General features: G+C 47.6%; 1 protein-coding gene across 2 annotated transcripts; it reads right to left on the bottom strand.

Moving 5' to 3' along the window:
- Positions 1-36,558: 36,558 nt before the first annotated feature.
- Positions 36,559-71,481, bottom strand: DDIAS (DNA damage induced apoptosis suppressor). Of its 2 annotated transcripts, none has more exons than XM_040339969.1 (5): positions 71,374-71,481; positions 61,586-61,714; positions 56,032-56,190; positions 40,726-40,843; positions 36,559-38,773 (listed from the first exon to the last, which is right to left on the bottom strand). In XM_040339969.1, the coding sequence occupies exons 2-5, from the start codon at positions 61,696-61,698 to the stop codon at positions 38,096-38,098; spliced, it is 1,068 nt and encodes a 355-aa protein (XP_040195903.1). In that variant the 5' UTR covers positions 61,699-61,714; positions 71,374-71,481; the 3' UTR covers positions 36,559-38,095. The 2 variants fall into 2 exon arrangements, with proteins under 2 accessions (XP_040195903.1, XP_040195904.1); XM_040339970.1 differs by having other exon boundaries at positions 56,032-56,187.
- Between the last annotated feature and the right edge of the window lie 608 nt (positions 71,482-72,089).

Below are 72,089 nucleotides of genomic sequence, written 5' to 3'. Positions count from 1 at the left end.
ACGTCGTTTGCGTAGCGTACCCGACGCGTAAGGTTGCCCCTGCTAATTAGCAGGCGCAACCAATGTTAACGATGGCCGTCGTTCCCGCGTCGAATTCAATAAAAATTACGTCGTTTGCGTAAGACGTCCGTGAATGGCGCTGGACACCATTTACGTATACATCTAGGCAAATGACGTCGGGGCGACGTCATTTAGCGCAATGCACGTCGGGTAATTTACCCGACGGAGCATGCGCAGTACGCTCGGCGCGGGAGCGCGCCTAATTTAAATGGTGCCCTCCCCATTTGAATTGGGCGGGCTTGCGACGAGCAATCTAACGCTACACCGCCGCAAGTTTACAGGTAAGTGTTCTGAGAATCAGGATGTAAACCTGTAGACCTGCGGCGGTGTAACGTAGATCTCATATATTACGCTGCCCAGGAGCAGCGCGAATGTATGAGAATCTGGCCCTATGTATTCTCTGGGAATATGGGAATATGGCACAGGTCTAGGAAAAGATGAGACTTTGAATTACTCTGTTGGATTTGTATCGTCTGTGGAATTTGGACTTTATTCTGTATTGGAAGCCAATTAAATGCATTCTCTGGAGAACCTGTGTGTTGCTGTGAAACAACAAATTTATAATCATCATACTAACATCTAAATATCAATTATCTAACCGGACTCCACTATTGGACATTTATATCACTACACTGGAGTGGACTGCAAGCAGTTTTATGAACTTCCTGCAAATAACTGGCCTGGAATTGGGCATTTCTTCGAACTGACATCTTACATGGCGATTCCCATGAAGGAGGAGTCTTTAAACTTCTAACCTCCTAGGTATGTCTTCTTTTGAGGGATTTTGGATGTTTTGACTGTAGTGTCTCTCCTGAGATTTCTTCCACGTCATCAAAGAGATTGGCAAAAGCGTTGTAGCTTCCAGAACTTGCGTTACTTAGTTCCAGGTTGTCAGACCTTAAAGGATCAAAGGGCCAAATCCACAGCCCCGCAGCGCAACGTAACTTAAGTGATTTAAGTTACACTGCCACAAATTTCCTAAGTTGGGTATCGATCCACAACACACTTACCTGGAAATTTGCGGCGGTGTAACTCAAATCCGTCCGGCGCAAGGCGTGCCGAATCTAATGGGGCGAGTCCCATTTAAATTAGGCGCGCTCCCGCGCCGGACGTACTGCGCATGCTCCATCGGGTAACTTACCCGACGTGCATTGCGCTAACTGACGTCGCTCCGACGTCATTTGCTTAGACGGTAACGTAAATGGCATCCAGCGGCATTCACGGACGTCTTACGCAAACGACGTAGAGTTTGAATTTTCGACGCGGGAACGACGGCCATACTTAATAGGGCTTAGTCAAATAGGACTCAGCCCTATTTTTACACGGCGTAACTCGACGTAAACGAAGTAGCATTAGAGCGACAGGCCCGTCGGAGCGTTCGTGGATCGCCGTAAGTGTTCATTTGCATATTCTACGCCGGCCGCAATGGCCTCGCCACCTAGCGGCCGGCCTAGAATTGCATCCTTAAGATCCGACAGTGTAATTCAATTACACATGTCGGATCTTCTGTCTATCTCTTGGAAACTGATTCTGTGGATCAGTTCCAAAGATAGAAACAGGGATACGACGGCGTATCAGTAGATATGCCGGCGTATCTCTTTTGTGGATTACCCCCAAAGTCTTTGCTTCATCTGCTCTCATGATCTACATCTCCTGTCTCTTTAGGATAGGGTGACCGGAAATCCCATTTTCCAGGGACAGTCTCCGGATTGACAACACTGTCCCCACACCAAGTCTGTCCCCAGGTTTGTCCCTGGATTGGATTTGAACAGGGGCTGGGGCAATTTCAAAGACAGTCATTGCAGAATTAAAAAAATTAATTCTGAATTACACACCGCCCCTCTTACTAGCTTAGGGGGTGTATTTTTTCCATTATCTGTGCCCCTTTCTGATGATCATGTGCTGGTCGGAGCGGAGGGAATATTTCTTACATTTTGGGTGCATGCCCATTCAGCTCCGCTTGCATGTTCTTCTGCCTTGGCTCCAGTCCCGGCCAGGCACCTGCCTGCTTATCTTCTTGCCTTCCCTGGCAGAGTGATCTTCTTCCGCTCCCCACCCAGTAGTACCCGGGGCCCGGATAGTGAGACTTGACAGGCTGTGAGGCGGTGGTGATGGGCAGAGAGTCGCTGATTGCCACTGATCGCTGATTACTAGTAAAAAAAATAAAAATATGTCCACGGATTTCATTTTAAAAATCTGGTCACCTTACTTTAGGATGAGAAGAGCTATAATGCCCTACAGAAAGGGTGCACTTGTTTATTTTTTTATCGATAGTGTTTAATTCTACGTTTCTTTTACCTTCTGCAACTATATAAGGTGCGCTTTCATTCATCTGTGTAGCGCCCCCTTGCTTTCAGCATGGGCACTACGCCTAAATTTAGTGGGAAGGGAGAGTTACTTTGCTCCTTTCCAGTGTTTGTTTAAATTTGGGACCTCTGTCATTCTGGAAATGTCCACTGGGTCAGTCTGCGGTCAGGAAGTGCAATGCCACCCCTGGCCGGCAGCTGGCGCCAGAGGGGTTCTAGCAGAGCAGATCTTCTCTCAGCAGCCAATTAAAGGATGTTTTCCCTCGCAGGGCATGCTGGGGGAGGGTATATCTGGGACAGAGGTCATGTGTTAAGGGCCCTTTTTTTCCCGCGGGGTCCCCGTTCCAGGTGCGGTACCCACCTTCAGGGTACGCGCATCCATGGACCCCGCCGGCGCAGCCCACCTGGCCAGAGCTGAACTTTGCAGCGAGCCTCACCCTGATGAGAGAAGGGATCTCGGCGTTCCGCTGGGTTCCAAGGCCTATTGACAGAATCCCAGCCTGGGATCGGGTGTCCGGACCACTGACAGGTATGCTTGCTGTCATCCGGGGACCATTTATAGAAAAGTCTACTGGGAGGATTCTCTTTCCTTATTCACCAAAGTCCTCTATTGAAATTGGCCTGTGGCAGGGGCCCTAGGGACAGGTCTGTGTGAGAGATCTGTTCCTCCCAGTATTATCCAAAGTGACGCTCCGGCTGCCAGGCCTATCATAGGGGTCTGTCCGGGGGCACTTCACCCACTCCGAGTAGAGTGGCGACGTGTAACCAAATTGGTTCAATGCAGAGCAGCGTACTGCTCAGTTCTATATCCAGACCTGATACCGCATGGTTCTCTTTTCCTTCCTTCATCAACTTCACCTTCCTAAATTGTGTTGGTGTTGGCCGTGTTTGGCCTGGACAATAAAGCATTGAAAACTCTTTATTGGGTGTCTGGACCTCCACTCACTGTTGCTGTTCTCACTGGAGTAGATTCAGATAGAATTTACACGGGCGTATCCAAAGATACGCCGCGTAAATTCAAATCTGCGCCGCCATATCTACTTTCTGTATTCAGAAAGCAAGATACGCCGACATTTGCCTAAGATACGACTGGCTTAAGTCTCTTACGCCGTCGTATCTTAGGGTGCATTCTGACGCTGGCCACTAGGGGCGCTTCCGTTGTTGTCGGCGTAGAATATGCTAATTACCTAGATACGCCGATTCACAAACGTACGTACGCCCGTCGCAATGTATTTACGTCGTTTACGTTAGGCTTTTCCGGCGTAAGGTTGTTCCTGCTATTAGGAGGCGCAGCCAATGTTAAGTATGGACGTCGTTCCCGCTTCGAATTTTTTTTTTTTTTTACGTCGTTTGCGTAAGTCGTTCGCGAATAGGGCTGGACGTAATTTACGTTCACGTCGAAACCAATAAGTCGTTGCGCCGTACTTGGAAGCAATGCACACTGGGATATGTACACGGACAGCGCATGCGCCGTCCATAAAAAAACTTCAATCACGTCAGGTCATCATACATTTACATAAAACACGCCCCCCCTTCCACATTTGAATTACGCGGGCTTACGCCGGCCCCATTTACGCTACGCCGCCGCAACTTACGGAGCAAGTGCTTTTTGAATACTCTACTTGCTCATGTAAGTTACGATGGCGTAGCATAAATACGATACGCTGCGCCGCCGTATCATTGCGCGCCCCTACTTGAATCTACCCCACTGTTACACCCCTAGACACTGCCAGGGTAACTTAGTAGGCCGATCCCCAAATCAACCAGCGGCTCCTTCGGGGGTAGCGCTACATCTGTAAAAAGGTGTCGTGGTGAGAACTGAACTGGCTACACTAACAACTGAGTCTTTCGATAAGAAGTCAGGTATAAAACGCTTCCCTAAAAGACCTTGAAGGCTTTCTGATGCAGAACTGGCCAAGGCCTCTTTAGGATCGTCCCTATGAATAATTTCAGAAGGCTCTCTTGATGCAATGGTGTTAGATCCGGAGTCCCCCAAGCAGTGTGGTGCTCGGGTCTTTGTAGGCGTTTTGATTTCCTTACTGGATGGTGCTAACAAGGCACCTGGGGCCAGATTCAGGTACAATTGCGGCGGCGTAACGTATCCTAGATACGTTACACCGCCGCAAGTTTTCATCGCAAGTGCCTGATTCACAAAGCACTTGCGATGAAAACTACGCCGGCGTAAGCCCGCGTAATTCAAATGGGCGTGTGCCATTTAAATTAGGCGCGCTCCCGCGCCGGACCTACTGCGCATGCTCCCTTTTGAATTACCCGCCGTGCTTTGCGCGAAGTGGCGTCATTTTTTCGAACGGCGACGTGCGTAGCGTATTTTCGTATTCCCGGACGCCTTACGCAAACGACATACGTGTGCTGTGTAAAGTTAAGGCACCAAAAACGACGACTAACTTTGCGACGGGAAACTAGACTAGCAGCGACGTAGCGAACGCGAAAAACCGTCGTGGATCGCCGTAACTCCTAATTTGCATACCCGACGCTGGTTTACGACGCAAACTCCCTCCAGCGGCGGCCGCGGTATTGCATCTTACGATCCGACAGTGTAAAACAATTATACCTGTCGGATCTTATGGCTATCTATGCGTAACTGATTCTATGAATCAGCCGCATAGATACTCTGAGAGATACGACGGAGTATCTCTTTTGTGAATCTGGGCCCAGGTCTTTCAATGAGGTCATGAACCGTTTTGGAATGGCCTTCATAACACTCTTCCTTTTTGTTGCCGACTCAAAAATTATTCTCTTTGACGCTAAAGTTAAATCTTTCTTCTTCAGAGTTCTCCAGTCTTGCTATAAACTCGCTGAGGCTTTCAGAGAACGGGAATTCATCCCAAGTTCCATTTTTGTCTTGATGGCTTTCAGCTGTGTGCGTCTTTTGGGAAGTAAAACGCTTAAGGCAGGCTGAACAGTCTTGGCACCCGTAACTGAATTACAAACATTTTGCAGATGGCGGTGATACCGACAGCTCACCCGGGAGGATAGGCGGTTTGCATGTGATGAGCACTGATTGTAGACACGTGTATTAGTGCAGGGCTCAACTATATTCCCGAAAAGGATTTTTAACCCCCAGAGGACTGTTGTTTGGAATGCAGAGGTGATCTTTAATGATGACTTTATGATCTGTAAGTTTTGCATTGCCCATGGCAAGGAGGACACTTTCTTTGAATTTATGTTCCCCATCACAAGACTGCGGCCTCGTACACACGGGCAAGAATCTCGTCAGGAAAAAAACATCGTTTTTTACGTCGTTTGCGTTAAGGCTTTTCCGGCGTAACGTTGTTCCTGCTATTAGGAGAAGCAGCCAATGTTAAGTATGGACGTCGTTCCCGCTTTGAAATTTGAATTTTTTACGTCGTTTGCGTAAGTCGTTCGCGAATAGGGCTGGACGTAAATTACGTTCACGTCGAAACCAATATCATTGCGCCGTACTTGGAAGGAATGCACACTGGGAAATGTACACAGACGGCGCGTACAAAACGTCAATCACGTCGGGTCATCAAATATTTAAATAAAACGCGCCCCCCCTTCCACATTTGAATTACGCGCGCTTACGCCGGCCCCTTTTACGATACGCCGCCGCAACTTATGGAGCAAGTGCTTTGTGAATACAGCACTTGCTCCTGTAAGTTACGGCGGCGTAGCGTAAATACGAAACGCTGTGCCGCCGTAACTATGCGCGCCCGTACGTGAATCTACCCCACTATATATAATGTTTGGGGGTTCTGAGTAATTTTCTAGCAAACAAAATGATGATTTTTACATGTAGGAGAGAAGTGTCAGAAGTGGCCTAGGTGGCAAGGGGGTAATTACCATAAGTAAGTAATATACAAATAATTATCATATATTGTTTTTAAGGTAATTTACTATATTTTCAAAAACTGTACTCAAGCAGGTGGCTTAACGGACAAATTACAGCAGCAGATTCTCATTTTCCCTCTTAACCACTTAAGGACCCCTTCACGCCGATATACGTCGGCAGAATGGCACGGCTGGGCACATCCACTTACCTGTACGTTGCCATTTAAGCCCAGCCGTTGGGTCGCGCGTGCTCGCGACCCGGTCCGAAGCTCCATGGCCGCGGGACCCAAGCGCCGCCGGTGTCCTGCGATCGGTCCCCGGAGCTGAAGAACGAGGAGAGCTGTGTGTAAACACAGCTTCCCCGTTCTTCACTGTGGCGCTGTCATTGATCGTGTGTTCCCTGATATAGGGAAACACGATCAATGACCTCACACGTCCAGCCCCGCCCCCTACAGTTAGAAACACATATGAGGTCACACTTAACCCCTTCAGCGCCCCCTAGTGGTAAACTCCCAAACTGCAATTGTCATTTTCACAGTAAACAATGCATTTTTATAGCAATGACAATGGTCCCAAAAATGTGTCAAAATTGTCTGATGTGTCCGCCATAATGTCGCGGTCACGAAAAAAATCACTGATCGCCGCCATTAGTAGTAAAAAAAAAAATATATTAATAAAAATGCAATAAAATCTCCTATTTTGTAAACGCTATAAATTTTGCGCAAACCAATCGATAAACGCTTATTGCGATTTTTTTTTTACCAAAAATAAGTAGAAGAATACGTATCGGCCTAAACTGAGGAAAAAAAAATTAAATCTTTTTTGGGAATATTTATTATAGCAAAAAGTAAAAAATATAGATCTTTTTTCAAAATTGTCGCTCTATTTTTGTTTATAGCGCAAAAAATTAAAACCGCAGAGGTGATCAAATACCACCAAAATAAAGCTCTATTTGTGGGAAGAAAAGGACGCTAATTTTGTTTGCGGCGGCGTAACGTATGACATTTACGTTACGCCCCAGCAAGTTTTACGGGCAAGTGCTTGATTCACAAAGCACTTGCCTATAAAGTTGCGGCGGCGTAGCGTAAATCCCCCGGCACAAGCCCGCCTGACTCAAATGATCCGGGTAGGGGGCGTGGATCATTTAAATTAGGCGCCGTACCGACGTGCATTGCGCTAAATGACGTCGCAAGGACGTCATTGGTTTCGACGTGAACGTAAATGGCGTCCAGCCCCATTCACTGACGAGTTACGCAAACGACGTAAAATTTTCAAATTTTTACGCGGGAACGACGTCCATACTTAACATTGGCTGCGCCTCCTAATAGCAGGAGCATTGTTACGACGAAAACGACTTACGCAAACGACATAAAAAACTACCGCCGGGCGTACGTACGTTTGTGAATCGGCGTAAGTAGGTAATTTGCATACTCTACGCTGAAAACTACGGGAGCGCCACCTAGCGGCCAGCGTGAGAATGCACCCTAAGATACAACGGCGTAAGAGACTTATGCCAGTCGTATCTTAGGCTAATGTCGGCATATCTAGCTTTCTGAATACAGAAAGTAGATACGCCGGCACAGATTTGAATTTACGCGGCGTATCTATGGATACGCCGGCGTAAATTCTATCTGAATCTACCCCAGTGAGTTCATCTTCTCAGTCTGCTGCAAACAGAGCGTGTCAGCTTGTATTTTAACTGTATGTATCTTCTGACAGGCTGCACAAAGAGCCCCATATCTCTGGAACCAAATTTGACTAGTGGTGAGGTAGGACTTCGGCTACATACTCCCCAAATTTGGGGTCTCTGTGACCCCAGGTCACCAAGCTATGACCCTTGAAGCTTGATCGTTTTTTTATTTTATTTTTATGAATTCAGCTTTAACCACTTACTGCCGGCCGTACGACTTTGTACGGCCGCAGTGTGGATGCCAATTGCCTGGCGGCCGCGATGACCGCCCGGCACCCGCGATCGGCGGTTACACAGACAAGGACGTGGATCTGTGTGTGTAAATACAGAGCTCCACGTCCTGTCAGGGAGAGAGGAGACCGATCTGTGTCTCTTGTACATAGGGACACAGATCGGTCACCTCCCCCAGTCAGTCCCCTTCCCCCTATAGTTAGAAACACTATTCAGGGTACACATTTGACCCATTCCTCACCCCCTAGTGTTAACCCCTTCCCTGCCAGTCACATTTATACAGTAATTAGTGCATATTTATAGCACTGATCGCAGTATAAATGTGAATGGTGCCAAAAATGTGTCAAAAGTGTCCGCCATAATGTCGCAGTCCCAATAAAAATCGCAGATCGCCGCCATTACTAGTAAAACTTTTGCGCAAACCAGTCGCTTATTGCGATTTTTTTTTTCTTTTTTACCAAAAATATGTAGAATACGTATCGGCCTAGACTGAGAAAAAAAAAGTTATTTTTTTCAAAATTGGGCTATTTATTATAGCAACAAGTAAAAAATATTGATTTTTTTTTCAAAATTGTCGCTCTTTTTTTGTTTATAGCGCAAAAAAAATAAAAATCGCACAGGTGATCAAATACCACCAAAATAAATCTCTACTTGTGGGGAAAAAAGGACGTCAATTTTGTTTGGGAGCCACGTCGCACGACAGCGCAATTGTCAGTTAAAGCGACGCAGTGTCGGAAGCTGAAATTTCACCTGGGCAGGAGGGGGTATATGTGCCCAGTAAGCAAGTGGTTAAACAAAAGGAACACCATGGATAACATACAAGCTCTGTGTAATAGAAAAAAGCCTTGATTCGAGCCATTATAATGACAACTGACTTTCGGTTACAGTTATTATTCTTCTATGCAGATAGCTCTTGGCTCCCAATTGTTCTCCATACTACATGTCTGCTTTACCCTCAAGACTGTGACACTATTTTTCAGCATGTGTCACAGATTTATACATGGCGCACGCTTGAACTTTGCAGGTTGCCACAGTACCTTTCTCAGCTTCTCACCTGAGACAGGACTGAAATGCCCACAGAGAATTCAGAACTTAATTTGTGTCAAGGCTGCTTTCTAACTCATACTTACATAGATGGTAAGGTTGAAAAAAAGACGCAAGTCCAACCGGTGTGAGTGCGCTTTTATAGGTAGATTCACAAAGAGTTAGGCCGGCTTATCTACAGATAAGCCGACCTAACTCTGAATCTAAGCCGGCCTCTAACAGAGATACACTTAAACATATCTAAGATAGGCTGGCTTGCGCCGTTCTATCTTAGATTGCAATGTTTCTTTTGGCCGCTAGATGGCGCTTCCATTGCGGCCGGCGTAGATTATTTAAATGAGGGGATACGCTGATTCACGACCGAACGCAAACGTACGCCAGGCCTACGCCGTCGAATTATGTCGTTTCCGTAAGGGATAGGCCACCTAAAGTTAGAGCTATGCTCTAGTGGCCTAGCCAATGTTAAGTATGGCCGCCGGTCCCGCCGCAAATTTCAAAATGTTAACGTCGTTTGCGTAAGTCGTCCGCGAATCGGGAGTTACGTCGTTTACGTCCGCGTCGGAATCAATAGGCCCGTACGGCCTACTTAGCCGCAATGCGCACTGGGAAATGTAGTCGCCCGGCGCATGCGCATTGTAAAAAAACTTAAAAAAACTTGAGGTCAAGCCTCATTTCCATACTACACACCCCCCTCCCAGTCATTTGAATTAGGCGCCCTTACGCACGCTCGTTTTAGGCTACGCCGCCGAAAATTAGCAGGTAAGTGGTTTGAGAATCTCTAATAGCCTAACTAATTTACGGCGGTGTAGCCTAAAAAGACTAGGCTAGGCCGTCCTAATTTTAGGCCAAGGTATGTGAATCTACCTATTAATATTACATTGTATATCCCTGTATGTTGTGGTCGTTTAGGTGCCTAACTTATAGTTTTTTTTTTAACTTATCTATGCTCCCTGCTGAAACCACTGCTTGTGGAAGAGAATTCCACATTCTTACCGCTCTTACAGTAAAGAATTACTCTATGCTGTTTCCGGTTAAATCGCATTCTCTCTAATTTGAGTTCAGTGCTCATAATCTTTCCTCATAATTAATGTCCTCCAGACCCTTTATTAGCTTTGTTGCCCTTCTCTGGACCCTCTCCAGTTCCAGCACATCCTTCCTGAGGACTGGACAGCATACTCCAGGTGCGGCTGGACCAGAGTGTTGTAGATTGGGAGAATTATCGCTTTATCTCTGGAGTTAATTCCCTTTTTAATGCCAATATTCTGTTGGCTTTGCTTGCAGCAGTTTGGCATTGCATGCCATTGCTGAGCCTATCATCTACTAGGAACCCCAGGTTCTTTTCCATCCTAGATTTCCCCAGAGGTTCTCCTCCTAGTGTATAGATTGCATTCATATTTTTACCACCTAAATGCATTGTTTTAAATTTTTCCATATTAAACCTCATTTGCCATGTAGTTGCCCACCCCATTAAGGGGGTTGTAAAGGAATTATTTTTTTTTCATAATAAGCATCCTTTACCTGCAGACATTCCTCTTTTCATTTCCTCATTGTTCGTTTTTGCTCAGAAGTTGCTCTATTTCTTCTCTGTTCTGTTCACTTCCTGCTTGTCTGATTTTACTGACCACCGTGAAGGGAGGCTTTACTGCGGTGGTCAGTGACGTGCTCGCCCCCTCCTGGGAACTACATCTGTGTGGCAGGACGCTCTCTACGTGTTAGAGACTTCAAGGAGGTGTGAATTACTGGGCGTGCCGCAATGCATACTGGGAAATGTAGTTCTTACATGAACGAGCGCCGCAAACCAGGAAGTGAATGAGAGAACAGAAACTAGAACGCCAGAGGTGATATAGATGAAGGAATTTAATAGGTATTTACTTGTTTTTTAACAGAATCATTACACTATTCTGTCTGTCTACCTTGCAGACATTGGCCCAGATTCAGTAAGCAATTGCGCCTGCGTAACCATAGTAAGCGCGCGCCGGGGGCGGGAATCATTTAAATTAGGCGCGCTCCCGCGCCGAGCGTAGCGCGCATGCTCCGTCGGGAAACTTTCCCGACGTGCATTGCGGCAAATGACGTCGCAAGGACATCATTTGCTTCAAAGTAAACGTGAATGGCGTCCAGCGCCATTCACGATTCACTTACGCAAACAATGTAAAATTCGAACGTCGCGACGCGGGAACGCCGGGTATAGTTTAGCATTGGCTGCCCCTGCTATTAGAAGGGGCAGCCTTACGCTAAACACGCCGTACGGAAACGATGTAACTTGCGTACGCAACATTGTGAATCGGCGTAAGTATGCAATTTGCATACTATACGCTGACCACAATGGGAACGCCCCCTAGCGGTCATCGCAAGAATGCAGCCTAAAATCTGCGTGGCATAAGAGCCTTATGCCACGCAGATTTTAGGCTGCAGTCGGCGTAACGAGTTCTCTGAATCAGGAGAACTCGTTACGCCGGCGCAAGTCAGCAATTGCGCTGCGTAACTATGGTTACGCAGGCGCAATTGCTTACTGAATCTGGGCCAATGTTGCGCGCCCCCTGCGTACGCAAGTTACGTCGTTTCCGTACGGCGTGTTTAGCGTAAGGCTGCCCCTTCTAATAGCAGGGGCAGCCAATGCTAAACTATACCCGGCGTTCCTGCGTCGCGACGTTCGAATTTTACGTCGTTTGCGTAAGTGAATCTAGGCGCGCTCCCACGCCGAGTGTAGAGCGCATGCTCCGTCGGGAAACGGACGTCATTTGCTTCAAAGTGAACGTGAATGGCGTCCAGCGCCATTCACGTTCACTTTGAAGCAAATGACGTCCTTGCGACGTCATTTGCCGCAATGCACGTCGGGAAAGTTTCCCGACGGAGCATGCTCTCTACACTCGGCGCACGAGCGCGCTTAATTTAAATGATTCCCGCCCCCGGCGGGATCATTTACATTGCGCGCGCTTACGCCGGCCAATTTTGCCGGCGCGCCCTCGCAAATTAACGGAGCTACTGCTCCGTGAATCGAGGGCAGCGCAAAATATTTGCGGGGGCGCAGGGCAAAATCATTGCCCTGCGCCTCCACAAATAGAGCGCAATTCTTTCTGAATCCGGGCCATTAATTTTAGGCAAAATTTTTTTTTTCCTTTACAACTCCTTTAATTTATTCAGATCTTCTTGCAAGGTTTCCACATGCTGCGGAGAAGCTATTGCCCTGCTTAGCTTAGTATCGTCCATAAATACTGAGATTGAATACTCCTCTCTCATTCAAAGGTAAATTAAAAACGAAAGTCAAAGAAGCTGCACTACCAAATCTTCCCTTTCCTTGTTCAATAAACTTTGTCCTACAGGGAACCACAGATTACAAACAGCACTGTTCACCAGATCCGTCTCCTGCTCCTCCAATACACCTCACCCTGGGAGGAAGAGCAGGGTCTGGTGGATGGTAAGCCTCCCCAACATGTAATGAGTTGGTGGAGGAGTAGTAGGGTCTGATGAATTATAATCTACTTCTGTGGCGAAACGTGTTGAAGGAGCAGGGTCTGGTGCATAAAAGGCCCCTTCCAGAGGGGTGAAATGTGTTAAAGAAAGAGGAACGGGTCTGGCGAATGGTAAGTGCCTCCTAGGGTGAAATGCATTGGCCGGTAAGTAACAGTGTCTGGTGAATGGTAAGCGCCTCCTGGGGTGAAATACGTTGCAGGAGGAGAAGGAAAGGGGTCTAGTGGATGGTAAGCCAGGGTAAAATATGTTAGATAAGCAGTGTCCGGTGGATGATAAGCTCCTCACTGGGTGCAATATTTTAGAGGAGCAGGGTCTGTTGGATGGTAAGCTCCTGCTGAGGTAAAATATGTTGATGGAGGAGGAGCAGGGTATGGTGAATAATAACTTTATCCAGAGGGGTGAAACGTGTTGGAGAAAGAGGAACAGGGTCTGTTGGATGGTAAGCCCCTGCTGAGGTAAAATATGTTGGAGGAGCAGGGTATGGTGAATAATAACTTTATCCAGAGAGGTGAAACGTGTTGGAGAAAGAGGAACAGGGTCTGGTGGACGGTAAGTGCATTCCCGGAGTGAAACGCGTTGGTGGGGAAAAAGCAGGGTCTGGCAGACTGTAAGCCCTTCCTGGGGTTAAATGTTACAAGAGGAGGAGTGGAGTCTGGTGTATGGCAAGTGCTGCTAGGGTAAAATATGTGAGAAGAGCAGCGTCTGGTGTATTGATAAGGGTGAAACGTGTTGGAGAAAGAGGAACAGGGTCTGGTAGATGGTAAGTGCCTTCCCAGGATGAAACACGCTGGTAGGGAAGGAGCAGGGTCTGGTGGACAGTAACCCCTCCCTGGGGTAAAATACGTTGGAGGAGGAGGAGCGGGGTCTGGTGCTAAAATATATCAGATGAGCAGCAACTGGTGGATAAGCCCTCACTGGGTGCAATATTTCAGAGGAGGAGCAGGGTCTGTTGGATGGTAAGCTCCTGCTGAAGTAAAATATGTTGGTGGAGGAGGAGCAGTGTATGGTGGATAATAAGCCCCTCCAGAGGGGCGAAACATGTTGGATAAAGAGGAAAGACGTCTGGTGGATTGTAAGTGTAAGGTAAACTGGATTTCTAGCACCAAAAGGATAGTGCAGATTTATGCTCCTGCACATTGCACACGTGCAAATATTTATGAGCGAAAGACCAATGACACTTACGTGCGCAATGAACCGTCGCTGCATATTTGTAGGCATGAGCGAATGCATGTGTGACCACAAACTCGTGATCAATCACGTCTACACACCAATTAGCACTTGGCGCCCAGTGGCCTATTTAAACTGGTCTATCACTGTGAGCAGTTGCTGAATGGTCTTTAGCTCATTCCTGATCTGCTGTACCTGCTTACTCGTGTATGACCCGGCTTGCCTTTGGATTTTGCCTCTGTTCTCGCTCTACCTCTGTTACCTACTACTCTGACCTTTTTGTAGTTTCAATGTGAGTTTTTTTTTTTTTAAGCCTGTGATTAGAGCCTGAGGCAGCCCCATCCACTTGTGTGACATTAGCAAATGAATATTCACTAATGTGTGGTCACTCTGATACCAATGACAGGACACTATTCCTTCTCCTGACACCAATGATAACGGACAATTCCTCCCACTGACACTAATGATGGGACACTATTCCTTCCACTGATACCAATGATGGAGCACTATTCTTCCCACTGATACCAATGACAGGTCACTATTCCTACCCCTGACACCAATGATAAGGGACTATTCCTTCCCCTGACACCAATGATGGGACACTATTACTCCCACTGATACCAATGATGGGACACTATTCCTCCCACTGATACCAATGATGGGACACTATTCCTCCCACTGATACCAATGATGGGACACTATTCCTCCCACTGATACCAATGATGGGACACCATTCCTCCCACTGATACCAATGATGGGACACTATTCCCCCCACTGATACCAATCATGGGACACTATTCCTCCCACTGATACCAATGATGGGACACCATTCCTCCCACTGATACCAATGATGGGACACCATTGGTATCAGTGGGGGGAATAGTGTCCCATCATTGGTATCAGTGGGGGGAATAATGGGACACTATTCCTCCCACTGATACCAATGATGGGACACTATTCCTCCCACTAATACTAATGATGGGACACTATTCCTCCCACTGATATCAATAATGGGACACTATTCCTCCCACTGATACCAATAATGGGACACTATTCCTCCCACTGATACCAATGATGGGACACTATTTCTCCCACTGATACCAATGATGGGACACTATTCATCCCACTGATACCAATGATGGGACACTATTCATCCCACTGATACCAATGATGGGACACTATCCCTCCCACTGATACCAATGATGGGACACTATTCCTCCCACTAATACCAATGATGGGACACTATACCTCCCACTGATACCAATGATGGGACACTATTCCTCCAACTGATACCAATGATGGGACACTATTCCTCCCACTGATACCAATGATGGGACACTATTCCTCCCACTGATACCAATGACGGGACACTATTCATCCCACTGATACCAATGAACAAAAAAAGGGGGGAACAATTACTCGCAAAAAGCAATTGATGGTCGGACTTTGGAGGCCAGACGGAAGTATATAAAAATATAAATTAATTACAAAAATATATAAATTTAACAAAGAATAATAGAAATAATAAAACCATATAGATTAACTAATAAATATGGACAATATCCTCTGTACATCGTCTACGTCTAATGCATAGTTGTATTTTATAATTAAATTTTTCTAAAACCATTAAAATGTTGCACTGTTATGCTAATGTAATATGTAACTTTTCAGATTATGAAATATATCTTTACATTGTTAAATCTCTTCTGCTCGTCCTGAGGAAGCCCAACGGCGAAACGTGTAGACGATGTACAGAGGATATTGTCCATATTTATTATTTAATCTATATGGTTTTATTATTTCTATTATTCTTTGTTAAATTTATATATTTTTGAAATAAATTTCTATTTTTATATACTTCCGTCTGGCCTCCAAAGTACGACCATCAATTGCTTTTTGCAAATAATTGTTTGTTCATTACACACACGGATGTGGCTAATGTGAGTGCTCTCCCCGTCCCTTTTCCCCTTTTTTCTTTTTTGATCCCACTGATACCAATGATGGGACACTATTTCTCCCACTGATACCAATGATGGGACACTATTTCTCCCACTGATGCCAATGATGGGACACTATTCCTCCCACTGATACCAGTAATGGGACACTATTCCTCCCACTGATACCAATGATGGGACACTATTCCTCCCACTGATACCAATGATGGGACACTATTTCTCCCACTGATACCAATGATGGGACACTATTTCTCCCACTGATACCAATGATGGGACACTATTTCTCCCACTGATACCAATGATGGGACACTATTTCTCCCACTGATACCAATGATGGGACACTATTTCTCCCACTGATACCAGTAATGGGGCACTATTTCTCCCACTGATACCAAAAGCTCACAGTGTGCAGTGAAATCACAGTAAGCCGTTTCAGTAAAGAAGTGGAGCCGGTACAACTGTGCAAGACAAAAAAGCGAAGGCTGGAGTTCAGCTTTAAGTTTGGGTAGGCATGTCCTTGAAGCGAAAATGTCAGGTTTTGACACAATAAATGTATCTAGTTTGGAAATAAACATAGTTTTGTAAACAGAATGTCATATTTTTTATCAGCGGATCTTTAACCACTTAAGCCCCGGACCAATATGCTGCCTAAAGACCCAAGGTGTTTTTACAGTTCGGGACTGCGTCGCTTTAACAGACAATTGCGCGGTCGTGCGACGTGGCTCCCAAACAAAATTGGCGTCTTTTTTTCCCCACATATAGAGCTTTCTTTTGGTGGTATTTGATCACCTCTGCGGTTTTTATTTTTTGCGCTATAAAAAAAAATAGAGCGACAATTTTGAAAAAAATGCAATATTTTTTACTTTTTGCTATAATAAATATCCCCCAAAAATATATATACATTTTTTTTTCCCTCAGTTTAGACCGATACGTATTCTTCTACCTATTTTTGGTAAAACAAATCGCAATAAGCGTTTATCGATTGGTTTGCGCAAAATTTATAGCGTTTACAAAATAGGGGATAGTTTTATTGCATTTTTATTAATAATTTTTTTTTTACTACTAATGGCGGCGAACAGTGATTTTTTTCGTCAAACTGCGACATTATGGCGGACACTTCGGACAATTTTGACACATTTTTGGGACCATTGTCATTTTCACAGCAAAAAATGCATTTAAATTGCATTGTTTGTTGCGAAAATGACAGAGTTAAACACAGGGGGCGCTGTAACATTTAGGGTTCACCTAGTGTGTGTTTACTACTGTAGGGGGGTGTGGCTGTAGGACTGACGTCATCGATCGAGTCTCCCTAATAAAAGAGATCACTCGATCGATGCGCCGCCATAGTGAAGCACGGGGAAGCCGTGTTTACATACGGCTCTCCCCGTTCTTCAGCTCCGGGGAGCGATCACGACGGAGCAGCTATAAACGAATAGCCGCGCCGTCGTCCCGGATCGCTCCCCGAGGCTTACCGACCGCCGCATGTAGCGGGGGGGGGGGTCCCGATCGGACCCCCGACCCACGTCAAGCAGAGGACGTATGGGTACGTACATGTGCCTGTCCGTGCCATTCTGCTGACGTATATCTACATGAGGAGGTCGGCAAGTGGTTAAACAATTTTTTCAGCTACAAAATAAGCAGAGATGTTCGTTCATTTACATTTTGATTGTCTCCGCGGTACATCACAAATTACATGGAAACGGGGACATGACATTTTGTTTAAAACATCAAATATTCGCTGTCATTTAAATGAAATGGTTGATGTTCAAACAAGTGTCCCGTCTCTCCGCTCTCGTCTTTTTCTGTTACTCGTTATCTTGCAGATTTACCGTCACATCCGCGGAAAGGCTGGGAGGATGGCGGCTGCCGCTCTCTGCGAGCCGAGCAAAAAAACAAAATCTCACTGAATGGCCTAAACGAAATTTAAATCTGACTTTTAACCACTTAAGGACCGCCGCACGACGATATACGTCGGCAGAATGGCACGGCTGGGCACATGGACATATATATATGTCCCCTTTAAGAGCCCAGCCATGGGTCGGAGTGTGCTGTAGGCGGCGCGCTCGCGACCCGGCCAAAGCTCCGTGACCGCTCCCGCGGGACTCGATCGCCGCCGGTGTCCCGCGATCAGGTCACAGGAGCTGAAGAACGAGGAGAGGTGAGTGTAAACACGCCTTCCCCGTTCTTCTCTGTGGCAATGTCAGTGATCGTCTGTTCCCTGACAGGGCCGGCCTTAGGTGTTCAGGCGCCCTGTGCGAGCTAATCCTGTGGCGCCCCCCCCATCTTCACTCCTCGCCCCCTGGTCACCTAAACATACACAAAGAGGGAAAAAACAGTTTGCATATCGCAGTGCGATCTGTCAGTTTGGACAAGAATCGGATCCATAGGTTTGAACACCCATGCAAATCCGATTCTGCTGCGGACCAAAAAAAGGGTCCAATGTCGGACATCGCATATATGTGAACCGGCCCTAAATATACATTAGTTTATGCATCATTTTTACATTTGATGTTTCTACCAGAATCTCACTGTCACAAAGGTGTAAATTCAAATACAATTGTCAAATCATTTGTGACCTACCTATCTAACTTCACGGCAGTTGGCACTGACTCACTGGCACACGAGTTCACCAACACTTGACTGTCTGTCTTCCCGGGCCTTCTCAACACCACGCTGCGGGCTGGAGAAGAAGATGAGATTAGAAGATGGGGGGACAGGAGGAGGTGGGTGGAGCCGGCCAGCCCAAATCCACTAGGTGCCGAGGAGGAAGAAGGTAAACCCTCCTCCGCTCTGAATGCTGGAGCCTCCGACGGAAAGAGAGGCTAGATCCACACTGGAATGACTTTCCCCTCCAGAGTTTTTTGCTCTCTTGCGGAATGCCGCAAGGCTTAAGGAAGGACCCCGAGGTGGAACATCTTATTACTGCTGCTGCTTGTGTAGGTGGGATGTGTACTGCACCAATCACATGGGATGAATAGGAGATGAGGGTCAGCAGGGATTGGTGCAGCACATATCCCACCCACACAAGCAGTAGCAATAGTAAGATGCTCTGCCTTGGGGTTCTTTCTTAGCCCCTGAAAAAATTAGAGTGAGGGGCTGGGAACCATGGGGTAGGGGAGTAGGGGGAGGGTTGAAAAAGGGGGTGAATGGGTAGGAGATGGGGATTGGGTAAAAGAGAACTGGCGTGGTCAGGGTAGAGAGAAAGGAAGGAAGGAAAGAAAGAAAGAAAGAAAGAAAGAAAGAAAGAGAGGGGAAGAAAGAAAGAAAGAAAGAGAGGGGAAGAAAGAAAGAAAGAAAGAAAGAAAGAAAGAAAGAAAGAAAGAAAGAAAGAAAGAAAGAAAGAAAGAAAGAAAGAAAGAAAGAAAGAAAGAAAGAAAGAAAGAAAGAAAGAAAGAGAGGGGAAGAAAGAAAGAGAAAGGAGGGAGAGAGGGAGAAGGAGGGAGAAAGAAAGAAAGAAAGAAAGAAAGAAAGAAAGGAGGGAGAGAGGGAGAAGGAGGGAGAAAGAAAGGAGGGAGAGAGGGAGAAGGAGGGAGAAAGAAAGAAAGAAAGAAAGAAAGAAAGAAAGAAAGAAAGAAAGAAAGAAAGAAAGAAAGAAAGAAAGAAAGAAAGAAAGAAAGGAGGGAGAGAAGGAGGGAGAAAGAAAGAAAGAAAGGAGGGAGAGAGGGAGAAGGAGGGAGAAAGAGGGAGATGGAGAGGGAGAAAGAAAGAAAGAAAGAAAGAGGGAGAGAGGGAGAAAGAGGGAGATGGAGAGGGAGAAAGAAAGAAAGAAAGAAAGAGGGAGATGGAGAAAGAAAGAAAGAAAGAAAGAAAGAAAGAAAGAAAGAAAGAAAGAAAGAAAGAAAGAAAGAGGAGGAGAAAGGGAGGAAAGGGAGAAAAGGGAAGAAAGAGGGAGATAGATAGATAGATAGATAGATAGATAGATAGATAGATAGATAGATAGATAGAAACAAAGGAAGAAAGAAAGATAGATAGATAGATAGATAGATAGATAGATAGATAGATAGATAGATAAAGATAGATAAAGATATATTGATAGAAACAAAGGAAGATAAATAGATGGATAGATACATAAAGATAGATGGATTGATAGATAAATAGATAGATAGATAAATATAGATAGATAGAAAAATAGGTAAATATGGATAGATAGATAAAGATAGATGGATTGATAGATAGATAAATATAGATAGATAGATAGATAGATAGATAGATAGATAGAGGTAGAGATGGATTGATAGATAAATATAGATAAATAGAAAAATAGGTAAGGATGGATGGATAGATAGAGATAGATAGATAGATAGATAGATAGATAGATAGATAGATAGATAGATAGATAGATAGATAGATAATTGGGAGAGGGATCTCTGCTGCGAGCTGTGATGGCCGCATGGCGCCCCCTGTTGCCCATGGCGCTCTGTGCGGTCGCACAGCTCGCACAACGCAAAGGCCGGCCCTGTTCCCTGATATAGGGAACGACGATCACTGACGTCACACGTCCAGCCCTGCCCCCCGACAGTTAGAAACACACATGAGGTCACACTTAACCCCTACAGCACCCCCTAGTGGTTAACCCCTTCACTGCAATTGTCATTTTCACAGTTATCAGTGCATTTTTATAGCACTGATCGCTGTGGAAATGACAATGGTCCCGAAAATGTGTCAAAAGTGTCCGATGTGTCCTCCATAATGTCGCAGTCACGAAAAAAAATCGCTGATCGTCGCCATTAGTAGTAAAAACAAAATTATTAATAAAAATGCCATAAAAGAGTCCCCTATTTTGTAAACGCTACAAATGTTGCGCAAACCAATCGATAAACGCTTATTGCGTAGAAGAATACGTATCGGCCTAAACTGAGGAAAAAAAGATTTCTTTTTTGGGGATATTTAATTTTAGCAAAAAGTAAAAAATATTGATTTTTTTTCAAAATTGTCGCTTTATTTTTGTTTATAGCGCAAAAAATGTAAAATGCAGAGGTGATCAAATACCACCAAAAGAAAGCTCTACTTGTGGGGAAAAAAAGGACGCCAATTTTGTTTTGGAGTCACGTCGCATGACCGCGCAATTGTCAGTTAAAGCGACGCAGTGCTGAATCGCAAAAAGGGGCCAGGTCCTTAACCTGAATATTGGACCGGGTCTTAACCGGTTAAAATCATATATACAGAAGCTTCAGTTCAACGTTGGAAGCCGTTCAACGTTGTAGTGGTCAGGTAGGTCAGTGTAATGGTTAGGTAGGTCCGTGTAGGGTTCAGGTGGGTCAGTGTAATGGTTAGGTAGGTCAGTGTAATGGTTAGGTAGGTCAGTGTAATGGTTAGGTAGGTCAGTGTAGGGTTCAGGTGGGTCGGTGTAATGTAAGTAGTGCAGGAAGTAGGATTCAGGTGGATCAGTGCATGTGTCAGGTAGGTGTGTCAGGGGGTCAGATAGGTCACATGTGTTGCAGGGGCAGGGTAAAGTGGAGTCAGGTCGCAGCAATCGGGTACCCAGTGACGCGGCTGGCGTGCGTGCGCCCCCTAGCGGCCTGGGAAGGAGAAGACGTCATATGACGTCCACCCAGAACGAAAGCCTCATCGTCCTGCCGTCATATGACGGCGGGCGGCAGGCAAGTAGTTAAGGTTAGACCTCTTTTCTTCTAATTTTAATAAGAGGCCAAGTGGCGTTCTCATTACTAAAATCTTGTATATTTACAGTATATAGTCCCTTATCATCCCCTCCAAGAGCTTACATACTATTGAGGTTAGGCTAACTGGTCTGTAACTCCCAGGGATGTATTTTGGGCCCTTTTTAAATATTGGTGCTACATTGGCTTTTAGCCAATCAGCTGATACCATTCCAGTCAGTAGACGGTCAGTAAAAAATAGGAAAAATGGTCTGGCAATTACTTGACTGAGTTCCCCAAGTACACTCAGGTGCAAGCCATCCAGTCCCGGTGATTACTAATGTTAAGTTTCCCACACGTAATTTACGGAGGCGTAGTGTAAAAACGGTACACTGCGCCTCCGTAAGAGGGCGCAAATCTACCTGAATCTAGGCCACTGTTTTTTTTTTTAGAACTTTTACTTCTGCCATTCTCCCCTGTATGTTGTGTGATATCAGCGCATATCTTGTGCAGGTGCAGATAAATACAGGTCTGTAGAAAAGACCTACAACATGTCTGCACACGTGTGTGCGGGTTTAGCACAATTTCCAGAGTCTGTCAGGTTCTATAGGCCCGTGGCGGGTCTGTGCATGTAGATATCGATGCAAGATGGAGGTGCAGGGGCAAAGCCCTGAGGAAGCACTTTTACCTGGAAGAATTCAGCACTGGACTCCATGGACTAGTACACATGTGCTGAACCCGGGCCCACTTCTCCATGCAGTCATGAAGAGGCTTGTGCCTGCTATCACCCCCCCCCCCCCCCCGTCAGCAGTCAGTAGCAGAGAGGAGGACAGAACTCATCTGCCAGATCCTACACTTCTCCATGCAGTCATGGAGAGGCTTGTTCCTACCCCCTCCCCCCGTCTCAGCAGTCAGTAGCAGAGAGGAGGACAGAACTCCTCTGCCAGATCCTGCACTCCTTCATGCAGTCATGGGGAGGCTTGTGCCTGTCCCCTCCCCCTCACCTCAGCAGTCAGTAACAGAGAGGAGGACAGAACTCCTCTGCCAGATCCTGCACTTCTCTCACCCCCATTGTCTCTGCCTTCCCTGTTCTCAGCAATCAGCAGAATCTGGCAAGCCCGCCTCTGATCCTTCTCCAGACCCTGCACTCTCTGCATCCCATCTCAGCCCCCAGCGTCTGCCCAGCAGCAGCACATGGTAAGGAGGGTGCACCACGGTGATGTAAGGGAGGGTGGGGATACTCTCTTTCTTGACCTTTGAGGCTGGGGGGGGGGGGGTTATGACGTAACGGGGGGGGGGGGGGGGCGCTCTAGACATCTGGGCTTACAGACACAGCTGGTCCGAGGGCGACCATTATGCTGTAGGGGTCCTTGACTTTAGCACCCTAGTAAATATCTATGTTTTCATTTATACAGAAACAATTTCACCAAGAATAAAAATGGGTGGAGCTCCTTTATAAACAGTTTTGGGAGGGTGCATGTGATCAGCTCAGGGCCAATCAGCACCGTCCAGACAGAGGGTCAGGGGTCCTGCAGCCTCATAGGACAGTCAGAAGGGAATTAAAACCCCTCCTACTACAAGCTTTAACCAGTGCCCGCCCATACACTGATAGAAGTCCCAAGCAGTGGCGGCCGCCGGCCGGTGCTCCATCGGTCCAGAAGCTGATTGGCCACCCTGCAGAGATACACCAGTTTCTATGTGCTCCAGTTTTAGGAAAATCAACTTTATTCTCTCTGAAGACTAAAATCAAATCACCTCTAACATTTAAATTTCTCAATTCCTCGCTTCCTTATTATAAGGGTCCATGGAGCTTCTGCAATAGTCAGTTTCTTCCTGCACCAAAATTATTTTAGCAGCTCCCTCTGGTGACATAAAAACAGAATGCAGCGTGTTCAATACGTACAATGTACCATTCATATCTGCAAGGCAATCCCTGAGAAAGCAGTCAGTTCCGGGCAAGATAACGGGGGAGGGGGATTTACCAAAAACTGGCGCATACAGAATCTGGTGCAGCTGTGCCTAGTAACCAATCAGCTGGATCAACATGACAGCCAGGGAACTGGTATTCTCTAGAGGTTCGCGATTTTTTAAAATTACGTTGTTTGCGTAAGTGAATCGTGAATGGCGCTGGACGCCATTTACGTTCACGTTGAAGCAAATGACGTCCTTGCGACGTCATTTACCGCAATGCACGTCGGGAAAGTTTCCCGACGGAGCATGCGCACTACGTTCGGCGCGGGAACGCGCCTAATTTAAATGATCAACGCCCCCTACGGGATCATTTAAATTACGCGCGCTTACGCCGGGCAGTTTTCCGGAGCGCACACGCAAATTACGGAGCTACTGCTTCGTGAATGAAGCGTAGCGCAGGTAATTTACGGAGGCGTAGCGTAAGTAGTAGTGCGCGCCCCTACCTGAATCCACCCCACTGCCTGTACCTCGAGCCACACCAGAGAGGCAACAGGAGCTTGGAGAAGTAAATAAGTGACCAAGAAGCCGGTGCAGGAAGGAGTGTTGTGAGTTCAATGAAAACGGGTCTGACTCATGCAGTTTGAAGGTCACCATAATGCGGTAATATCATCCTATTTTGTGCGCAGTGTGCGATGGATCAGGAGATTATGCGGTAATCGTTCTCTCTATTTTCACTCTCCTGACATTAATAAATGCGTAATTAAAATAAGTGAAAGGAGATCAGAAGATGATGGGAAAATAAGAGCCTCTTTTTGTTTTTTTTCTTCATCGAGCAGACGCCAAGATGTGGTACACAGTGATATTTCATATTTGGTTTATTCAATTATATAATACCGACAAATTACAGAGAACACTGAGCCATTTCACATGAGTTGGCATCACTGCCATGGCCATAAACAACTGAAACGGCAAGATGATGATACAGTCTGGTATTCTCCACACAACGCGTTTCAGAGACTATGTGGCTCCTTCATCAGGGAAGGTATCAAAGAACATTCCATGTTTGGTTTTAAAACAGAGGGGAAGATTCACGTAGATCGGCGTTTCTTTGTGCGGGCGTAACGTATCCTATTTACGTTACGCCTCCGCAACTTTTACAGGCAAGTGCCGTATTCTTAAAAGAAAGTTGCGGCGGCGTAGCGTAAATAGGCCGGCGTAAGCCTGCCTAAATCAAATTGTGAAGAGGTGGGCGTGTGTTATGTAAATTAGGCATGCGCCGTCCGTGGAATTTCCCAGTGTGCATTGCTCCAAAGTACGCCGCAAGGACGTCATTGGTTTCGACGTGAACGTAAATGACGTCCAGCCCCATTCACGGACGAATTACGCAAACAACGAAAAAAATTCAAAATTTGACGTGGGAACGACGGCCATACTTAACATTGGTACGCCGCACTTACGCCACCATATAGCAGGGGTAACTATACGCCGGGAAAAGCCTAACGTAAACGGCGTAAATGTACTGCGTCGGCCGGGCGTACGTTCGTGAATTCGTGTATCTAGCTGATTTACATATTTAGACGCGTAAATCAGCATACACGCCCCTAGCGGTCAGCGGAAAAATGCAGTTACGATCCGACGGCGTAAGAGACTTACGCCTGTCGGATCTAATAGAAATCTATGCGTAACTGATTCTATGAATCAGGCGCATAGATACGACCGGCCAGACTCAGAGATACGACGGCATATCTGGAGATACGCCGTCGTATCTTGTCTGTGAATCTACCCCAGAGTCTCGGAACTTTCTGCCTTTCCGCCCAACCTTGGAGGTAGCGAATGTTATACTGGATAGAAGAGACAATTGTAAAGAGGTGCATCCAAAAGGTGCTACACTCAACCTGGAAACACCAGGGGGCACTGAGGCCTGGCAAACAGGGTCCTGCACCTATGGACCCATTATGGAATGGCACAGATACAGTTAGAATGATGTGTCCTTCATAGAGGTGTGCAGCAGGATAAAAGTGCTTGAAGTGCCTATAAAGTCCCACAACTGGGTCTATTAGCCAGATTCAGATAGACTGGCTTACTTTTGAGGCGGCGTAGCGTATCGCATATACGCTACGCCGCCGTAAGTCAAGAGGCAAGTGCTGTATTCACAAAGCACTTGCCTTCTAAGTTACGGCTGCGTAGCGTAAATGGGCCGGTGTAAGCGCGCCTAATTCAAATGAGGGGGGACGTGTTTTATGTAAATTACTCGTGACCCGACCTGATTGACGTTTTTTACGAACGGCGCATGCGCCGTCCGTGGACATATCCCAGTGTGCATTGCTCCAAAGTACGCCGCAAGGACGTATTGGTTTTGACGTGAACGTAAATGACGTCCAGCCCCATTCACGGACGACTTACGCAAACGACGTACATTTTTCAAATTTCGACACGGGAACGACGGCCATACTTAACATTGACTAGGCCAGCCATTTGTTCGACTAACTTTACGCCGGGAATCGCCTTACGTAAACGGTGTATCTTTACTGCGACGGGCAAGTGAACTTTCGTGAATCGGCGTATCTCGCTGATTTACGCATTCTCGGCGTAAATCACCGTTCACGCCCCTAGCGCCCGGCGGAACTAGACAGCTAATATACGACGGCGCAGGCCGTTGTATCTTAGCTAGGTTTAAGTGTATCTCAGTTTGAGAATACACTTAAACATACGACGACTTAGATTCCGAGTTACGAAGGCGTATCCACTGATACGCCGGCGTAACTCTTTGTGAATCTGGCTATATGTCTATATTCGTTGTTCTTTAATTAGTCTTGGAGTGGGAGAATAGTGCTTTGTGATTCTCCTAAATACTGCTCGTTATCTTAGATTTTTTTTTAAAAAGTGGCGGCTCTCCGACAGTCCTGGAACAGTGACATAGATTGTATTGTCATTGTAAAAGAGCGTGTAACTGGGATCCAGGCCAATGTGCTGAATGGGAGAGAAGTGTATAGACACGGTATAATGGTAGCAGCACTATGTATACTCTCGCCAGAAAAGATAAGGCAGCCAAGTCCGATAAAGAGCTTTAAATAGATGAAGTAAAATAAATGAATCAGAGAAAAAACTATTTAGTAACAAAACACTCCACTGGAAGAGCAAAATGCAGAATTTGTGCCGCTTTTATATAAAGCCCTACTTCAGTCTGGGTTGCCCCCCCAAGTCTTCAGCCACCCTCCTTCTCTGGAGCACCCCTTGCATGCTTTATTTTTAGTTTCCATGGCTCTTCATTCTGGTTGCGTGGTCAGATATTTTTTTATTTTCTTCATCTGCTGGTTGGTAGACTCAAAATGCTGCAGAGACCATTGCCTCCTCAATACGTGGAGCTGTTCCCTTCTGGAAGTGGAGGTTTAGTGATGTATCCCTAGGGGGCGGATCTATGACACCCTGGGCTCACAGGAAGTGAGTTGAATGATGCTGGGCATTTGTCAACCTGGAAGCAATGCAAAAATCCCTTGCAGATTTCCAGCTAGCCAACACAAAACAACTAACAACTTAAAGCGGAGCTCCACCCGATTTTTAAGTAATTTGTAATATTTATAATGCTAAAAAACAATGCCGAAATGGATATTTAAGTTTAATAAATATGTACATTACCTGAGTTCTTCGTTTGCCTTCCGGTCTGGAGCCTTCGGGTTTTCCTCTGGTTATTCTTATTTCCTGTCCCGCGCTGTGTCTTCTGGGAGCTTGTGTTATAGCTCCGTTGTTGTCCTATTCTGGCCTAGACGAAACATCGCGTGATTTCGGGGACCAGGACGAACCACGCCTGCCATTGCTATGGCAACACAGACGCTGACGCCCATGGTCCGCGCTGCGTGTGCGCGAGATCGAGCGGTGGATGCTGGGAACACAGCATCACCGCAGCCAGGAAGTCCCTGCCCGTATGTAATGCCCACACTACAAATGGCAACGGAAGGAATAAAAGGATTTTTGTACTCACCGTAAAATCCATTTCTCTGAGTTTATAGACGGACACAGCATCCTTTGACCTTAGGGTTATGTTCCTCCTACCAGGAGATTTTAGGCAGAATTCTTACAGCACCCAAGGTGTTAAAACTTTCCTTCATGCCGCTCCTCCCAGGGGGCGTGGCTCCCCCAGGCATAACCCACACCCTGCTCCAGCAGCTTCAGTTCGTAACAAGCAGTACAAACCAAGGAGGGGTGGGTGCTGTGTCCGTCTATGAACTCAGAGAAATGGATTTTACGGTGAGTACAAAAATCCTTTTTTCTCTTTCGTTCATAGACGGACACAGCATCCTTTGACCTTAGGGACGTCCCCAAGCAGTGTCAAAAAAATGAGGGGTGGGAAAAATAACACAGCAAACAACAGGTTACACCCCAAACAAAACCGGAGTTACTCAACGGAGGAACTCCAACCTTAAACTGCCGCCTGTAACACCCTGCGGCCGAATGAGGCATCAGAAGATGCACTCACATCCACCTTATAAAACTTTGAAAAAGTGTGGACCGACGACCAGGTCGCAGCCTTACACACCTGTAACACAGAGGCTTGGTGTCGGAAAGCCCAGGAGGCTCCAATCGCCCTGGTCGAATGCGCCGTGACCCGAAAGGGAGGCGCCCGCCCCTTCAGGGCGTAGGCCTGAAGCACAACCTGTCGGATCCACCTGGAAATGGTGGCCGACGAGACTGCCAGGCCCTTACTGGGACCGGACACAGACACGAACAGCGAGTCCGACTTCCGGAACGGAGCTGTCGCCGACAAGTAAACTCGAAGGGCCCGAACCACATCCAGAGAATGTAAAACGGCTTCCTTCGGGTTCTTCGGCTGAGGACATAATGATGGAACAACAATGTCCTCGTTAATGTGAAAGGCCGAAACGACCTTCGGAAGAAAAGAAGGTCGCGGGCGCAGCACCGCCTTATCCTGATGGATGACCAAGTAGGGGGCCTTGCAAGACAAGGCCGCCAGCTCAGACACTCGTCTGATAGAGGTAATAGCTACCAGAAAGACCACCTTCTGCGACAAAGTCAGCAAGGGGATCTCCCGAATGTCCTCAAAGGGGGCACGCTGAAGAGCCGAGAGGACCAAGTTCAAGTCCCAAGAAGGTAGCGGAGGGTGCACCGGGGGGGCCACATGCCGGACCCCCTGCACAAACGTGCGAACCAAAGAGTGCGCTGCCACGGGACGCTGAAAATAAACAGCCAGAGCAGAAATCTGACTCTTGATCGTGCTCAAGGCAAGAGCCTGGTCCACTCCCCGCTGTAGGAACAGCAGGATCCGGGACACCACGTAAGTACGGGGGTGCCACTTCATCTCCTCACACATAGAGATGTATGCTTTCCATGTACGATGATAAATTTTTCGAGAAGTGGACTTCCATGCACGTATCATGGTAGAGATTACCGGGCCCGACAGGCCCCGGTCCTTCAGTACCTGGTTCTCAACAGCCACGCCGTTAAAGCCAGTGACCGTAAAGCAGGATGGAAGATCGGGCCCTGAGACAGGAGATCTTCCCTCAGAGGCAGGCGCCAGGGGGCGTCTGCCACCAGACGTACCAGGTCCGCGTACCAAGAGCGACGCGGCCAATCTGGGGCGATCAGGATCGTTGGAATCCCTTCGGCTTCCACCCTGCGCAGCAGGCGGGGTAGGAGCCTTAGAGGAGGGAAGGCGTAAATCAGGTGATATTGACCCCAGGGAGCCACTAACGCGTCTGCCCACGGGTCCCTTGACCTGGCCACAAACCGTGGTACCTTCCGATTGAGACGGGACGCCAGAAGGTCCACGTCTGGAGTGCCCCATTTTTGACACAGGATCTGAAAAACCTCCGGGTGGAGAGACCACTCCCCTTGATCCAGAGTCGTGCGACTTAGGAAGTCGGCTTGCCAATTCAGAACTCCCGGAATGTATACCGCTGACAGGGCCGGAACGGACCTTTCGGCCCACCGAAGTATGTGAGCGACCTCCGTCGCCGCGGCCGAGCTCCTTGTGCCGCCCTGATGATTGACGTACGCCACGGCCGTGGCGTTGTCGGACTGGATCCTGACAGGACGGCCCTGCAGCTCCAGGGACCACCTGACAAGGCACAGCTTGATCGCTCGGAGCTTCAGGATATTGATCGGCAGGCGGGACTCCTCCTGAGTCCAACGCCCCTGGGCTGACTGGGTGCCCCAGACGCCCACCCAGCCGAAGAGGCTGGCATCCGTCGTGACCACTGTCCAGCGGCACGGAAGAAAAGACTTCCCGGACCGAAGAACCGGAGACGTCAGCCACCATGCCAGGGAAGACTTGGCCAGATGGCTCAACCGAATCTGGCGATCCAGAGAAGATGGGACCCTGTCCCATCGTGACAGAATCTCCTTCTGTAGTACCCTGGTGTGGAATTGGGCATACGGAACCGCCTCGAAGGAGGCCACCATCAGACCCAGAACCCGCATGCAGAAGCGAAGAGACGACCACTTCTGGGTCGACAACTGTCTCACTGCAGATTGCAGGGTCCGCAGTTTTTCCGATGGGAGGAACACTTTTGCCTCCCCCGAATCCAAAACCAGCCCCAGGTGTTCCAGCCTCTGGGACGGAACCAACACTGATTTTTTGAGATTCAGAAGCCAGCCGAACTCCTGCAGAGTCCGACACGTGATGGACACGTCCTCCTCTAACTCTGAGCTTGAAAAAGCTCTCAGGAGAAGGTCGTCCAGGTATCCCACGATAGCGATCCCTCGCTGCCTTAGCAAGGCCAGGATCGGGGCGAGCACCTTGGTGAACACCCGTGGTGCCGACGCCAGCCCGAACGGGAGGGCCACGAATTGATAGTGGTCCTCCCCGATCGCAAAACGCAGATACCTTTGGTGGCTTGTGCAAACGGGGACATGCAGGTATGCGTCCATGATGTCTAAGGACGCCATGAAGTCCCCCTGGTGGAGGGACGCTATGATAGAACGGACCGACTCCATCCTGAATCGCTGCACCTTGACAAAGGAGTTGAGGGCCTTTAGGTCCAGGACAGGGCGAACCCCTCCCTTCTTGGGAACCACGAACAGATTGGAGTAGAACCCCCGAAACCGTTCCAGCGAGGGAACCGGCACAACCACCCCTCTGTCCAGAAGATCCTGGACAGCCCCGGACAGGGCTAGCCGACGATCCGGAGGAAGCTGGAGGTTGGATGGAAAAAATCTGTTTGGGGGACAAGAGAGGAACTCTATCTTGTACCCCGAGGCGACCACCTCGCAAACCCAACGGTCGGTCAGAAGAGAGTTCCACCGATCCGCGAAGTCGTGAAGCCGTCCCCCCACCCGAGACCCGGGCGGGGGCAGACCTTCATGCGGAAGCAGGCTTTTCCGCAGGCTTGTTTGGTTTGTTAAACCAGGGGCGCTTACACCCGGCAGCAGGGGCTTTTGCCCCCTGCGGACCTTTTCCAGCCGCGCTGGGCGCACGAAAAAACCGCTTAGGGGTAGTAAAAGTAGGACCTTGCTTGCGGCGAGGTTCCTTACCCTTCCCCGACTGAGGGAGCAAGGTGCTCTTGCCTCCAGTGGCATCCTTAATGATGTCATCCAGGGATGCCCCAAAGAGCCGTCCGCCCTTAAAGGGCAAATCCACCAAGGCCTTTTTCGAGGACTGGTCAGCCGACCAGCACTTCAGCCATATAAGGCGGCGCAGAACCACTGCGTAGACAGAAGCCCTGGAAAGCAAAGGAATCGAATCCATAGCCGCCTCACAGAGAAACTTCTGACCCTGAATCAACTGCTCAGCCAGGTCCCTAGAGGACTCGGAAGCACCCTGGACCTCCAGATCCTGCAGCAGGAGCTTCGCCCTTTCAGTTAGCGTCTGAGCAACCAGGGCGCCGGCCAGAGCCGGCCTTACCGCCGAACCCACCACCGAGAACAGGGAGCGGGCCACGGCCTCCACTCTCCTATCAGCGGGGTCCTTGAAAGCAGGAGCCCCCTCCACAGGCAACGTAGTAGCCTTACTCAGTCTGGACACAGGAGGGTCCACCGACGGAGGAGTGACCCACTTTTTTAAAAAGTCCTCCTCCAGGGGGTAACGGGTAGCAAAGCTTTTAGGAATAGTAAAAGCCTTTTGCGGTGTATCCCATTCCTTATACAACAAATTGTCCAAATAAGGAACACAAGGGAATACCTTAGCGGTACGCGGTGGTTTGCGGAATCCAAAAGGGACTGACACCGCTGGTGTCTCCGCCACATCCTCTAAATGAAGAGTCTCACGTACCGCAGTTATAAGAGCTCCAACAAATTCCTTGTCAGCAGACTCCGCAGCAGAGTCATCCTCGCTGTCCATGTGGGTTAAGCCCACATCCTCTGACATGACAGAACCAGAAGCAGCAACAGCGTTATCAGATTCTGCGTCAGAGATATCCCCAGAAACAGCCTCTGGGGGGGGGCGCTTTTTACCCCCCAACCGAGCACTGGCAGCTTCAAACCTGGTGAAAAAAGATTCCAGGACAGCCGACACTGATTCAACAGATGTGGCAGGGGAAGGGGCGCTAAGGGTTAATTCCGGCATTGTGAGGAATGAGGGGCCTGATTCAGGCTCCATATTGCAGCTGCCGTGTCACCCCCACTGCCAATGGCAGGAAAAAAGTCCCCCACAGGTCACCTCCCGGCCGCTAGAGCACAGTCTGGGGCCCCCTGAGACTCACCACCCCCCTGGTACAGCGCGGTCTGTGAAGGCAAGTGTGTGCTGAGGAGAAGCTGCAGCGCTGCGTCTGTCCCCTCAGATGATTCGCGGTCTTTTTTCCCCACCGAAACGGCCACTAGAGGCCGAACTAGTGCTTAAAACGGCGCCGGCCACAAGAAAATGGCCGCGCGGCTCCGGCAAAATGGCCGCCGTTGCGCAGTTTTTAAAAAGACAGTGTACCCAAAAATGACAGTACACCAAAACAGCACACAGCACACACAAAAATGCCCAGAATGTCCACCACAGTCCCCTGCAGTGACACAGAACAGCCCCAGCCATACCACGAGTGAAAAAAAAAAAAAAAAAAATGAGCCCCAGAGAAAAAAAAACCCTGCACAGCCGTCACCCAAAGGGGGAAGGAGGGAGAGGAATAAGGGAGAGAGGAAAGCAGGGGAAAACCCTCAGTCGACCTCCAAAGGGAAAACATTCCAGCCAGACCACTTACCTGAGTAAGGGGCCACTACTTACCTGTCCTGCGACTACCCGGCTGGAGGTATCCCAGACAGAACCAACGTCCGCGAACGGCATGGTTGTCAGCCAGACACACTGTGACAAGGCCATAGAGACCGGTCATATGTGTGCCCTAGAACCGAAGTTCCCCGGCCGCCCCTGGAGCAATGGGGCCTGTCGTGGACGTCCCAAAGCGGAGCTGAGGGCCGGCACACGCTCGAAGGCCGAACCTGGGGGGACTACAAGGGTCGAGGACCCAGCCTGTCACCCAGTCGGCTGTTGATAGAAGAATCGCAGGATTCAAAAATAAAAATAAAAATAAAAAAGCGAGGAAAAAACTCGCAAAATGCAAAAAAAATTGCAAGAAAAAAACTCCAGAGTCCAGGACTCCAGAGAGAGCCTGACTCTCCTGACGGTTAGGCAGAAACAAACTGAAGCTGCTGGAGCAGGGTGTGGGTTATGCCTGGGGGAGCCACGCCCCCTGGGAGGAGCGGCATGAAGGAAAGTTTTAACACCTTGGGTGCTGTAAGAATTCTGCCTAAAATCTCCTGGTAGGAGGAACATAACCCTAAGGTCAAAGGATGCTGTGTCCGTCTATGAACGAAAGAGAAATAAGTTTTTCTTCAGCACACAGAGAGCAGAGCGGACGTTAGAGCGGAGAGAAGTAAGTTTATTTAAGCCCTGCAATTAGCTATGTAACTAGACTAAAAAATAAAAAAAACGTAATTGCATGGGAGATCCGCTTTAAAGCGGGGGTTCACCCCCCCAAAAAAATTCTAACATTACATTGAGCCGAGTTGTGAGAATGACATTATGCTGACCTTATTTATTTCCTTGCCGTACATACCGTTTTATCTATATTTTTACCGCGGCTTCTGGGTATGTAATCTGCGGGACTGGGCATTCCTATTCACATGCTAATTGATTGACAGGCTTCCCACCGGCGCATACAGCGCGGCACGAGTTGCCGAAAGAAGCCGAACGTCGGTGTGCAGGCACCGTATAGAGCCGACTTGCAGTCCGGCTTCTTTCGGCAAGTCGTGACGCACTGTATGCGCCGGTGGGAAGCATGTCAATCAATTAGCATGTGGATAGGAACGCCCAGTCCCGCAGATTACATACCCGGAACCCGCGGTAAAAATATAGATAAAACGGTATGTACGGCAAGGAAATAAATAAGGTTAGCCAAATGTCATTCTCACAACTCGGCTCAATGTAATGTTAGAATTTTTTTTTGGGGTGAACCTCCGCTTTAACCACTTCCCTACCGGCCCATAGTAAAATGACGTCCACAAAGAACTTCTGCCGTTCAGAGTGGACGTCATATGACGTCCTGGGCTTTCCGGGTGGATATCTGAATGATGCCTGCAGCTGAGGCATCATTCAGATATCCTTCTAAACTGCCGGCGATTCTGCACAACGTAAGAACGATCATAGCGGCGGTTCCGCCGCTAGATCGTTCTTACAGGCGGCGGGAGGGGACATCCCCCCCCCTCCCGCCGCCATCCGGTGCTTCTCCGGGCTCTCCCGTGCCATCGGGGGCCCGGAGAACGAATCGTCCTGTGCTGGCAGGAAGCATAGAGATGACTGGTGACCAGATGGTCACCAGTCATCTCTATGACCGTCGGAGGACCCGGGCGCGATGTGATGACGTCACGCCCGGGTCCCGTAAGTAAACAAAGCCGCGATTGCGGCTGCTAAGCAACCACAAGCATGAGATCGGTGAATTTTTTTTTCAACGATTTCATGCTTTCCAGCCTGGAGGAGAGATGTGCGGTCTTATTGACCCCGCATCTCTCCATAAAGAGTACCTGTCACACACATTCCTATTACAAGGGATGTTTACATTCCTTGTAATAGGAATAAAAGTGATAAAAAAAAAAAAAAAATTTAAAAAAAAAGTGTAAAAAAGAAATAAATATATATAAAAAAAAAAGAAATAAAAATTTATTTTTTTTAACGCCCCTGTCCCCGGTAGCTTGCGCGCAGAAGCGAACGCACACGCAAGTCCCGCCGACATATGTAAACGCCGTTTAAACCACATATGTGAGGTATCGCCGCGTGCGTTAGAGTGCCAGCAACAATTCTAGCACTAGATCTCCTCTGTAAAATCTAAACTGGTAACCTGTAAAAAATTTCAAAATCGTTGCCTATGGAGATTTTTAAGTACCGAAGTTTGGCGCCATTCCATGAGTGTGCGCAATTTTAAAGCGTGACATGTTAGGTATCTATTTACTCGGTGTAACATCATATTTCATATTTTACAAAAAAATTGGGCTAACTTTACTGTTTTTTAAATTTTTTTAATTCATGAAACAATTTTTTCCCCAAAAAAAAGGCGTTTGAAAAATTATTGCGCAAATACCGTGCAAGATAAAAGGTTTCAATGACCGTCGTTTTATTCCCTAGGGTGTCTGCTAAAAAAACATATATAATGTTTGGGGGTTCTGCGTAATTTTCTAGCAAAAAAATTATGATTTGTACATGTAGGAGAGAAGTGCCAGAATAGGCCCGGTATGGATGGGTGTATAACTGCCCGGTATGGAAGAGGTTAAAGGAGTTGTAAAGGAATTTTTTTTTTTCACCTTAATGCACTCTATGCAAGCTTTGTGAGCGTCAACTATTTTCAGTTTCAGTTTTCTAGACAACTGCTTAGAAGAAGCCATGGTGCTGATTGTTGGGGCAAGGTCAGATGAGTCTGGGCATTTAAAACCTTTGAGATTGGCATCATCTGGTCTTCCCAGACGATGATTGAGAACAATCCATGACACTGGCAGGTCTCAGCTTTGCAAAGGGGGCAGTGCATGCTATAAATTCTGCAGGGTGCCCAAACTTTTGCAGATGCCATTTTTTGTTTTCTGTAATTCTGAAAGTGTAAATGATGGAAATAAATAGCTAGATTCACATAGAGTTAGGCCGGTGCATCAGTAGATACGCCGACCTAACTCGGAATCTGCGCCGTCCTAAGTTTAAGTGTGTTCTCAAACAGAGATACACTTAAACCTGCGCAGTCGTATCTTAGGGTGCAATATTTAGGCTGGCCGCTAAGTGGCGCTTCCATTGCGTTCGGCGTAGAATATGTAAATCACTAGATACGCCTATTCACGAATGTACGTGCGCCCGTCGCAGTAAAGATACGCCGTTACGTAAGGCATTTTCAGGCATAAAGTTATTCCATCAAATAGCTGGACTAGTAATGTTAAGTATGGCCGTCGTTCCCGCGTCGAAATTTGAAAAACGTCAATCACGTCGGGTCACAGTTAATCTACATAAAACACGCCCCCCACATCCTCATTTGAATTCGGCGCGCTTACGCTGGCCTATTCACGCTACGCCGCCGTAACTTAGCAGGCAAGTACTTTGTGAATACAGTACTTGCCTAGCTAACTTACGGCGGCGTAGTGTAAATACGATACGCTACGCCGCCGCAAAGATGCGGCGGTCAATTTGAATCCAGCTAAAACTCTAACTTTTTTTGACATATTATAAGAATGTCTAATCTGTAATTTGATGCCTTTTGGAGATTTTTCCATCTTTCCTTGGCTTCGTTATGCACATTAATACAAATTTTTAACTGGGGTGCCCAAACATAAAATCCCCACTGTGTGTGTGTGTGTGTGTGTGTATGTATATATATATATATATATACACATATACACACACACACACACACACACACACACACACACACACACACACAGTCATGTAAAAAAGAAAGGAAAGTGGAAAGATAGCGCTGGACCCATAGTTTTTTTTATTTAACTGGTATTGTTATGTTAAAGGTATCACTGTTAGTGTAAGTGATTTGGTTCCCGGGGCAGGCAGCTTCTACACAGCTCGGGAGGATCCCCAGTCTCCCTTGTTTTGTAGTCTGATGGAAAAAGAGTTGAAATTGCAGCAACCCAAACATACTGCTTATTAGACCTGTGCTTTGAATTCACACCCGAAAACCCTGATAAAGGGGGCACTTAGACCCCCGAAATGCATTGAATACTTTTTGAATTGTACCCTAACAATTAATGGAAAAAAAATTGTATCTGGACCTCTTAGAGTGATGTGGCGCTTCAATTAAACGTTTTACATGTGAAAAAGTAAGTGCACCCCATGGAATTGAAAACTTGACTTTTCCTTCAAAAAATAAATAATTAAAATAACTCGGCTTTAATTATTTAATAAATAGTATAGTTTAACAAAAAACAATGCATCTCCCCCTATCAAAACAGTCGTCTCTGAAGAGTGTCATTTTCTTTGGAAACATTTGACTTTTCATTGAAAAGTTCTGGAGGACCATTCCTAGGAAGGGGGTTCTCTACAATAAACCTATGCAAGGGGGACATCAATGGAGGTGTGGTTACTCCATCTTGCACTATATCAATTTCGGGCCGCTCCATTTCCTGACTGATCACAATGCTTCCGTCTCCTCCATCCTCATTAGCCACGCCAATAAATCCTCGGATATTGCAGTTCTCTTTGTCTCCCATATCAGTTTCTTTTTTCCTGATTTAATGACCAGCGTCCTTCTCCTCTGTAAGACTTGGCACCTTGACATCTCTGAAAACGAAGGGAAGACCGGGGAGCAGAGACGTAAATTATCAGAAGTCATGCAATACACGTTTGACCTGGTTCTTGACAGCGACTGTTTCATTTTCTTCAGCAGAAAATTTGTAAGAGAATTACGTGATCTCCTGGAAAGAACCGGTGCTCTGGGGTCACTGAGGATACAACCATCTCCAGTAGGAAAAGTGGACTCTGAAAGTGGTCTTAGCATTGGAGTGGACTGCAAGCATGACAGCAGATCCTGTATGGTGCCAGTTTCATGAACTTCCTGCAAATAACTGGCCTGGAATTGGGAATTTCTTCGAACTATGACATCTGTACATGGCGATTCCCATGAAGGAGGAGTCTTTAAGCTTCTAACCTCCTTTGCATGTCTTCTTTTGAGGGATCTTGGATGTTTTGACTGTAGTGTTTCTCCTGAGATTTCTTCCACGTCATCGAAGAGATCGGCAGAAGCGTTGTAGCTTCCGGGACTTGCGTTAGTTGATTCCAGGTTGTCAGACCTTAAAAGATCAAGATCCAATCTGCTCTCATGATCTACATCTCCCGTCTCTTTAGGATGAGAAGAGCTATAATGCCCTACAGAAAGGATATACTTGGTTATATTCTTATTGATAGTGTTTATTTCAAAGTTTCTTTTACTTTCTGTAACTATATAAGGTGCGCTTTCATTCATCGGTAAAAAAGTGTCGTGGTGAGAGATCACGGAACTGGCTATACTAACAACTGAGTCTTCTGACGAGAAGTCAGGTATAAAATGGTTCTGTAAAAGTCCTTGAAGGCTTTCTGAAGCAGAACTGGCCAAGGCCTCTTTAGGATCGTCCCTTTGAATAATTTCAGAAGGCTCTCTTGATGCAATGGTGTTAGATCCGGAGTCCCCCAAGCAGTGTGGTGCTCGGGTCTTTGTAGGCGTTTTGATTTTCTTACTGGATGGTGCCGACAAGGCACCTGGTGTTTCAATGAGGTCATGAGCAGTTTTGGAATGGCCTTCATAAAACTCTTCCTTTTTGTTGCCGGCTCGAAAATTATTCTCTGTGATGCTAAAGTTAAATCTTTCTTCTTCAGAGTTCTCCAGTCTTGCTATAAACTCGCTGAGGCTTTCAGAGAACGGGAATTCATCCCAAGTTCCATTTTTGTCTTGATGGCTTTCAGCTGTGTGCGTCTTTTGGAAGGAAAACGCCTTCAGGCCAGGCTGAACAGTCTTGGCACCCGTAACTGTTTGAATTACAAACATTTTGGAGATGGCGGTGATGCTGGCAGCTCACCCGCGAGGATAGGCGGTTTGCGGGTGATGGGCACTGATTGTAGACACATGTATCAACTATATTCGCTAAAGGACTTTTAACCCTCAGAGGACTGCTGTTTGGAATGCCGAGGTGATCTTTAACAATGACTTTATGATCTGTAGGTTTTACATTTCCCTGGCCAAGGACGACGCCTTCCTTGAATTTACGTTCCCCCTCACAAGACTTTCCCTTGTTTGCCTGACTTTGGCTGGGACTGCAGGATGGAGTTTCTGCTGATGTGTTCAGTGTGGGTGAGGAGGCTAGGCCGAGGGACTGCTGCCAGTAATCTGCAAACTGGTTCGCACTTTGATGAAGACTATGGCTGCTCTCAGAGTCTGTCAAATCCCAGAAGCCTCTGTGAGTGGACTGCGCAGAGAGCTCGTGTCTGGTGTTTATCATGCTGTTGCTGGATATGAACTCCACCAGACGATGGTAGCGGTTAAGGATGCTGACGGCATGGTCATCGTTTATAGGAATTATCTGGCATGCGACAAGTTGTGACGAGTTACCCGATCCGTCCCTGTGCAGATCATCTGGAACCTGTTATGGAACACAAATGCATAATGAAAATAGAACTCTAGCCAAAACAATAAATGATCTTTTTGGATATAGGAAGGGGTGTTATTATTATTGTTTTTGCTGTGTTGTCATTGATTAGAATCCCCCTCCCTCGTGTCACCAAGACAGGAAGCAAGATGACATTTTGTCTACATGGAGACAGAGGTGCTAACCCCTTCCCCACTCTGCACACATTGGTATCTAGGAAATAGCAAAGCCATGTTTGAACAAGCTAGTTGCCTTTCATGGTGATTCAGGCGCTTCATAACAGTGTAGAAGTGCGGAGATGAAAGTTAGGCTTCTCCTGGGGTAAAATATACTGGTGGAGGAGGAGCAGGGCCTGGTGAAAGTTAAGCTTCTCCTGGTGGAGGAGGAGCAGGGCCGGGTGAAAGTTAAGCTTCTCCTGGTGGAGGAGGAGCAGGGCCGGGTGAAAGTCAAGCTTCTCCTGGGGTAAAATATACTGGTGGAGGAGCAGGGCCGGGTGAAAGTTAAGCTTCTCCTGGTAGAGGAGGAGCAGGGCCAGGTGAAAGTTAAGCTTCTCCTGGTGGAGGAGGAGCAGGGCCTGGTGAAAGTTAAGCTTCCCCTGGTGGAGGAGGAGCAGGGCCGGGTGAAAGTTAAGCTTATCCTGGTGGAGGAGGAGCAGGGCCGGGTGAAAGTTAAGCTTATCCTGGTGGAGGAGGAGCAGGGCCTGGTGAAAGTTAAGCTTCTCCTGGTGGAGGAGGAGCAGGGTTGGGTGAAAGTTAAGCCTCTCCTGAGGTAAAATATACTGGTGGAGAAGGAGCCGGGCCGGGTGAAAGTTAAGCTTCTCCTGGTGGAGGAGGAGCAGGGCCTGGTGAAAGTTAAGCTTCTCCTGGTGGAGGAGGAGCAGGGCCTGGTGAAAGTTAAGCTTCTCCTGGTGGAGGAGGAGCAGGGCCGGGTGAAAGTTAAGCTTCTCCTAGTGGAGGAGGAGCAGGGCCTGACGAAAGTTAAGCTTCTCCTAGTGGAGGAGGAGCAGGGCCTGACGAAAGTTAAGCTTCTCCTGGTGGAGGAGGAGCAGGGTTGGGTGAAAGTTAAGCCTCTCCTGAGGTAAAATATACTGGTGGAGAAGGAGCCGGGCCGGGGTTGAAAGTTAAGCTTCTCCTTGGTGGAGGAGGAGCAGGGCCTGGTGAAAGTTAAGCTTCTCCTGGTGGAGGAGGAGCAGGGCCTGGTAAAAGTTAAGCTTCTCCTGGTGGAGAAGGAGCAGGGCCTGGTGAAAGTTAAGCTTATCCTGGTGGAGGAGGAGCAGGGCCTGGTGAAAGTTAAGCTTATCCTGGTGGAGGAGGAGCAGGGCCTCGTGAAAGTTAAGCTTCTCCTGGTGGAGGAGGAGCAGGGCCTGACGAAAGTTAAGCTTATGCTGGTGGAAGAGGAGCAGGGCCGGGTGAAAGTTAAGCTTCTCCTGGTGGAGGAGGAGCAGGGCCTGGCGAAAGTTAAGCTTCTCCTGGTGGAGGAGGAGCAGGGCCTGGTGAAAGTTAAGCTTCTCTTGGGGTAAAATATACTGGTGGAGGAGCAGGGCCAGGTGGACCATAAACCTCTCCTGGGATGAAACACAATGGAGGAGCAGAGCCAGGTGGATGATGTTGTTTGTGATGCACGGTTCTCTATGGAATCATGTTTATTGAAAAAAGAAAGGATCTGGAGGTGGTGCAGCTTTTTTCACTTTCAGTTTGTGCAATTCGATGAGGACGGGTACCCTGTAGCCTTGACACCAGTACAAAGTGATGGGGCTCTTACCACTGCATCTTTAAAAAAAATAGAAACTTAGCCCAAAAATGGTTTCCCAGAAAGAGAATATGATTGGGTTTCTCTCATTGACCAACCATTTTTCCTTCTTCCTTCCATAACTAACACTAGCAACACAAAAGAATACAAGCGTCTCTTATATGCAAAAAAAGCGCACATCAAATGTCTCTATTTACCTTCACAGCAAATATGAAGCTTCTGCCAATGAGACAATCCTCTGCTGCCTGATACAACAATTGCTGAGCCTTGTCCCATTCTATATCACATGAAGGTTGGTTGGACTCCTGCAAATGCCTTATAGAAAAAAAAAAAAAAGTACAAAAGTAATAAACCCCAAAGAACTTTGCTAACCGGGCCAATTCTGACACGTCGCTCATACATGTATAAATCTTTTTTTTTTTTTTACACTGTCCCTTTACAGTTTTTTTTTATCACTTTTTTGCCATTGCAAGAAATGTAACTATCCCTTGCGATAGAAAAACAGCATGGCAGGTATATATCTATAAGACCCCCAAATCTCTCCACTACCTTTAAAAGCGAAGTATCAAAATTTTTCAAAGTTTTTGATCCTTTGATTTATATATTAAATATATATATATATATAAATAAAAGCCTTGTTTACATGACGAAGGAACTGTAAGTAACGCCATGATGTCGCTCCGGTCCTCCAAGGCCATAGAGATAAGCGGAAGCCATCTTGCCTTCACGCATCTCTAAAGCAAGCCACCAGCGACGCTAATCGCACTGATCGGTCAGGTAAGCCCAGAAACTGGTGGGAGGCACCCCTAATGCCGCTTCTATAAAGTTACCCAGTGGCAAAAGAATTTATCTTGTAAAGAATCGCCTGCTGAAAAAAAAAAGACAAATACCGGGGTAATGACATATTGCTGCAGCCATAACCCCAGTATTCCACTTGCCGACCAGGAAATCATTTGTCTCTGGCCCGGCACTCTGAATGCTAATCAAATCAATCAAATAAAATGGTTACCATACGGTCCTGTTCGCACATTGCGTTTGCTTTGCTTCGAAAATTATACCCCCATGTCATTCTCTTGGTGCTTTAACCACTTCAATACAGGGCATTTTCACCCCCTTCCTGCCCAGACCAATTTTTCGTTTTCAGCGCTGTCGCACTTTGAATGACAATTGCGCGGTCATGCGACGTGGCTTCCAAACAAAATTGACGCCCTTTTTTCCCCACAAATAGAGCTTTCTTTTTGGTGGTATTTGATCACCTCTGTGGGTTTTTATTTTTTTGCACTATAAACAAAAGAGCGTCAATTTGAAAAAAAAAAACACACAATGGGCCTGATTTACTAAGCTATGTGCGCTGCGCTGGTTCATGCATTAATTAGTACTCCGGGTGGAGGCTTAATCAGGCGCATGAACCAGCGTAGCAGCCGGCGCATTGAAACTAATATGTAAAGCCGCGCCGAACTCCCTATAGAAGTCTATGGGAGAAATCAAAAGTGTTCATTTTAAAGGCTAATCTGCAAGTTTAGTCCTAAAAAGTGTTTGGGGACCTCAGTCCTGCCCCAGGGAACATGTATCAATGCTTTTTTTATTTTTTAAAACGGCCGTTTTTTCGGGAGCAGTGAAATTAATAATTCTTAAAGTGAAACAATAAAAGTGAAATATTCCTTTAAATTTCGTACCTAGGGGGGGTGTAATGTCAGCATGTGAAATAGCGCATTTTTCCCGCACTTAGAACTCCCCCTGCACAAAGTGACATTCTGAAGGAAAAAAGTCATTTAAAATTTCACACGCGGCTATAATGAATTGTCGGCTCTGACAATTCTAAAGGGATTCATTCATAAAACAAACAAAAAAATGTGTAGGGGTCCCCCCAAATTAAATTACCAGGCCCTTCAGGTCTGGAATGGATATTAAGGGGACCCCGCCGTAAAAACCAAAAAAAAAAAAGACGTGCGGTTCCCGGCAAATATCCATTCCAGACCCTTCAGGTCTGGTGTGGATTTTAAGGGGAACTCCACCCCAAATTGAAAAAAAAAATGGCGTGGAGTCCCCCTAAAAATCCACACCAGACCCTTATCCGAGCACGTTGACCTGGCCGGCCGCAGAAAAGAGGGGGGGACAGAGTGCGGCCCCCCCCCCTCTCCTGAACCGCACCAGGCCACATGCCCTCAACATGGGGAGGATGTCCCCATGTTGATGGGGACAAGGGTCTCATCCCACAACCCTTGCCCGGTGGTTGTGGGGGTATGCGGGCGGAGGTTTATCAGAATCTGGAAGACCCCTTTAACAAAGGGGACCCCCAGATCCTGACCCCCCCCCTGTGTGAAATGGTAATGGGTACATTGTACCTCTACCATTTCACCCCAAAAAAAATGTCAAAGTGATAAAAATGACAGTAGCCGGTTTTTGACAAATCTTTTAATAAAATCTTCTTTTCTTCTTTCCTTCGGGGTTCTTCCGCTGCTTCTTTCTTCTCGTCCACATCTTGCCCGACGTCTTCTTCTATCTTCTCCGTCCGTCCTTCCGCCTTCTGGTCCCGCATCTTGCCCGTTGTCTCTCCGTCCGCCTCCTCGTCCGATCTTGGGTCTTCTGCGGTCTTCTTCTCGGTCCGCCGCCTTCTCGTCCCCTGCGTTTGAATTGTAATTGGCCGCCGTTTTCCCCGCTCCTGGGACCCGCCCCCCTCTGACGCCACAAGTAAACTCCTTAGAAGGTCATGTGCGTCAGAGGGGGGCGGGGTCGCAGAGCGTCACACAGCGGGGGAATTCAATTTCAATCGCGCCGCCCGGAGAAGAAGTTCACGCCGTGTCACACTCATGTGACCCCGCCCCCCTCTGACGCCACAAGTAAACTCCTTAGAAGGTCATGTGCGTCAGAGGGGGGCGGGGTCACATGAGTGTGACACGGCGGGAACTTCTTCTCCGGGCGGCGCGATTGAAATTGAATTCCCCCGCTGTGTGACGCTCTGCGACCCCGCCCCCCTCTGACGCACATGACCTTCTAAGGAGTTTACTTGTGGCGTCAGAGGGGGGGCGGGTCCCAGGAGCGGGAAAACGGCGGCCAATTACAATTCAAACGCAGGGGACGAGAAGGCGGCGGACCGAGAAGAAGACCGCAGAAGACCCAAGATGCGGACGAGGAGGCGGACGGAGAAGACAACGGGCAAGATGCGGGACCAGAAGGCGGAAGGACGGACGGAGAAGATAGAAGAAGACGTCGGGCAAGATGTGGACGAGAAGAAAGAAGCAGCGGAAGAACCCCGAAGGAAAGAAGAAAAGAAGATTTTATTAAAAGATTTGTCAAAAACCGGCTACTGTCATTTTTATCACTTTGACATTTTTTTTGGGGTGAAATGGTAGAGGTACAATGTAACCCCATTACCATTTCACACAGGGGGGGGGTCAGGATCTGGGGGTCCCCTTTGTTAAAGGGGTCTTCCAGATTCTGATAAACCTCCCGCCCGCATACCCCCACAACCACCGGGCAAGGGTTGTGGGGATGAGACCCTTGTCCCCATCAACATGGGGACATCCTCCCCATGTTGAGGGAATGTGGCCTGGTGCGGTTCAGGAGAGGGGGGGGGCCGCACTCTGTCCCCCCCTCTTTTCTGCGGCCGGCCAGGTCAACGTGCTCGGATAAGGGTCTGGTGTGGATTTTTAGGGGGACTCCACGCCATTTTTTTTTTCAATTTGGGGGTGGAGTTCCCCTTAAAATCCACACCAGACCTGAAGGGTCTGGAATGGATATTTGCCGGGAACCGCACGTCTTTTTTTTTTGGGGTTTTTACGGCGGGTTCCCCTTAATATCCATTCCAGACCTGAAGGGCCTGGTAATTAAATTTGGAGGGACCCCCTTTTTTTTTTTTTTTTTTTAATGAGCAATGACTCTATTCTTTATAGCCATGAGTACTTTAACCACTTGCCCACCGGGTTAATTCTGGCACTTCTCTCCTTCATGTGAAAATCACAATTTTTTGGCTAGAAAATTAATCAGAACCCCCAAACATTATATATTTTTTTTTAGCAGACATCCTAGGGAATAAAATGGCAGTCATTGCAATACTTTTTGTCACACCGTATTTGCGCAGCGGTCTTACAAGCGCACTTTTTTTGGATAAAAATCACTTTTTTGAATTAAAAATAAGACAACAATACATTTTGCCCAATTTTTTTCTATATTGTGAAAGATAATGTTACGCCGAGTAAAATGATACCCAACATGTCACGCTTAAAAATTGCGCCCGCTCGTGGCATGGCGTCAAACTTTTACCCTTTAAAAAACTCGATAGGCGACGTTTAAAAAATTCTACAGGTTGCATTTTTTGAGTTGCAGAGTAGGTCTAGGGCTAGAATTATTGCTCTCACTCTAACGATCGCGGCGATACCTCACTTGTGTGGTTTGAATACTGTTTTCATATGCGGGCGCTACTCGCGTATGCGTTTGCTTCTGTGCGCGAGCTCGTCGCGACGGGGCGCTTTAAAAATTTTTTTTGGGGTTTTCTTATTTATTTTTATTTAGTTTTATAATGTTTTACACTGAAATAAAAAAATAAAAAAAAAAATGATCAGTTTTCTTCTATTACAAGGAATGTAAACATCCCTTGTAATAGGACTAGTGTGTGACAGGTCCTCTTTATGGAGAGAGGCGGGGTCAATAAGGCTGGAAAGCATGGTATTGCAAAAAAAAAAAAAAGATCTCATGCTTTCAGCTGCAATCATGTTCGTTCACCACAGTGGTGTAGTGTATAGCACTTTGACCTAGCAGCAAAAGAGTCGTTGGTTCGAATCCCGCCCGTGACAGCATCTGCATGGAGTTTGCATGTTCTCCCTGTGCCTGCGTGGGTTTCCTCCCACAATATAAAAACACGCTGTAAATCGGTTCCGGTCTAAATAAGCCCTAATATGCAGTAGTATATTAAGGTTTGGTTCTGCCCTAGGCCTGACTACATATCTGCACCTCCTAATAGAAAAATGACCCACCCCTTCCTGTCAAGGTCACACCCTGTTTTTGTATAACCCCCGCCCAGTAATTTTCAGGGGACCCACACACTAGTTCTGGGGGGGCACTGGATTCCCTTAACCACTTCCATACCAGGCACTTACGCACCTTCCCGCCCAAGCCAATTTTCAGCTTTCAACACTGTCGCACTTTGAATGGCAATTGCGCGGTCATACAACACTGTACCCAAACAAAATTGGCGTCCTTTTTTCCCCACAAATAGAGCTTTCTTTTGTTGTTATTTGATCACCTCTGCGTTTTTTTTTTTGCGCAACAACTAAAAAAAGACTGCAAATTTTGAAACAAAAAAAAACCTTTTTCTTTTTTAGGTTAATTTTTTTGTAATAAGCTTTTCTCTTTCAATTACGGGCACTGATATGGCGGCACTGATGGGCCCCGATGAATGGCACTGATGGACATCGATGAGGTAGTACTGACGGCACAGATGAGGTGGCATTGATTGGCGGCGCTGCTATGCGGCACTGATGGGCACTCATAGGCGGCACTGATGGCACTCATGGGCGGCACAGATGGGCGGCACTTATGGGTGGCACTGATGGATACTTATGGGCGGCACTTATGGGTGGCACTGATGGATACTTATGGGTGGCACAGGTGGGCACTGTGCATGGATGGGCACTGTGGGGTGGCACTGATTTTCCCAGTCAGTGCCCATTTGTGGGCCACTGATTGGCATCTTTTTTATTATTTTTTTAATGCTTTTTGTTTTTTTGTTCTATATTTTTTTTGTTTTTGCACACCCTGGTGGTCCAGGGTGGGCATCCCTGGTAGTCCAGTGCGGTGATCCGAGGGGGGGCTGCGCTGATAAACAATCAGCGCGAACGCCCCCTGTCAGGAGAGCCGCCGATCGGCTCTCCTATACTCGCGTCTGTAAGACGCGAGTGAGGAAGAGCCATCGATGGCTCTTCCTGTTTACATCGTGATCAGCCGTGATTGGACACGCTGATCACGTGGTAAAGAGTCTCCGTCTCCGTGAGAGACTCTTTACCGAGATCGGAGATGCAGGGTGTCAGACTGACACCCCCGCATCACCGATCGCCGCGCTGCGTGCCCCCACAGGCGCGTGCGGCATGAAATCCTGCAGGACGTCCTGTCAGGATTGTGTAACCACTTCCCGGACGTAAATCGGCCATAGGCCTGGGCGGGAAGTGGTTAATTTGCATAGTTTTTCTCTCACTTCTGTTTGGCTATGGGGCAGGAAGTGAAGGCAAATCTCCCCAATTGGACACAGATAATACAAAATAAACTGACAGGGCCTATAACCCTCCCCACTCTATCCAAAATGAAAGAAAATAAAACTTGTTGATTATAGTTCTTGTCAGGGGCGGACTGACCATTGAGTCACTCGGGGCACTGCCCGAGGGCCCCATGCCACTAGGGGGCCCCATCCGGGTTGCCAGGCTCAGTAAAACCAGGGACAGTATGTAAAAATCTGTGTTTGTTTTAGATCTGTCCTGATATGTCCGAAATGACATGCTTTTAATGTGAATATCCCAAGATTTTAGCTGCCCGCCTCTGCACTACCTCCTGGCGTGGTGGTCATCTGTAAGCCAGAGGGGCCCCATAATCTTCTATTGCCCAGGGGCACCATGAGTTGTCAGTCCGCCCCTGGTTCTAGTTTAAGCACAAATTTCATAGAGTTTTATTGAGAGCCCTAAGAAAATATAACCATGCCAATAGGCCAGGATAGAGCGTTGCTAATATGTAGGAATGTGTGTGTTAGAGCACCCCACCCAATGTTAACTAAAAAATTATTAATTTGCAAATAAGTATTATCTGCTCATTTTTTTGGGGATGTCTGCACCCCTGATAGTGACAACATTTGTGAGGTGTCTTCACCCTTTCTAATTCATTCACTTCCTGTCACATAGCCAAACAGGAAGTGAGGGTAAAACCTTACTAATATATTTTCTTGGGGACACAGAGATCAATCTAAATAGTTTCCCATTATGTAAATTGCACTCTAGCATTTTGCTGTGTACACCCCAAATTATTAGGGATCTTGGACTTTGGGGGTCCATTTACTAAAGGCAAATCCACTCCTACAAGTGCAAAGCAAGGAAGAAAACAAAACAACTTTGCTTCTACAGGATTGGATGTTAAAACCATCAGTGCTTCCTCTCTGATTTTCAGCAACTATGCTTGTACTGCAGAGTGGCTTTGCCTTTACTAAACCCCAAACTAAATAATCATTTGGGGCAGGGATCCTCAAACTACGGCCCTCCAGCTGTTGTAGAACTACACATCCCATGAGGCCTTGTAATGCACTGACATTCACAGACATGACTAGGCATGATGGGAATTGTAGTTCCTGAACAACTGGAGGGCCGTAGTTTGAAGACCCATGATTTGGGGTGTACACAGCAGTGCTGGAGTGCAATTTGCTTAATGGGGACACTAGTTAGATTGACCGGTGTCCCCAAGAAATGACACTGGTAGGGTTTTAACCTCACTTCCTGTTCAGCTGTGTGACAGGAAGTGAAGCCAATTTTAAGAAAAGGGACACAAAGCTCAACACAAAAATAAAAAAACACAAAGCAGGGGTTCTAACACTCACTTGGCTTCCCTCAAACACCCACAATTTGAATAGGATTGCCTTGCGCTAGATTTAAGCACAGTGCTGTAAATCAGCACGTCAAGCCTGTCCACCAATAGCAAACCCCCCCCCCCCCCACAGGCCATGTTTGCAGGTTTTCCTTCATCTTGCACATGTGCTTTAAAATAGTCTGGACAGCAATTCTTGATAAGAGAAATCCCCAAAACATGTCCTGTCGGGGGTACTTGAGGGCTGAGGACCACTGCAGAATAAATAAAATACTTACCAGTTTTTGTCTTTAAAGTCAGGGAGAATAAACATGGCAAACATTTCATGATTACACACCAGGAAAGAAGCTTAGACAAAAATCACACATAATTTGTTAGGCCCTAACCTAGTTCAGCTGCAGCTGTCAACATATGTAGCATGAAAAAGTAACAAAAGACAAACTTAACAATTTTAAAGTAATTTTTATTGGTCAACAAAACAAGGAAAGCAAAAAAAGACAAACAAACAAAAATACATTTCAAAATTCTAATTAACCATAGCTTTACACATTTTTCAGAAAATAAGGCCACATAGACAAATACATCAAAGTGAACATCATTTAAAAATAAACCAAAACCATTGGCAAAATAAAACAAAACCCATGCAACAAACCACATTTGTGTTTAGCAACAGCATTTCTGCCAGCCTGCCCCTTCTGAGGGCAGCTGAGGAATGATCGATCCAAGCTTTTTATAACAGTGCTAGTAATGAAGCAATTGAAATCACATGACCAAATTGCAGTCTCTAGTTTGGGTGAGCTTGTAATTGGGCACACCTGCAATTAACCCAAACCACGCTCTATGAGCATCCAATGAGTGTTTTTCACCTTTTAAAAAGAAAGGATATTTTTTTCTAAGTGTTTGAGCATGCTCAGTTCATCACACATGTAGGAACCAAGCTGCAATGGAATGAGAGCTTTTTTTTTTTGGTTTCCCCTGATCTGATGCTTTCCAGCCTGAAGGGGAGGTGTTAAAGACAGAAGTAAACACGCACATTTAATAATCTATTTGTGTGAAAAAAAAGGTTGCCAATTTTGTTTGGGAGCCACGTCGCACGACTGCGCAATTGTCAGTTAAAGCGACGCCGCGCCGAATCACAAAAACTTGCCCGGTCATTGACCAGAAATATGGTCCGGGCTCAAGTGGTTAAAAATTAACAAAACACAAAAGTGAGCCCAATTTTTGGGGATAATGTGAAAGATGATGTTACACTGAGTAAATAGATACCTTACATGTCACGCTTTACTATTGGAAACACTCCTGCAATGGGGCCAAAATGAATTCCGTGAATATCCCCATAGGTGACCTTTTTCTTTTTTTTTCAGGTTACCAGTTTATAGTTACAAAGAAGGTCTAGTGGTAAAAGTATTGCTCTCGCTCTAACGCACGCGTCAATACCTCACATGTGTGGTTTGAACGATGTTTATATATGTGGGCGGGACTTGCGTAAGTCCCGCCCACATATGTAAAAATTATTTTTACTTTTTGCTATAATAAATATCCCCAAAAATATATATTCAAAAAACTAAAAAAACCCTCAGTTTAGGCCGATACGTATTCTACATCTTTTTGGTTCCAAAAATCGCAAATAGCGTTTAGTGTTTGGTTTTTGCAAAAGTTATAGCGTCTACAAATTTTTTTTTGTTGTTGTTTTAACTAGTTATTGGGGCGATCAGCGATTTTTATCGGTACTGCGACATTATGGCGGACACATCGAACAGTTTTTTGGAACCATTGGCATTTTTCTAGCGATCAGTGCTGTAAAAAATGCATTGCTTACTCAAAAAATGCCACTGGCAGGGAAGGGGTTAACACTAGGTGCGAGGGAGGGGTTAAATATGTTCCTGGGGTGTGTTCTAAGTGTAGGGGGGGGGGGGGACTGACATGTGTAAATGACAGATCGCTGTTCATGAAGGGGAACTCCAGACCCCCGGAAAAAAAATAAGGTGGGTTCCCTCCAGGTGCATACCAGGCTCTTAGGCTTGGTCTGGAACATAAGGGGTTAAACCCGCGCAAAAAAAATAGCGTGGGGTCCCCCCCAAGATCCAAACCAAGCCATTATCCCAGGCACGCAGTCTGGTCAGACAGGAATGGGGGTGGGGACGAGCGAGCGCCCCCCTCCCTCCTGAGCCATACCAGACCACATGCCCTCAACATGGGGGAGTGTGTGCTGTGGGGGAGGGGGGCACTGCCCCCCCCAACCCAAAGCACTCTTGTCCCCATGTCGATAGGGACAAGAGCCTCTTCCCGACAACCCTGGCCGTTGGTTGTCGGGGTATGCGGGCGGAGGGCTTATCAGAATCTGAGAGACCCCTTTAATAAAGGGGTCCCCAGATTCCGGCCCCCCACCCTATGTGAATGAGTATGGGGGTACATTGTACCCCTACCCATTCACCTGGGGAAAAAAATGGAAAAAAATAATACACCACACATGAATAAATTAATTTATTAGTCAGCCGGGGGTCTTCTGCCGGGGCCCCCCACCACCACCCCATTAGGCCCCGGGCTTCGCCATCTTCTGCCGGAACCCCCTTCACCAGTGAGGCTCCTGCCTTTGGGGGAGGGTCCCGGGCTACTACGACGGTTTCTGCGGGGGGGGGGTGCACTGGCACCCCACCCCCGTCTTCAGCGACGTAATTCACCGGGACCCCCTTCACCAGGGAGGCTCCTGCCTTTGGGGGGAGGGTCCCGGGCTTCCACGACGGTTTCTGCGGGGGGGGGTGCACTGGCACCCCACCCCCGTCTTCAGCGACGTAATTCACCGGGACCCCCTTCACCAGGGAGGCTCCTGCCTTTGGGGGAGGGTCCCGGGCTTCCACGACGGTTTCTGCGGGGGGGGGTGCACTGGCACCCCACCCCCGTCTTCAGCGACGTAATTCACCGGGACCCCCTTCACCAGGGAGGCTCCTGCCTTTGGGGGAGGGTCCCGGGCTTCCACGACGGTTTTCTGCGGGGGGGGGTGCACTGGCACCCCACCCCCGTCTTCAGCGACGTAATTCACCGGGACCCCCTTCACCAGGGAGGCCCCTGCCTTTGGGGGAGGGTCCCGGGCTTCCACGACGGTTTCTGGGGGGGGGGGTGCACTGGCACCCCACCCCCGTCTTCAGCGACGTAATTCACCGGGACCCCCTTCACCAGGGAGGCTCCTGCCTTTGGGGGAGGGTCCCGGGCTTGTACGGTGTCTTCCGCCGGAGGGCGCCACTCTCCGGGCTTCTGCGATGCCTTCCGCTTCTGCCTGTCTCCTCCGCGGAGCACAGGGCTTGTCTCCGCTGTCTTCTCCCTTCTCTTCCATTCGATGTTGACACGACGAGGTCCGGCGCTGGAATGCCGTCTGAGCAGTGGGCATGGACTTATATAGGGCAATGCCACCATGTGACCTCAACCCATGTGACATCACATTCCCATCATGCCCAGGGAATGTGATGTCACATGGGTTGAGGTCACATGGTGGCATTGCCCTATATAAGTCCATGCCCGCCATGTCAGCGGAACCTCGTCGTGTCAACATCCAATGGAAGAGAAGGGAGAGGACAGCGCAGACAAGCCCTGTGCTCCCGGAGGAGACAGGCAGAAGAAGGAAGAGAGAAGAAAGAAGACGGAAGAAAGCCCTGGCTCCGCGGGGGAGCCAGGCAGAAGAGGGAGCAGAGAAAAGACCTGGGAGTTGGCGCACCCCCGGCAGAAGACCAGGAAGACCGGAACCCTGGCGGAAGGCACCGGAAAGACCGGGGGATAGGCGCCATCCCCCGGCAGAAGACCCCGAAGTCCGGATGCCCCTCCCTAATGAAAAAGAGCTTAAATGGGGTGGGGGCATCCGGCGGAAGGCTCCGGAGAGGACCGAGGGATGGCGCCCTCCCCCGGCAGAAATCACCGAAGCCCAGGGTCCCGGCAGAAGATCGGGAGAGAAGAAACCCCCCCTTCTAAGAGAGCTAAAGAAGAAAGGGGGGGCTCCGGAGCTGATTAATAAAATATTTTATTGTGTGTGGTGTTTTATTTTACTTTACATTTCCCCCATGTGAATGGGTAGAGGTACGATGTACCCCATACTCATTCACATAGGGTGGGGGTCCGGCATCTGGGGGCCCCCTTATTAAAGGGAGCTCGCAGATTCCGATTAGCCCCGCCCGCATACCCCGACAACCAATGGCAAGGGTTGTCGGGAAGAGGCTCTTGTCCCTATCGACATGGGGGCAAGAGTGCTGTGGGGTGGGGGGGCAGTGCCCCCCTCCCCCACAGCACACACTCCCCCATGTTGAGGGCATGCGGTCTGGTACGGCTCAGGAGGGGGGGGGGGCGCTCGCTCGTCCCCGCCCCCATTCCTGTCCGGGCCAGACTGCATGCTTGGGATGAGGGCTTGGTTTGGATCTGGGGGGGGACCCCCGCGCCGAATCGGCGCGGGTTTAACCCCTCACGTTCCGGACCAAGCCTAAGAGCCTAATGTAGCCCTGGAGGGGGACCCGCGCCGATTTCAAGTTTGAAATTTGGCGCGGAGTTCCCCTTCAGGGCTGAAAACAGCTCGGAGATTCCCGTGCGCCGCGTCACGCAGCGCATTCACGGGTACGCCGCTTGGTATTTACCAAGATTTTCACGGCGTACTGACAAGGCGCACGGGAATCCCTGACTTTTCTCTCTGCGCATGCCCAGTATGCAAATGAACCTCCCGAGGTTCAGGCGCACTGTGCAAGCGTACGGGGATCTGTTTTCAAAAAACACTTTCCCTTTCAATTCGGCCCGCCAAACACTTCAAAACACATGTCACTTCACTTCCCCTGCATCCCCCCACCTCCCCCCCTAATAAACTCCCGCCCAAACCCCCGCAATTTACAGTTTAATGTGCCGTGCGCCAGGTCTGTACTGGTGCACAATGCACCCTCTCCTGGGCGCACGGAGCACATTAGTAACTAGGGAAATACACTGCACTAGCAGCGTATTTCTTTAGTAAATGGCAAAACGGCTGCTACTCCTGCTTTTACTCCATGAGTCATGGAGTAAAGCTTGGTAAATCAGCCCCAATATCTTTTACTTTTTGATTTAATAAATATCATAATTTTTTTTTTTTTTTTACTTTTTTTTCCTCAGTTTAGACCGATACGTATTCGTCTACATATTTTTTGGGAAAAAAAACAAAAAACGCAATAAGCGTATTTGATCGGTTTGCGCAAAAGTTCTAGCGTCTACAAAATAGGGAATAGAATTATGGCATTTTTATTTTTTTACTAGTAATGGCGGCGATCTGTGATTTTTATTGTGACCGTGACATTGCGGCGGACATATCGGACACTTTTGACACATTTTTGGGACCATTCACATTTATACAGCGATTAGTGCTATAAAACTGCACTGATTACTGTGTAAATGTGACTGGCAGGGAAGGGGTTAACACTAGGGGGCGCTGAAGGGGTTAAATATGTTCCCTAAAGTGTGTTCTAACTGTAGGGGAAGGGGGACTCACAAGGGGAGGAGATCAATAAGTGTTCCTCTGTACTGGTAACACACATCAGTCTCCTCACCACTGAAAGGACATGGATCGGTGTGTTTACACACACAGATCCATGGTCCCGCCGTGCACGCTCACCGGGTCCCGAGCAATGTGGCAGGGGCGCGCGCGCCCCCTAGCGGCCGGAAAAGCAAGGACGTCATATGATGTCCAGTCTGAAAGACGAGAGGTTCCCGCCGAAGTCATTTTACTATGACTTGGTAGGGAAGAGGTTAAAAAGGTCTCTAAAGCCTCCATAGAAGTCTATGACAATGCGCGCTTACAGCACCTAAAGCTTTCAAGGGCCTTTTATTCAGCTTTTAGCTTCATTGTTTTGGAGGAATTGCAGGTATGAGATATCCCAGGATGCACTGGGAAACCAACAGGCGAACTGGAAAGACGTCATCATGTGTACATATTCTGGGAGTGTCTGGTGCAGACATCACATCTGGTGTGCAGTGTGGAGCAGTAGGAAGGTGAGTGGGGTCTGGACTGGAGTGAAGCAACTAGCAGACGGCACTCGTAGTGTGCAACATGGCAACGCTTTAGCAGAAGGTGAGGACGGACATGAAAGAGAGAGGACGGAGTGGCAGACCAGAAAGAGGGGAGGGTTAGAAAACCAGCTGATCAGCAAAGCTGGTGGTACTACGAAGTGGGACATCAGCAGAGCTGGGGGACCGGAGTAGGAGAAACTAGCAGATGTCAGACGTGGTGAGCATTGTGGGAACAAAATAGCGAGGACCGGAAAGAGAGGAGGATCAGTGAACCAGATGATCAGCAGAGCTGGGGGTTACTACTATGTGGGGGAATCAGCAAAGATGGTGGTACTACTAAGCGGGGGATCAGCAGAGCTGGTGGTACCACTGAACAGAGCAGGGGATCTGTTGAACGAGGGCACTAATAATCTGGGGACTTGCTGAGCAGGGGTACTACTGAGCTGGGGATCTGCTGAGTGGAGGTACTACTGAGCAGGGTTCTACTGGACCCCATTAAAACAAATAGAAAATCAACACACACTGGACATTTGACAAGCTTCATTTAAGCTTCAAAAAAGCATTAACGAATCATCACCAAGCATCAAGAACACATGTTGAAGCGGTAAGCACTATAATGTGCATTAAAGTCAAAGCACGTGTAAATGAGCCCGATAGAAAAACGGTCTGTGATGCCCATGGCAGCCAATGAGGCTTTTCCTTTAATTCAATATTGGACTACAGACAATAGAAGACCCGGGCTTATTTTCAGGGAAACACGGTATATAGTATATACTATTATTTTGTTAGTGTATGAGCGCTGCTTGTCTTGATATTATGTATTGTCTTACATGATCTGCGTGTACGAAATTTTTTAGCAGCTTCTTAACCACTTCCGGACCGCCGCATGTACATTTACGTCGGCAAAATGGCACGGACAGGCACATCTACGTGCCTGCCTAGACGTGGTTCGGGGGTCCGATCAGGACCCCCCCTCCCGGTACCTGCGGCGGTCCCCGTGGCTGTCCGAGCGATCCGGGATGAGGGGGGCGGCTGTTTGTTTTTGTCAGCCCCCTCCGGATCGCTCTCAGCCAATCCGCGCGCTCCCCCTGCGTGTCACTTCCTCCTCCTGTGTAAACACAGGAGGAGGAAGTTATGTGATCTCAGATCACATCACACAGTAAGTCGCACCAACACTACACTAACGCACACTACACACAGGCACATTACCCCCCCCCGATCACCCCCCCCCCCCACAGTGTCACTGAATGCAGTGATCATATATGTACTGATCACTGCATTTAGTGTCAGTGTGACAGGCAGTTAGTGTTAGGTTCAAGGTAGCCCCCGTACCCCCCCTAATAAAGTTTTAACCCCTTGATCACCGCCCTAGTTAACCCTTTCACTCCCTATTGCCAGTGTCACTAAGCGATCATTTTTCTGATCGCTGTATTAGTGTCGCTGTTCCCGCTAGGTAGCTATTTTTTTTTTTTTATTGCGATTTTTTTTTACTAAAGACATGTGGCTGAATACATTTTGGCCTAAATGTTTCACTAAAATTTAGTTTATTTGATTCTTCTTATAACAAAAAGTAAAAAATATTGTTTTTTTTTCAAAAATGTCGCTCTATTTTTGTATATAGCGCAAAAAATAAAAATCGCAGAGGCGATCAAATACCACCAAAAGAAAGCTCTATTTGTGGGAAGAAAAGGACGCAAATTTTGTTTGGGAGCCACGTCGCACGACCGCGCAATTGTCTGTTAAAGCGACGCAGTGCCGAATTGTAAAATCCCCTTGGGTCATTTAGCAGCATATTGGTCCGGTCCTTAAGTGGTTAAGGATTGCTTTCTAATTTATGTGGATTTTGTTTGATAGGGTTCACTTGCACCCGTGAGTGCTTGATGCCCTGTTTCTTGGATATTAAAGCCTGAGGGTGAAGATGCCCAATAGCACTGAATTACCTGTGCAAGGAATTGGCGCTGCTTCCAAAGATCTTCTCCACGCTGCTTCCAAACACAGTGATAATATGAAGCTTCTGGTCCTCGGACACTTTCACACATAGTCTGTATCGCTGGGTGGCATTCTGATATGTGTCGCTGCATTTCTGACACTGGTATCTGTTGATGGCAGGAAAAAGATGTATTTTAGAAAGAGTGGACCTGTCCTCCACTGAAGCAGAATAAACATTACATAACATATTAGGCCCCTGCGGACCGTGGCCTGGATTCAGATACAATTGTGTATCTATCGGCGGGCGTAACGTATCTAAGATACGTTACGCCACCGTAAATTAGGGCGCAAGTTTGGTATTCAGAAAGAACTTGCGCCCTAAGTTAAGGCGGCGTAGCGTATCTGGTCTGGTGTAAGCGCGCCTAATTCAAATGTGGATGATGTAGGCGTGTTTTATTTAAATTACGTGACCCCACGTATTTGACGGTTTTTACGAACGGCGCATGCGCCGTCCGTGAACGTTTCCAAGTGCGCATGCTCCAAATTACGCCGCAAACTGTCAATGCTTTCGACGTGAACGTAACTTACGTACAGCCCTATTCACGAACGACTTACGTAAACGACGTAAAATACGACGCTGTTTGGTCGTTTCCGACGTCCATACTTAACATGACTTACCCCTGCTTTATGAGAGGTAACTTTATGCCGGAAAAAGCCTTACGTAAACGACGTAAAAAAATGCGCCGGGCGGACGTACGTTTCTGAATCAGCGTATCTACCTAATTTGCATATTCCTCGCGTAAATCTACGGAAGCGCCACCTAGCGGCCAGCGTAAATATGCAACTAAGATACGACGGTGTAAGAGACTTACACCTGTCGGATCTTAGGGAAATCTATGCATAACTGATTCTACGAATCAGTCGCATAGATACGACGGCGTATCAGGAGATACGCCGTCATTACTCGTCTCTGAATCCGGGCCTGTATGTCTGCTTTTTCATCCATCCGTTTACGGATGAAAAAGGGACATACATTGATCCCTATGAGATCGCGGGTGTCAGCGGATGAACATTCTCTGACACCCGATCTCATCAGTGTCCGCAATCCCCCGATTCTGCAGACGGAGGAAAATCCTATTTTTCCATCCGTCTGCAGAGCGGATCGGGTGAACATGGACAGACGGTCCTTGTTCATCCGACCCCCCCCCCATAGGGGAGAGCGGAGATCTGACAGGGCAGTCCCTGCACAGTGTGCTGGCTCAGAGGGGATCCACGGAGCGATTCCCACTGATCAAGCGGATACACATGTACGGATCCTCGCGGGATCCGTACATGTGAAAGGGGCCTAACCCAATTCCAACTGAGTGGGGAAGGCGGTTTATAACGTCTGCCTCTCACTTCCTATGTAGTCACTGGGACAGGAACCAGCAACATTTGTCACACAGGGACACACACAGCAATATAAAGGACTTTTTAATTCCTGTTTGTTGTGGTCTGTGTCCCTGATAGGAACATTTGCCTTCACTCCTTATGTGGCTAATGGGACAGAACAGAGGCAGCCAATAGAATATAACTTCAGAACTGCGTACTCCGAATGGCGTTGTTACCCTCTGTATGCCATACAAATATGTAGTGCTGAAGGAGTGGGTGGTGCATAAGACCAGTGGTCTCCAAACTGCGGCCCGGGGGCCAGATGCGGCCCTTTTCTTGCGTTTATCCGGCCCTTGGAGCACTATTTCATCCCCTTATACAAACAATGGAGCATAATTATCCCACTGACACCAATGAAGGGGGCACAATTCCTCCCAATGACACTAACAATGGGGCCCGATGATGGGGTCCAATTCCTCCCAATGACACTAACAATGGGGCCCGATGATGGGGTCCAATTCCTCCCAATGACACTAACAATGGGGCCCGATGATGGGGTCCAATTCCTCCCAATGACACTAACAATGGGGCCCGATGATGGGGTCCAATTCCTCCCAATGACACCAACGATGGGGCCAAGGACATCAATAATGTGGGGGCAATTCCTCCCAATGACACCAACGATGGGGCCAAGGACATCAATAATGTGGGGGCAATTCCTCCCAATGACACCAACGATGGGGCCAAGGACATCAATAATGTGGGGGCAATTCCTCCCAATGACACCAACGATGGGGCCAAGGACATCAATAATGTGGGGGCAATTCCTCCCAATGACATCAAGAATGGTGCGCATTTATGGGGCATTATTTTTCCCACTGACGTAGGGACCGTTTCTACCCCCAATGGTCACAGTCCGGCCCCCCTAAAATCTTCAGGACAGTAAACTGGCCCTTTGTTTAGAAGGTTTGGAGACCCCTGCATAAGACAATGGGGTTGATTTACCAAAACTGGAGAGTGCAAAATCTGGTGCAGTTGTGCATGGTAGCCAATCAGCTTCTAATTTCAGTTTGTTCATTGAAGCTTTGACAAAAAAAAATGGAAGCCGATTGGTTTCCAGAGCTGCACCAGATTTTGTATTCTCCAGTTTTAATAAATCCCCCCCAAACGTGCATAGCTTTACAAACCATTTACCAGATAAAACCGTTCCAATAATTTACCTGTGTATCTGATTGGAGTGTCCTTCTATTCTGTGACTCAATATAGGGGGAGAAACACAACCAATGGATTTTACATTTTACATTGGTACTATTACATGTGTCTTCAACCTGCGTATCCTTCCAGCAGCCAATGGTCATTTCATAGACACTTCAATTAAAGTGTATCTACAACTCACCTACATTTTTACGTTTTGGATAAAAGTAGGAAAAGTGAGAACACACACACTCTATCTCACAAAAGTGAGTACACCCTTCACATTTTTGTAAATATATATATATATCTATCACACACGTACACAGTAAAACCTTGGTTTGAGAGCGTTTTGCAAGACAAGCTACATGTTTTAATACATTTTAACTTGATATACAAGCGATGTCTTGATATAAGAGTAGCGTCATGTCACAACCGAGTATAAGTAAACAAACAGCTTCATGAAGGCCAAGGAACACACCAGACAGGTCAGGGATGAAGTTGTGGAGAAGTATAAAGTAGGGTTAGGTTATAAAAAAAATAAAAAAATATCCCAAGTTGTGAACATCTCACAGAGCTCTGTTCAATCCATCATCTGAAAATGGAAAGAGTATGGCACAACTGCAAACCTACCAAGACATGGCCGTCCGCCTAAACTGACCGGCCAGGCAAGGAGAGCATTCATCAGAGAAGCAGCCAAGAAGCCCATGGTAACTCTGGAGGAGCTGCAGACATCCACAGCTCAGGTGGGAGAATCTGTCCACAGGACAACTATTAGTCGTGCTCTCCACAAATCTGAGTGGTGAGAAAAAAAACATTGTTCAAAGAAAGCCATAAGAAGTCCCATTTGCAGTTTGTGTGAAGCCATGTGAGGGACACAACAATCATGTGGAAGAAGGTGCTCTGGTCAGATGAGACCAAAATTTTACTTTTTGGCCTAAAAGCAAAACGCTATGTGTGGCGGAAAACTAACACTGCACATCACCCTGAACACACCATCCCCACTGTGAAACATGGTGGTGGCAGCATCATGTTGTGGGGATTCTTTTCTTCAGCAGGGACGGGGAAGCTGGTCAGAGTTGATGGTAGGATGGATGGAGCCAAATACAGAGCAATCTTAGAAGAAAACCTGTTAGAGTCTGCAAAAGACCTGAGACTGGGGCGGAGGTTCACCTTCCAGCAGGACAGCCACCCTAAACATACAGCCAGAGCTACAATGGAATGGTTTAGATCAAAGCATATTCATGTGTTAGAATGGCCCAGTCACAGTCCAGACCCAAATCACATTGAGAGTCTGTAGGAAAGACTTGAAAATTGCTGTTCACAGACGCTCTCCATCCAATCTGACAGAGCTTGAGATATTTTGCAAAGAAGAATGGGCAGAAATGTCCCTCTGTAGATGTGCAAAGCTGGTAGAGACATCCCGAAAAAGACTTGCAGCTGTAATTGTAGTGAAAGGCGGTTCTACAAAGTATTGACGCTAAACAAATGTACCCCCCACACTTTTCACATATTTATTTGTAAAAAAAAAAATTGAAAACCATTTATCATTTTCCTTTCAATGTACATTGTGAGAAGCTCACAGTGTGCAGTGAAATCAGAGCAAGTAATTATAGTCCAGGAGAGGAGCCGGTACAACCGTGCAAGACTGGAGGGAAGATAGCAGATCAGATTTAACTTAAAGTGGAGTTTTCATCCCAATTTTTTTTTTTCATTATTGTGCTCATTAGACCTAATAAAGAAAAAAAAAATGTTTACTCATCTGGAAATGCCTGTTGCTATGCGGTCCCACGAAATCTGCCTTTGGAATCACCTAGGATTCTGACATCATCTCCCTCTAATGCTCCTGGGAAATGTGTGTCATCATTTCCCAGGATGCAGTGCGCTACCCAATTATCACTCCCCATCCAAGACTTCCAGGAAGTAAGTGCCTGTAGGCTTCACAATGCCCACAAGCAAAATGATAACGGTGTGGACATAGCTTTATAAACAATCTTTTTTGAATAACTAATCGGATCGGCGGAGGATTGTAAAACAGTAAGTGACCGGATTTATATTATAAAAACGCATGATGAAAGGACATACATTTAAAAAATGCTAATTGTGGTTGGAGCCCCGCTTTAAAAACCTGTCCTGGAGAAAAAGGAAGTTGGAGATAATTCTAAATAAATGAAAATTCCCTCTGAGGCCCCATACACACGATAGAATCCATCCGCAGAAAAATCCCAGCGAATGGGTTTCAGCGGATAGATCCCCTGGTGTGTACACTCCAGCGGATCTGTTTCCGCGGATATTTCTCCCCTGGGATGGATTTCCAGCAGATAAATATTTGCTGACATGCTAAACAAATCTATCCGCTGGAATCCATCCCAATGGATGGATCCGCTGGTCTGTATAGACCCACCGGATCCATCCGTCCGAAGGGATCCCCCGCATGCGTCATAATGATTCGACGCATGCGTGGAATTCCTTATATGACAGCGTCGCCGTGTCATAATCGCGGCGACGGCGCGACACGTCATCGCCAGAGGATTTCGGCGCGGATTTCAATGCGATGGTGAGTACACTCCATCGCATAGAAATCCGCGGAAATCCTCGAGAGGATTTATCCGTGGAAACGGTCCGCTGGAACGTATTCGCGGATAAATCCTCCCGTGTGTACGGGGCCTTAGACTTGTCACCATAACTGGTGTCCTCATTGGAAGCTTTCCCCTCTATGCCAATATGGTGAAATCTGCTAAATGTAGTAGTTTAAACGGTGGTCACCACAACAAATAGAGAAGGTACATCTCCTTAGTGGGAACACAGCCAGAAATACAATCTGACAGGGGCTCTAACCCTTCCCTAGAATAAAACTAGAAAAAAAAAAAAAAAAAGTTTTGTCTAGAGAATCCCACACATAAAGCCCATTGTTTTGGTACATGCAGAAAAGGATGAGACAAGCATGGAAACTGCGCCCTCTGGTGGAAGATTTGAAGTAATCAGGAGAGAGTTCTTCCCTACCTGTCTGCAGTGTGTATCACCCGGGAGAAGCAGTTCTGACAGGCTGGATAGGTAAAGCCCGTATTCTGGATGGACAGGACGGTGCCAAGGAGAAACCTCCTCTTTCTATTCATATGTATGTCATACAATCTATAGGGGCAAGAAAAACAGAATCACTTATTATCATCCAATATACAAAAAGGCAAAAAAAAATATTGTTTTTCTAATCCCTCTCCACTCTAAACAAATCTGAAACAAAACAAAAAAAAGGAATTAAAGCAAAGAAAAGACCGGACAGCCGCACTCTGTGGACAGTCTTTGGTTTTACTTTAATTACAAATGTGATCTTTGAAGACAACACTTTGCAGTAGCCCTGGACTAGTAAATATCATTTTTTTCATTTATACAGAAACAGCTGGGAAGGGTGGAGTTCCTTTTTAAATATTTGGATGCTGTAATAATGATTATTGACATGAGTTCAGCAGTACTGACCAATTATATGCATCTCTATAGGAAACACTTCTGTACCTGGCTTCTCTTACAAGTTACAGACACAGAAAGGGGGAGGGGGAGGAGGAGGGGAGGAGGAGGAGGGGGAGGGGCTATTCTGCCTGTAGACTAAAATTAAATCACCTCTAACATTTAGCAAATTTATAAATTCTTTGCTTCCTTATTATAATGTAGATTCAGGAATAGCAACATATGAAAAGCAGCTCCCTCTGGTGACAAAGAAACAGAATGCAGCATGTACTGTATGGAAAATGTATCATTTGATGTCTCATATAGAGGTCGACCGATATGGGTTTTTCTCTGGCCGATGCCGATATTTAGAAATCGGGGCGGCCGATGGCCGATATATGTTGCGGATATTTGTGGCCAATATTTTAGGCCGATTGTTTTATTTATTTTTGTGGCACTGGCTTGTGGCACTGGAAGATGGCACTAGCAGAAGACAACAACAAAACCTGGGGAATGCCCAGGGAAAAACTAAGCCTACTTACCGACCAGCTCACAGAACAGCCAATTAACCTGTCTAACAGTATGCGTTAAAAACAGGGGTTCGGTCCGCACGCATTTGCAAACGCATGCGTGAGCCACAGAGCCGCGCCAAGGCACCCTGTAATCTGTGGTCCTAACACTAAACAATGAGCGTCCCCACAGTGGAGGCACATGCATTCTAATGGATAGACAGGGGCAGGTGGACTGATGGGGAGCCACCCCTCCTTAAAGGTGCAGTAGCACACCAAACACCCAGCATGTAGCACAATGGCTGCAAAGGTGTTGGTGCGCTGCTGGACCAATATAAACACCACAGGTGAAACATAAACATGTCCACCGCCCCATCTATAGCTCCCTTCAGTTCACCTGCCCATCTATCCATTAGAATGCATGTGCCTCCACTGTGGGGACGCTCATTGTTTAGTGTTAGGACCACAGATTACAGGGTGCCACTGGCAGGTGGCACTAATTGACACTGGCAGATGGCACTGGCAGGTGGCACTGGTTGGCACGTGGCACTGACTGGCAGGTGGCACTAATTGGCACTGGATGGCAATAGTTAGCACTGGCAGATGGCACTGGTTTGCATTGGCAGGTGGCACTGATGGCTTTAGTTGGCACTGGTAGGTGGCACTGGATGGAAGGTTGCACTAATTGGCACTGGCAGGTGGCACTGGACGGCAAGTGGCACTAATTGGCACTGGCAGATGGCACTGGTGCAAAAAAAAAGTGTCACCCCCCTCAGTGCAGACGCCCTCTCCCTCCAGTACAGACCCCCCCGTAGTACAGACACCAGAGAGCGGTGTGTGTCCCACGAGCGCGGGCCCCTCCTCCTCTGTGGGTGTAAACAGAGAGGAGGGCCGCCGCGCTGGGTGTACCAAGATGGCCGCGGCTCCGGAGGTAGGCCAAAGCCGCGGCCTTTCCTGATGCTGTGACCACGGCGGCAATCCGCGGATCCGTTAAATAGCGGCCATGTTAAATATCGGCCTAATTTGGGAGTCTATGTCCAGAAGTGGGTGCAAATACCTTAACCACTTCCATACCAGGCACTTACGCACCTTCCCGCCCAGGCCAATTTTCAGCTTTCAGCACTGTCGCACTTTGAATGGCAATTGCGCGGTCATGCTACATTGTACCCAAACAAAATTAGCGTCCTTTTTCCCCCACAAATAGAGCTTTCTTTTGGTGGTATTTGATCACCTATGCGATTTTTCTTTTTTGCGCAACAACTAAAAAAAAGACTTTTTTTTTTTTTTATGTAATTTTTTTTGTAAATAAGTACGTTTTCTCTTTCAATTACGGGCACTGATATGGATATGATTTTTTTTTTACTGCGTTTTTTTTTTTTACTGCCTTTTTTTTCTGCCCTTCCCTGGTGGTCCAGTGTGGCGATCCGAGGGGGGGCTGCGCTGATAAACAATCAGCGCGAACCCCCCGTCAGGAGAGCCGCCGATCGGCTCTCCTCTACTCGCGTCTGTCAGACGCGAGTGAGGAAGAGCCATCAACGGCTCTTCCTGTTTACATCGTGATCTTTACTGAGATCGGAGATGCAGGGTTTCAGACAGACATCCCGCATCACAGATCGCCGGGCTGCGATAGACGTCCAGTCAGGATTTCACAACCACTTCCGGGACGTAAATCTCCTATTGACCGGGCGGGAAGTGGTTAGACTGGTATCTGCACCCCCGAAAGATGCCAAATGTGACGCCGGAGGGGGGGGGGAGGGTTCCGCAAAGCAGAAGTTCCATTTTTGGGTGGAACTCCGCTTTAAATCAAATCTGCAAGACAATCCCCAAGAAAGCAGTCAATTCCTGGCAAGATAACGGGCGAGATTTGCTAAAACTGGTGCACACAGAAATTGGTGCAGCTGTGCCTAGTAACCAATCAGCTTCCAGGTTTTATTTGTCAAAGCCTTAGGGCCCTTTCCCACGGGTGGATCAGTAATGATCCACCTCCGTGTGTCCGCTTTGCTCAGCGGGGATCCTCCGTAAAATCCCAGCTGAGCCGTCCGCTGACAGGTCAGTCCCCACACACTGTGCAGGGACCGCCCTGTCTTTCCTCTGCTCTCCCCTATGGGGGGATCGGATGAACACGGACCGTATGTCCATGTTCATCCGATCCGCCAGACGGAAGAAAAACAGGATTTTCTTCCGTCCGAAAAATCAAATCTTTGCGGAGGCGGGTGATTACGGGTGCCAGCAGATGGTCATCCGCTGACACGCGCAATCACATAGGGACCAATGTATGTCCCGTTTTCATCCGCATTGGATGGATGAAAATGTGGACATACGGTCCGCAAGTGTGAAAGGGGCCTAAGGCCCGACGGAGTGGAATCCATCCAAGTGGATCTGCCTGGTCAACTGGGGATCTCCCCACTGAGCAGTTGAATGACAGGTCCATGTCCACAGCCTGCCGTTCTCTATGGGGTGGTCCCGCCGTTCTCTATGGGGTGGTCCCGCCATTCTCTATGGGGTGGTCCCGCCATTCTCTATGGGGTGGTCCCGCCTTTCTCTATGGGGTGGTCCCGCCTTTCTCTATGGGGTGGTCCCGCCTTTCTCTATGGGGTGGTCCCGCCTTTCTCTATGGGGTGGTCCCGCCTTTCTCTATGGGGTGGTCCCGCCATTCTCTATGGGGTGGTCCCGCCGTTCTCTATGGGGTGGTCCCGCCTTTCTCTATGGGGTGGTCCCGCCTTTCTCTATGGGGTGGTCCCGCCGTTCTCTATGGGGTGGTCCCGCCGTTCTCTATGGGGTGGTCCCGCCGTTCTCTATGGGGTGGTCCCGCCATTCTCTATGGGGTGGTCCCGCCATTCTCTTTGGGGTGGTCCCGCCGTTCTCTATGGGGTGGTCCCGCCTTTCTCTATGGGGTGGTCCCGCCGTTCTCTATGGGGTGGTCCCGCTGTTCTCTATGGGGTGGTCCCACCTTTCTCTATGGGGTGGTCCCGCCATTCTCTATGAGGTGGTCCCGCTGTTCTCTATGGGGTGGTCCCGCCTTTCTCTATGGGGTGGTCCCGCCTTTCTCTATGGGGTGGTCCCGCCTTTCTCTATGGGGTGGTCCCGCCTTTCTCTATGGGGTGGTCCCGCCATTCTCTATGGGGTGGTCCCGCCGTTCTCTATGGGGTGGTCCCGCCTTTCTCTATGGGGTGGTCCCGCCTTTCTCTATGGGGTGGTCCCGCCATTCTCTATGGGGTGGTCCCGCCGTTCTCTATGGGGTGGTCCCGCCATTCTCTATGGGGTGGTCCCGCCATTCTCTATGGGGTGGTCCCGCCATTCTCTATGGGGTGGTCCCGCCATTCTCTATGGGGTGGTCCCGCCGTTCTCTATGGGGTGGTCCCGCCATTCTCTATGGGGTGGTCCCACCGTTCTCTATGGGGTGGTCCCGCTGTTCTCTATGGGGTGGTCCCACCTTTCTCTATGGGGTGGTCCCGCCATTCTCTATGAGGTGGTCCCGCTGTTCTCTATGGGGTGGTCCCGCCGTTCTCTATGAGGTGGTCCCGCCGTTCTCTATGGGGTGGTCCCGCCGTTCTCTATGAGGTGGTCCCGCCGTTCTCTATGGGGTGGTCCCGCCGTTCTCTATGGGGTGGTCCAGCCGTTCTCTATGGGGTGGTCGGATGGAAATGGACTACATGTCCGTTTCCATGCAACTGTCATCCAATCTGTCAGAATGGATGGGGAACGTATCTCTATTCATCAGTTTTTAGCGGATCGGATCAGATGCTGATGGGTGACAGCGGACACACGTCTCCTGACATCCGCCGCCCCATAGAGAACAATAAGGGACGAAAAACGCACAGGAGGACCCGATCTGTCCACTGGTATGAAAGGGGCCTAAGTGAACAAGCTGATTGGTTACTAAGCACAGCTGACCCAGATTCTGTGTGCACCCGTTTTAGCAAATCTCCTTCAATGTGAGTGTATACAGTATCTCACAAAAGTAAGTACACCCCTCACATTTTTGTAAATATTTTATTCTATCTTTTCATGTGACAACACTGAAGAAATGACACTTTGCTACAATGTTGTGTAGTGAGTGTACAGTTTGTATAACAGAGTAAATTAGCTGTCCTCTCAAAATAACTCAACACACAACTATTAATGTCTAAACTGCTGGCAACAAAAGTGAGTACACCCCTAAGCGAAAATGTCCAAATTGGGCCCAGTTAGCCATTTTCCCTCCCAGGTGTCATGTGACTCGTTAGCGTTACAAGGTCACAGGTGTGAATGGGGAGCAGGTGTGTTCAATTTGGTGTTATCGCTCTCACTCTCACATACTGGTCACTGGAAGTTCAACATGGCACCTCATGGCAAAAAACTCTCTGAGGATCTGAAAAAAAAATAATTGTTGCTCTAAATAAAGATGGCCTAGGCCAGTGTTGGTGAACTTTGGCATCCTAGATGTTTTGGAACTACATTTCCCATGGTGCTCATGCACTCTGCAGTGTAGTTGAGCATCATGGGAAATGTAGTTCCAAAACATCTGGGGTGCCAAGGTTCGTTATCACTGGACTAGGCTATAAGAAGATTGCCAAGACCCTGAAACTGAGCTGCAGCACGGTGGCCAGGACCATACAGCGGTTTTACAGGACAGGTTCCATTCTGAGAAGTACGGCCAAAGCTGGTTTGGCTGTACCTCTGGGGATCACAGGAGTGAGTTCGCTCAGCACTCCTGTGACCCGTTTTCAGCAGACAGCGGGTTGAAGCCCACTTTCGGCTGGCATCACAGAGCCGTTCCAGGCTTCAGTGTTGTCACATGAAATTATAGAATAAAATATTTACAAAAATGTGAGGGGTGTACTCACTTTTGGGAGATACTGTATTTTACCTCCAGATTAATATTTTTAGGTAAGCAGCTAATTACACAATAAAATACAGGAATGATGGTCTGTACAGACACCCAGCGTCATTCGCCCCTCTTCCTGTGAGCCCAGGGAGTAAGTCTGCCCACCCTCCACTCACAGGAGAAGGCTGCAGACAGCAGAGGCATTACACTTTTAAGATGGACCTACCACAGGAGGGTGAGGAGGGTGAGGAGGGCCTGTGATGTCACTTCTCTGCAGACACCTGGAAGAAAAAGGAATGGATTGTTGACTGCAGCAGCCAGCACTGTCACACTGGATCTAAAGGGTGCCTTAAAGGAAACCTGTGCTGAAGGAAATGCAAAGACTGTCATTGCTGCCCTACTTCAGAGATTGCTATATATATATATATATATATGTTTTTCCCCCCAGACACCCTAGAGGAAAAATCGGCGGTCATTGTAATACTTCATGTCACACCGTATTTGCGCAGCGGTCTTATAAACGCAATTCGTTTTAAAAAAATACACTTTTTTTAATTAACCACTTAAGGACCCCCTCACGCAGATATACGTCGGCAGAATGGCACGGCTGGACACAATCACGTATCTGTACGTGTCTCTTTAAGAGCCCAGCTGCAGGGTCGCAAGCGTGCCGCGGTCCGAAGCTCCATGACCGCGGGACCCGATCGCCGCCGGTGTCCCGCGATCGGTCCCCGTAGCTGAAGAACGAGGAGAGCTGTGTGTAAACACACCTTCCCCGTTCTTCATTGTGGCAGTGTCATTGATCGTCTGTTCCCTGATATAGGGAAAGACGATCACTGACGTCACACGTCCAGCCCCGCCCCCCTACAGTTAGAAACACATATGAGGTCACACTTAACCCCTACAGCGCCCCCTAGTGGTTAACTCCTTTACTACATTGTCATTTTCACAGTAATCAGTGCATTTTTATAGCACTTTTCGCTGTGAAAAGGACAATGGTCCCAAAAATGTGTCAAAAGTGTCTGATGTGTCCGCCATAATGTCACAGTCATGGGAAAAAAAACGCTGATCGCCGCCATTAGTAGTAAAAAAAAAAATTATTAATAAAAATGCCATATAACTATCCCCTATTTTGTAAACGCTATAAATTTTGCACAAATCAATCGATAAACGCTTACAGGGGGACCCCAGAAGATGTGGATCGGGGCCACCCTGTGCAAAACGAGCTGCACAGTGGAGGCAAGTCTAACATGTTTGTTATTTTAAAGAAAAAAAAAATTTCTATAGTGACACTTTAACTTCAATGGCATGCAATACCGCATGCGGCCAGAGGCGGAGGGCCTCAAAAACATTTGGAAAGGGCCGAGGACACCTCGGCTGAACTCAGGAAAACCTTGAAAAGGCTCGGGAATGTAGTATTTCCGCTATTTTCAAAACGGCACCGATAGGCTCCCATGTTTACACTCCTTGTAATAGGAATAAAAGTGATAAAAAAAAGAAATGTACAAGAAAGTGTAAAAAATAAATACAATAAAGTAAAAAAATGTATAAATGTAAAACGCCCCTGTCCCCGGTAGCTCGCGCTAAGAAGCGAACACATACGCAAGTCCCGCCCACATATGTAAATGGCATTCAAACCACATATGGGAGGTATCGCCGCGTGCGTTAGAGCGGGAGCAACAATTCTAGCACTAGACTTCCTCTGTAACTCTGAACTGGTAATCTGTAAGAAAAAATCAAACCGTCGCCTATGGAGATTTTTAAGTAGCGAAGTTTAGCGCCATTCCACGAGTGTGCGCAATTTTAAAGCGTGACATGTTGGGTATCTATTTACTCGGCTTAACATCATCTTTCACATTATATACAAACAAATGGGGCTAACTTTACTGTTTTGTTATTTTTTAATTCACGGAAACAGTTTTTCCCCCCCAAAAAAAGGCGTTTGAAAAATTACTGCGCGAATACCGTGCGAGATAAAAAGTTGCAATGACCGTTATTCCCTAGGGTGTCTGCTAAAAAATATATATATAATGTTTGGGGGTTCTGAGTCATTTTCTAGCAAAAAAATTATGAATTTTACATGTAGGAGAGGAGTGCCAGAATAGGCCTGTATTGAAGTGGTTAAGGCCATTGGGCGGAAGTGACGTTTGACGTGACTTTACGTCATTGGGTGGAGTTGGGGGCCTTCATTCCCTCACTCGACACAGTGCCTCAAAGGGGAAAGGATCGGATTGTCTCCGCCGCCAACGACGGCTCTGGTAAGCGGCGGAGACGACCGGAACGCGGCGGGAGAGGGGGAGTGGGCACCTAGCGAATCTGTCGCGGAGACCACTTTTATCCAAAAGCGGACCGCCCGCCGTTTAAGAATTTTCCCGGGGTTATGGCAGCAGTCGGTTGCCATAACAACGGTAGTCAATGTCAGAGTACCGACGTATAACGACGGCGGGCGGTCCAGAAGCAATTAAAAAAATAATGCCTGTGGCTCAGTCCCCTGCTCTCTCCTCATTGGCTCACTGGCTGTGACTGACGCTCCCGCTGCCGTTTTCAGCCAATGATGAGAGGGAGTCCCAGGAACAGCCCCTTGTGGACTGGCCGATGCTGCTGGAGGGACAGGGGAGCCCCAGGGATCACCACAGGTGGTGGCAGCAGCAATCCAGTGTACTGTAACCACTTCCCGACCGCCGCATGTATATGTACGTCGGCAGAATGGCACGTACAGGCACATTGGCGTACCTGTACGTCCCTGCCTAGACGTGGGTCAGGGGTCCGATCGGGACCCCCCCCCCCGCTACATGCGGCGGTCGGATTCCCGCGGGGAGCAATCTGGGACGATGGCGATCGCTCCCCGGACGTCGCGATCGCTCCCTGGAGCTGAAGAACGGGGAGAGCCGTATGTAAACACGACTTCCCCGTGCTTCACTATGGCGCTGCATCGATCGTGTGATCCCTTTTATAGGGGAGACACAATCGATGACGTCAGACCAACAGCCACACCCCCCCTACAGTTGTAAACACACACTAGGTGAAACATAACTCCTACAGCGCCCCCTGTGGTTAACTCCCAAAATGCAACTGTCATTTTCACAATAAAGAATGCAATTTAAATGCATTTTTTGCTGTGAAAATGGTCCCAAAAATGTGTCAAAATTGTCCGAAGTGTCCGCCATAATGTCGCAGTCACGGAAAAAAACGCTGATCGCCGCCATTAGTAGTAAAAAAAAAAATAAAAAAAAATATCCCCTATTTTGTAAACGCTATAAATTTTGCGCAAACCAATCGATAAACGCTTATTGCGATTTTTTACCAAAAATAGGTAGAAGAATACGTATCGGCCTAAACTGAGGAAAAAAATGTTTTTTATATATATTTTTGGGGGATATTTATTACAGCAAAAAGTAAAAAATATTGCATTTTTTTTCAAAATTGTCGCTCTATTTTTGTTTATAGCGCAAAAAATAAAAACCGCAGAGGTGATCAAATACCACCAAAAGAAAGCTCTATATGTGGGAAAAAAAAAGGACGCCAATTTTGTTTGGGAGCCACGTCGCACGACCGCGCAATTGCCTGTTAAAGCGACGCAGTGCCGAATTGTAAAAACCCCTTGGGTCATTTAGCAGCATATTGGTCCGGTCCTTAAGTGGGTAACAGCGACTGGGCGGCTATACAGCCGTAAGTTTGTTTTAACCCCTTGATTTTCAGCCAGGACCTTTGAAGACAAGGGGGGGGGGGTTCCACTGAGATCTCTACTGCTTGCACATTCTCCTCCGCCGCCCTCACCGCTATAGGAAGCAGCCTGTACTTCCATGTATGGGAGCGCAGCATGTGATCTCACCGGGCCAATCAGCAGCAAGGCGAGTCCTTAGCTCTGTGTAATAATGGCTGGAGGGAGGTGTAGCTTACACAGAGTTGGAGGGGCAGGTGGTAGTGAAGCTCAGGATGTCCTTACTGGGAAGGAAGCTGTGCCCTGCATACTGCCAATGTTTGTTCTATAGAAATCTCACATTCGTTACAATCCATTCCTGTAAACAACTCACCCTCCAGCACACTCAGCTCTCTTGCTGTTTTAAAATGCAGCGCCCTCGAGTGTCGTAACCGGTCACCTGCTTCTCCACCAATAGCAGCTCTTCTCGTTCTACCAGCCTACATTCCAACGAGAGCCGCTATTGGATCGTCGCCCGTACACTAGAGGCCGCCGGCTTCTAGCTATAGTGGCTTCCTCGCTGCGCCATCTTGCTGAAGCTCATACTGCATCTGATATAAAAGAATGTCTACCACAAAATGGCCGCAGATGCAGACAGTCTGAAAATACACAAATAGTGCTAGCTGCGTGTGTAGACTGTGATTTGTAGCATGTGACTGTGTTTAGTAGGGTAGGGTGGAGGAGATTTGTAGAATTCAGTAGAGATATGAGTATGCATATAAATAGTATTTTGGAGCAGCTAAGTTGACGTTGTAATTTGCAGTCTGGTTGCCATAGGCAACACAATTTTTTTTTATTAACATTGGCTAAAAGGGAACCTGTCATTACACTTTTCAGTGAAGATATTTGCCAGCACACCATGGAACAACATAAATAGCGTCCAAACGGATAATTTATTGCATAATCACAACACAAGGAGAGTGTAACATTTCGGAGTCACGCAGGACCCTTCGTCAGGCATACACTTTAGACCCCCTTTCACACTGGGGCCACATTAGCGATAAAGCGCCGCTCTTTTTAGCAGTGTTTAAGCACGCTTTTCGGCCACTA

This window comes from Rana temporaria, chromosome 2 (genome assembly GCF_905171775.1).
Source record: "Rana temporaria chromosome 2, aRanTem1.1, whole genome shotgun sequence".
NCBI classification, from domain to species: Eukaryota; Metazoa; Chordata; class Amphibia; order Anura; family Ranidae; genus Rana; species Rana temporaria.
This window is presented reverse-complemented; position numbering and strand designations above follow the sequence as displayed.

Bases quoted from the DNA above. Each gene is read 5' to 3' on its own strand.
- DDIAS (XM_040339969.1), bottom strand. From the start codon at position 61,698: ATGAATAGAAAGAGGAGGTTTCTCCTTGGCACCGTCCTGTCCATCCAG. The intron at 56,191-61,585 runs GTAGGGAAGAAC...TCCTGCCATCAA, and splicing joins GTGATACACACTGCAGACAG to CAGATACCAGTGTCAGAAAT. The intron at 38,774-40,725 runs GTAAATAGAGAC...GTTCCATAACAG, and splicing joins GCTTCATATTTGCTGTGAAG to GTTCCAGATGATCTGCACAG.